This window comes from Hyperolius riggenbachi, chromosome 11 (genome assembly GCF_040937935.1).
Source record: "Hyperolius riggenbachi isolate aHypRig1 chromosome 11, aHypRig1.pri, whole genome shotgun sequence".
Taxonomy (NCBI): Eukaryota; Metazoa; Chordata; class Amphibia; order Anura; family Hyperoliidae; genus Hyperolius; species Hyperolius riggenbachi.
Window position 1 is genome coordinate 90,606,950 of NC_090656.1, and position 72,089 is coordinate 90,679,038.

The following is a 72,089-nucleotide window of genomic DNA, read 5'->3' on the forward strand; positions in this document are numbered from 1 at the left end:
TCTAAGTCCCACTGGTGGTGCCTAACCCTAAATCCCCCTGGTGGTGCTTAACCCTAAGTCCCCCCTGGTGGTGCCTAACCCTAAGTCCCCCTGGTGGTGCCTAACCCTAAGACCCCCCTGGTGTTGCCTAACCCTAAGATCCCCCTGGTGGTGCCTAACCCTAAGACCCCCCTGGTGGTGCTTACCCCTAAGACCCCCCTGGTGGTGCCTAACCCTAAGACCCCCTTGGTGGTGCCTAACCCTAAGACCCCCCTGGTGGTGCCTAACCCTAAGTCCCCCTGATGGTGCCTAACCCTAAGACCCCCCTGGTGGTGCCTAACCTTGACAGTGTTACATTAAATCCATTCACAGTTTTGCAGTTAAATAACGTCTGCAGTTTGGCTTATGTAGGGCGCTATTGATAAATAACGTTACTGTGCGCAATAACGTCTGCTGTTTGGCAAATGAACGGCACTATTGATAAATAACGTTAGTGTGTGCCACTATTGATAAATAACGTTAGTGTGTGCCGTTTTTTCTTCTTTTTTCCCTGTGCGCCATTATTATGCAGTACTAACGATAAATAGCGATAAGCGTATCTTTTTAATGCGGCGCCATTTTTATGCATAGGCCCTGTGCGCCATTATTCACTGATCCGCCTTTTGGGGGCTGCCGGCAAGAGCTGAATCTAGGAAGTTGAAGAGGGCAGGGGAAGTCTTATTAGGATCCAGAGGCTTCCCAACCTGAGGTAAGTACCCCATATAGACACTTTTTTTCCTTACTGTGTCTCTTTAACAGCAAATAATGATTGCATGAGACATTTAGGTTGATTCATTAATGTTTATCGTGCTGTTTAGCACGAGGTAAATTGTTAAGCGCAAGATAAATATAACACTTGCGCGCATAGCATGCAATCGATATATCTTTTGCTCAAAATTTTACCTCGCGCCGAACAGCGCAATATACATTTATGAATCACCCCCTTTCATAAATGTACAGACAGAGATGGAATATGGTGATAAATGTCACAGTGGAAAATTCTATGAAAATGCAAAATGATCAAAAGTTGATTATAAAGTGAATCCTTGCCAGGCAGGAAGAGTTTTCTACCCAACCAACTTTGGCAATCTTTTTTTCCGTAAATTGCAGCAATCTTACACACATGTGTGTTATCCACTTATTGCATTTACTACAGTATATCAACACCCTTGGAGACTTCATCTTAGCTCCAGGGGCGTGTATATATATATATATATATATATAAATTACCAAGGGGTGAGCAGCACAAACCAAATTTTTTTATGCAATTCTATGCAAAGCATGCACGCAGCGCTGGAGGTCCCCAGACTCCATAAGAAATATATAAGTACAGAGGGGCTGCAGCACACAACAGGAAAACAGTGACAGGGGCTCTTGGTTACGCTTTAACGCGCTTAAGCTCACCAACTGCGCCAAAGTGTCCCCAATCTGGTGAGTCCTACTCTACCATGCAAAATGCCAGTTTTTCTAAGCAGTCTAGTGGGAACTAAACCAAAAACCCTAAAATGTCAACTAGATGGGAAAAAAGGAAATTAAAAACACCTCACCCTTCACCTAGCTACCAAACGAACTCTCTTAACATGTGCAAAGCACTCATTTATATACTTAACTGTGCTAGAGGTGGGCGTGGTCATGCAGGCTCACAGGGGAAAATTATAAATAAATTACCAAGGGGTGAGCAGCACAAACCAAATTTTTTTATGCAATTCTATGCAAAGCATGCACGCAGCGCTGGAGGTCCCCAGACTCCATAAGAAATATATAAGTACAGAGGGGCTACAGGATCTTCTCAAAAAATTAGCATATTGTGATAAAGTTCATTATTTTCTGTAATGTACTGATAAACATTAGACTTTCATATATTTTAGATTCAAATACACACAACTGAAGTAGTTCAAGCCTTTTATTGTTTTAATATTGATGATTTTGGCATACAGTTCATGAAAACCCAAATTTCTTATCTCAAAAAATTAGCATATTTCATCCGACCAATAAAAGAAAAGTGTTTTTAAAACAAAAACAGTCAACCTTTAAATAATTATGTTCAGTTATGCACTCAATACTTGGTCAGGAATCCTTTTGCAGAAATGACTGCTTCAATGCGGCGTGGCATGGAGGCAATCAGCCTGTGGCACTGCTCAGGTGTTATGGAGGCCCAGGATGCTTCGATAGCGGCCTTAAGCTCATCCAGAGTGTTGGGTCTTGCGTCTCTCAACTTTCTCTTCACAATATCCCACAGATTCTCTATGGGGTTCAGGTCAGGAGAGTTGACAGGCCAATTGAGCACAGTAATACCATGGTCAGTAAACCATTTACCAGTGGTTTTGGCATTGTGAGCAGGTGCCAAGTCGTGCTGAAAAATGAAATCTTCATCTCCATAAAGCTTTTCAGCAGATGGAAGCATGAAGTGCTCCAAAATCTCCTGATAGCAAGCTGCATTGACCCTGCCCTTGATAAAACACAGTGGACCAACACCAGCAGCTGACATGGCCCCCCAGACCATCACTGACTGTGGGTACTTGACACTGGAGTTCAGGCATTTTGGCATTTTCCTCTCCCCAGTCTTCCTCCAGACTCTTGCACCTTGATTTCCGAATGACATGTAAAAGTTGCTTTCATCCGAAAAAAGTACTTTGGACCAATGAGCAACAGTCCAGTGCTGCTTCTCTGTAGCCCAGGTCAGGCGCTTCTGCCGCTGTTTCTGGTTCAAAAGTGGGTTCATACTTCCATCTGCTGAAAAGCTTTAGGCCTCTTGCACACTGCGAGCAAATCAGATTCAGATTCCGCTTTTTAATCAGTTTTTACCTCCGATTCAGATTCAGATTTGCAGTGTGCAAGGAGCAAACTGCAAATCTGAATCTGAATCGGAAGTAAAAACAGATTAAAAAGCGGAATCTGAATCTGAATTGCTTGCAGTGTGCAAGAGGCCTTATGGAGATAAAGATTTCATTTTTCAGCACGACTGGCACCTGCTCACAGTGCCAAAACCACTGGTAAATGGTTTACTAACCATGGTATTACTGTGCTCAATTGGCCTGCCAACTCTCCTGACCTGAACCCCATAGAGAATCTGTGGGATATTGTGAAGAGAAAGTTGAGAGACGCAAGACCCAACACTCCGGATGAGCTTAAGGCCGCTATCGAAGCATCCTGGGCCTCCATAACACCTGAGCAGTGACACAGGCTGATTGCCTCCATGCCACGCCGCATTGAAGCAGTCATTCCTGCAAAAGGATTCCCGACCAAGTATTGAGTGCATAACTGAACATAATTATTTGAAGGTTTACTTTTTTTGTTTTAAAAACACTTTTCTTTTATTGGTCGGATGAAATATGCTAATTTTTTTGAGATAGGAAATTTGGGTTTTCATGAGCTGTATGCCAAAATCATCAATATTAAAACAATAAAAGGCTTGAACTACTTCAGTCGTGTGTATTTGAATCTAAAATATGTGAAAGTCTAATGTTTATTAGTACATTACAGAAAATAATGAACTTTATCACAATATGCTAATTTTTTGAGAAGATCCTATATATATATATATATATAGATAGATAGATAGATAGATAGATAGATAGATAGATAGATAGATAGATAGATAGATATAGATATAGATCTAGATCTATATATATATATATATATATATATATACACAGTTGGATGCGAAAGTGTGGGCAACCTTGTTAATTGTCATGATTTTCCTGTATAAATCGTTGGTTGTTACGATAAAAAATGTCAGTTAAATAAATCATGCATGAGGCACACACAGTGATATTTGAGAAGTGAAATGAAGTTTATTGGATTTACAGAAAGTGCACAATAATTGTATAAATATGATTAGTCAGGTGCATATATTTGGGCACTGTTGTCATTTTATTGATTCCAAAACCTTTAGAACAAATTATTGGAACTCATATTGGCATCGTTCAACCATTTGGCGCACTTTACATAAGGAGATTCTGTATGCGAGAGTGATGCAGAGGAAGCATTTTCTCCACCCACAGCACAAACAGAGCCGCTTGAGGTATGCTAAAGCACATTTGGACAAGCCAGTTTAATTTTGGTTGCTGTGGACTGATGAAGCAAGTTGCTGTGGACTGATGAAACTAAAATTGAGTTATTTGGGCATAACAAGGGGTGTTATGCATGGAGGAAAAACAACACAGCATTCCAAGAAAAACACCTGCTACCTACAGTAAAATATGGTGGTGTTTCCATCATGCTGTGGGGCTGTGTGGCCAGTGCAGGGACTTGGAATCTTGTCAAAGTTTACGGACTCTTGGATTCCAATCAGTATCAGCAGATTCTGGAGACCAATGTCCAGGAATCAGTGACAAAGCTGAAGCTGCTCCGGAGCTGGATCTTTCAACAAGACAATGACCCTAAACACTGCTCAAAATCCACTAAGGCATTCATGCAGAGGAACAAGTACAACATTCTGGAATGAAGATTTCAGTCCCCAGACCTGAATATAATTGAAAATCTGTGGTGTGAGTTAAAGAGAGCTGTCCATGCTCCGGAGCCATCAAACCTGAATGAACTAAAGATGTTTTGTAAAGAGGAATGATCCAAAATACCTTCAACCAGAATCCATTGAAACCTACAGGAAGCGTTTAGAGGCTGTAGTTTCTGCAAAAGGAGGAGCTACTAAATATTGATTTCATTTCTTTTTGGTGGTGCCCAAATATATGCACCTGCCTAATTTTGTTTAAACAATTATTGCACACTTTCTCTAAATCCAATAAACTTAATTTCACTTCTTAAATATCACTGTGTGTGTCTCCTATATGATATATTTAACTGACATTTTTTATTGTAACAACCAAGGATTTATACAGGAAAATCATGACGATTAACAAGGTTGCCCAAACTTTTGCATCCCACTGTATATATATATATATATATATATATATATATATATATATATATACTGTATATATATGAACTTTGCTGCGATCACCGTTGTGCACTCCCCCGCGCACCCCTGCTTGTGTTCACGTAGCCGCCCATTAGTACACAGGTCAGTGAATGGGAACACAATTCCTATTCACCAGTTCCCATTCACCGATCTAAGTGCCCGTGATCAATGATCACCGACATCAATGAGATGCCGGTGGTCATTGAGAAAAGTGACGTAAAGCATACACACGTTACTCCCTGTAACACATGTATGCAGTACACAGTAAACACTAGGAATAAAGTGTGTGTGTGTGTGAGTGTGTGTGTGTGTGTGTGTGTGTTGGGGGGAAGGGGAACATCTACATACCCTATTAATTAACCCCTTACCTCCCTTCCCATAGTTACCAAAATAAAACACTTTTATGAAAAAAAAAACAGTTACCTTAGGGACTCAACTTTTTAATATGTATGTCATGAGAGTATATTAATGTAACTTTTGCAAATAATGTAATTAGTGAGGGACACAAAACTGAAAAAAAAACCACCTTTATTTCCAAATAAATTTTGCAATTTAAATGGTGTAATAACTGGGACAAATGGGCAAGTAAAATACGTAGGTTTTATTTACAGCAGCATGTATTATTTTAAAACTATAATGGCTGAAAACTGAAAAATAATGAATGTTTTTTATTTTTTCTTCTTATTCCAGTTAAAATGCATTTAAAGTAAAATAATTCGTAGAAATGCAGAAACTGCATTATTTTGGGTCCCAGTGGGAACAGCACCTAAGTAAGCGCTTTGAGTCCTATGGGAGAAAAGCGCTATAGAAATGTTATTGTATTGTATTATTGTATTGTAAGTAGACTAATTTTAAACTAGGCTCTGACTGGTTGTCCACTGATGATAAAGAAAAATTTCTGAGTACAAATTTATGAAAATGTTCAAGACATTAACAGAAGGTTTAAATTGTGGAGTGGGATTCAGGACACCTTATTTAACATGATATACTTGACTTCATGATCTTTAGAAACCTGCTGTATTTCATATATGCTTGCATAAGCTCACTGGCTCCAGCCTGCTGATCACCCGACATCTAACTGCTAAATAGTAACCAGCACAACTGTCATCTTGGTGTTTACTATTTACCTACATTAGTGTTTTACTTCAGCTAACATCAACTGGAAATATGGCTGAAGAAGAGGACTAGATCCCCAAAAGCTTGTATAATTTAACTTTATCAGTTAGCCATTAATAGGCCAGTAAAAGGTATTACTTTTACAAAACGTTGTTTTTTTCTACCTACTTAATTTGTTTGGCTTACACGGTACAGAAACCTTTTTGCTACTTTTCTATAGAATTTGCTGAAAAAAATCAATATGACAGCATGAAAAGAGAAGTTAGCTACTTTGATTCAGCAGCAATCAGCAGAGCTATTCACCAGCTATCGAGATTCACTGCTGTCAATTAACTGTCACTGCTAGGTATCATGGGAAGTGTAGTTCTGTGTCCAACAGACTGTATAGGAGATATCAAGCTGTCAATTGTGCCGCTGCTAGGATATTGCACAGAGGTTAGGCGTATGATGTCATCAGGAAACTCAAAACTATTTTAAAGACTCAAACTTATTTTATTAAACATTTTAAAATGTCGTCAACTTAACTGAAAACATTCTGCCAAAGTTTTAAAATGAACCTAGTCATGAGTGGATCAGAAATGCGCACGGAAGATTCTCTAAGCGTTCGGAGTGCCTCTTTAAGTGCTCTTTAGGACAATTTCCTTGAGTTAAAAAGTTCTCTCTCCATAAATTACCAATGAATAGCTTATTAAAAATTCTGCAAAGAATCCTATTAAGAGGGGTGAGTTGCAGATTAAGGCCATCACATTTTACTCTTCACTGAAATGCCACAGCTGTCAGGGAGAAATATAGTGCCAGACGAAAGGTTTTGTTGCTCCAGCCATAAATTATGGCTGTGTTATCCCAAAGTAAGATAAAAATTTCACTTATGTTTGAGTGAGTAGAGATGGAGGTGATAGCATCTTCAAAAATCTATTAAAAGAAAATGCGAACAAGGGATCAAGATAACACTTTGGACATAGACTTCCTCTATGCCTTCGACGGCAATGATTATGAGATTATAAGTGGGAATAATGAAATGGCTATGTAAATCCTTCAATGTTCGAAATTGCTGAAGGGAATAGAACTAGCAGCGAGCATTGTGGGTAATTACTGGCTAAGTGAAATATAGTAGCTGTCATGACTGTGCAGAATGCTCCTGGTCACTTAAAGCCCCCCTCCACCTAAAACTCATTTTATTTTTGGGTGGTGCTTAAGAATAAGCCAACACAAATTTATTGCAATTTTTCAATATTTTGAGGGAAAACAAACATTTTTTGTGACATTACATTTTGGAAGAGCAAAACGAAAGTCAATAGTGGAAACAAAAAACACAGTTTAAAGTCCCTTTACAAACATAAATGTTTTACTGTTGTTATTTTTATTATTTTTTTATTTATATAGCGGCAACATCTTCCATAGCGTTGTACATAGTAAAAAAACAAATAGTGAGGAGCATATTTACATAAGATGTTTAAAATTCAGTACAATCAGGACATCCAGCAGTAATACAAATACATACATAGTTGATGTGCGGTTTGAGACATCACCAATACTGGTACATGTTCATCATATGATAAATGACAACAGAATTAAAAACAAACAAACTGTTATGTTGCTCACCCCCTGCTTAGACAGTAAAAGTGAATTTTGACATATATGGTGAGATTTTTGTTAGATCGGGTGAATGATCGAGACCTCCCTGATGTTGAATGTTTACCTGGTTACAGCTGTGCTGTAGAGACTTTTGATTGAATATTGATTGCACTGCAGCCATCTCTAGCTTTGTACTACCCAATGCAGTACAAAACTATGTGGGTGTCAGCTGAGTACTGCTTCTGTCTATTCTGCAGACAGAACTGATCAAGAAAAAAATCAATGTTCAATCAACATGCTGACTGAAAATTGATTCCGAATGCCCTGGTTTTCAAAAAAATTTCATTAGATTCAATATTTTTATTGGATCTAATGTCTAATCTATAAAAAAAAAGCCTGACAGTGTTTACTTGCTGTAAAGCATGGCTGACATGACCTGTGAGATGATGAGATACACATACTGTATGTATGTAAAATCCCATTCCTACATAGAACTAGCCTATTCCTTTTTTCTTACTGTATAGGTTAACAATCCGGAACAATAAATCACAATATATCTCTGCAATCGGACTATGGTTTGTAGTGTAACTCTCACTGATAACTAGTTAGAGATGATAAATCTCTGTTTGACTAAAGATGCCCATACATCTCTTGATTTTGCAGGCCGTTCAACCATCAGATTCAATAATTGAATTGAATCGTGTAGCAGAAAATTGATGTCGCAACATGGCCATCTGATATTTTTCTTTGCTTTCAGGTTGAAATTGGTCTAAAGGATTGATTGTGAATGCTGGAAAAACTTGGACATAAGGGCTCGATGGGGTGCACTGCGGTAATGGCGTTTGATATCACAACAACTGAGGTACCCCCAGCCGATGTCCCCCACAAGTGTATATGTGTCCCTGTCCCATGCCCATTTGCATTGCATAAAAGCTTACTAATTCCCACAGGTGTAACTCCTGGCCTCCTCCAGTGTTCAAAAACTAGGGGAAAAAATTATATACTAAACCTGGTGCATCCATATTCCAGGAGCGTCTTGTACATGTTATCCCCCAAATAGTGTCCTCCATGTCTACCCATGTATTCTCCTGTGTGCCCCATGTGTCCTTTTGTGCTCCCCATCTCCCCCATGGGTCATCCCCCCCAAAAAAGCGCCCTCAGACTCAGTATAGGTAGGTATGTATCCAGGTATAGGTGCCCTCAGTGTAGATAGCCAGGTGTTAGTGCCCTCAGTATAGGCAGCCAAGCATAGGTGCCCCCAGTATTAGAAGTCAGGTGTAGGTGCATCAGTATAAGCAGCCAGTTATAGCTGCCCCCAGTATAGGAAGTCAGGTGTAGGTGCATCAGTATAGGTAGCCAAGCATAGGTGCTCCCGGTATAGGAAGTCAGGTGTAGGAGGTCCCCGTATAGGTAGCCAGACATAGGTGCCTCAAATATAGTCAGGTATAGGAGCCCTCAGTGACATGTGTTGGCAGTGTCGGCTGACTCACCAGCTCCACTCATTCCAACGCTGACGTCACTCTTCTCTACCCGCCTCCACTCTGACTGTAGTTAGAGCAGGGCTACAAGAAAATGGCCACCTATGTCCGCATTTGTGGACATTGGCAGCCATTTTCTTGTAGTCCTGCTCTGACTACAGTCAGAGTGGATGCGGGGAGAGACAGAGTGGGGCAGCGAGCGGCAACACATACCCGATGCCGCAGCGACACATGAATGTGTCGTGGCACACGGGTTGGGAATGTGTGAGCTAATAGATTTATAAGGCTCTAATTTGCTGGACATGATGATTCATTAAACAAGGAAGTCATCACAGTTAATCAGGACCTTACAAATCTATAAGCTGACCAAACTGTTTACATGCTTCTCTGTGAGTTCTCCTAGACAGGGACATCTCTACTTCTATATCAACACATGGATGTGCATTATTTGTTCATTCATATTATTGCTTGTTGTACAATAGGCCATTGCATTGATATTTTGCATTCCAATATTTTGCAATATATTTCATTATGTGTGCATTTCCCTCCAGAGTCCTGACATAAGCATCTTTGAATTTCCACCACTGCTCCCCATTTATCAAGTACGATGGAATGGACTAGATGGAGAGCCAGAGCAGAGGGCAATTGGAAGTTTAGTGTTGCGGTTTTGGTGGAATGGGGCAATGTGAATTGGCATTAGGAGGTTTTTAATCAAGATTTAGCCTGGACTGGGGTCGGTCTAATCTCCCCACCTGCCTACTGAGTGGTTACCAGAGGTAACCCACCTTTGGGAGTATATTCTCATATATTTATTTTTTCTACATTTTGAATGTGACATTTGAAGCCTAGCGTGTGCAGCTGGGAGGGGTTATCAGGACACAGGACAGTTGGAACTGTGTCTCCTGCTCCTTGTCACCTCCTTTCAACCAAAAAGATGGCTGCCACCATGACAAAGATGGCAGCCCTCATGAATCACAAACATCTGCCTGTTCTTTTAAAACAGGGTGGGTAAAAAATTATATTACCTATCTATTCTAATTAACATAACTAATGTAACTTAATGACAGTATGTTTGTTTAGGCTGAAGTTCCTCTTTAAAGAGGAACTCCAGTGAAAATAATGTAATAAAAAAGTGCTTAATTTTTACAATAATTATGTATAAATGATTTAGTCAGTGTTTGCCCATTGTAAAATCTTTCTTCTCCCTGATTTACATTCTGACATTTTTTACATGGTGACATTTTTACTGCTGGCAAGTGATGTAGCTGCTGCTTGCTTTTTTTGGCAGTTGGAAACAGCTGTAAACAGCTATTTCCCACAATGCAACAAGGTTCACAGACAGGAAACTGCCAGGAGTACCACGGTCCTTAGAGTTTCTTGTGGGAGGGGTTTCACCACAATATCAGCCATACAGAGCCCCCTGATGATCCGTTTGTGAAAAGGAATAGCTTTCTCATGTAAACGGGGGTGTCAACTACTGATTGGGATGAAGTTTAATTCTTGGTCACGGTTTCTCTTTAAAGGGAACCTAAACGGAGAAGTATATGGATTTTTCATTTTAAAATAATACCAGTTGCCTGACTCTCCTGCTGATTCTCCTGTGTCTCTAATACTTTTAGCCACAGCCCCTCAACAAGCATGCAGATCAGGTGCTCTGACTGAAGTCAGACTGGATTAGCTGCCTGCTTGTTTCAGGTGTGTGATTCAGCCACTACTGTAGCCAAAGAGATCAGCAGGACTGTCAAGCAACTGGTGTTGTTTAAAAGGAAACATCCATATCCCTCTCGGGTAAGGTTCCCTTTAATGAATCAACCCCCAGATCTATAAACAATAGGTGAATCAAGAGAAACTAATACCAGACTGAAGTCTTGTTCTTGCTTTAGCATGTAAGAAAGGGTAACATTGCACTATTCGGGCAGCACTCTGGCGTAGTGGATAGCACTTTTGGCTTGCAGCACTGGGGTCAGTTGCATTAGACCCATTGCAAACAATATTGGTTGCATACATTGTGATGTAAAACCAATTTATAAATACAAAATCAGAAAGTTGGTCCGCTTCAAGTGGATTAAATTGTAAGCTCTAGAGGTCATATTCTTGAAGGCCTGTTCAGCTACAAGCCGCCTGGCACAGAACTTTCACCAGAATCAGAATCCCCCTGGTGATCTCCAAGTGTCAGATAGCAAGAGCTGCATTGGACACACAGAGCCTGTTCACCTCCAGCAGGCTGTAATTGTTAAAAGGGGATAAATCACCGATCCAGGGGTCACCAGAAACAAAGGCCACTGCAGGTTCAAAGTTTACAGGGCCGTGCTTTTACCACCTACAAAATACCCTGCTTTTCACTTTCAGGAGATATATACTTTTATATAGAAAAATGATTTGTCTGTAAGTGTCTGCTCCATTCCTGAAAAGAAAAGCTTTGAATGATGACATGTAGAAAAAAACAACAAGAAAAGCACATTTAGGAGCTGAAGTGCTTGTAGACCACCATGCTTCCAACATACGCTTCCAATTTGTGCTGGGATCTTATAGGTTACGGGCGTCATAGACTCCCCCTGTTTTACTAGGAGAAGGTATCAGAAGGGCTCTTTGGGTTCAGGAATAAAATACTACTTATATTATAGTTTTCGGCAGAGGAGTTGTGATTTATGGGTGTGATTGCTCCATTATAGGCTCAATTATTCCTCTGTTCTGTTGTGCACAGGCGTTGATGTTTGATGAACCTCTGATAGTCCCCAGGGCAGCTGATCTATAGAGCTGTGGTGATATATTAGGCTTCTATAACAGTTCCCTGCAGTTAGTCAGTGTCTATACTGTTCAGCAGATCTAATATTAAATTGTGTGTAGAGATGTAACAGTCACTATCACTCTACAGCATAAGAAATCCACTGTTCAATAGATCACAATTTTTAAATAATAAAACGGCAGGCTGAACATATAGCCATCCAGGGCTAACGCTACAAGTAAGGCAAAAGGGGCAATTGCCCCCGGGCCCCAGAGTCCATAGAAGCCCCACAAGCACCCCCCAAGCGTCTCCCCTTTAAAAATGACACAAGTCCAACTGACAGCCGCCGGGTACCGAGGCGCCACTGGCATGTATCTGTGTGAATGATAGGGCGTGGTACCGTTGAGGCTGCAGCGGCAGGCAGGTACATACTTTAAATAATTCTGCAGCACCGGTTCCCATGGTTCCCTTCTGCTGGCCACACAGCTATGTGGAATCGCTCTGCAGGTGCATACAGGGCAAGCTACAGACAGCGGGTGCTGGACGGGCTGCAGTTCTGAGAAGTCAGCATAAGTGGATCCACATATGGGAAGCAGTTACGGAAGCGGTCAAGGAGCACCAGCTGAGATAGTGCCCCAGGCTGGGGAGAGGGTGCAGGGGAGAGAGCACGGTGAGAGCAGGAAACAAACAGGCTGGTAAGAGGCTCTCCTCAGGTATGCAACTTCACATGTTATTGTCACTTATGGCTGTTACCTGCCATCCTGCATAAGCAATCTCTGAGCTCTGCATGTTTCTCCACCGCCAGTGGCAGCTGGCTCAGGGGCCCCGAGGTGACATGTGACATGATGAGACAGACATGTGTATGTATAGTGACACACACACAAATAACTAGGCTGTGTTCCTTTTTTCCTTCTCTGCCTGAAAGAGTTAAACATTAGGTATGCAAGAGACAGTTTCTATCCAGGTCGGGACCGGGTTGGACTGGATCAGACTATAGCATATCCCTCACTGATAAGTAATTACAGACAAAAAAAAATACTTTCCTGTCAGTAAATGGCTTCCTGGAGCAGGAAAGAGATAAACATGGTCAATAATTCATAGATTTCAGTTCTAGCATTCTTCAATGAAGGTGTCATTGAGCAGAGACATTGAAACAGTAAAAATTTAAAAACTAGATTTAAATATAAAATAAAAGTGTGGTATATATAAAAAGTAATTTTTAGGCGAAAGAGGATAGATACAATTATTTTTCTCATTAGTTTATTTTGACCTTGGATGTCCTTTAAACCGGCCCTGTAGGCGCCAATGTTACTATTAAAACTTTGTGCAGAAATGACTAGCTGATCAAGAGATTCAGCTATTTTATGGTAATTGTATCTTCTTCTGAAAAGATGGGAGTTTATCTCCCTTATATCAATAGGGAATTTATAAGAAAGGGTGAAAAAAGCTTTTCACACATATTAAGCTTATGCCAGTCAATGAGACAATTTGTGAACCTACTGTATATACAGGCACAGGGGCGTAACTATAAATCCCTGGGCCCCCCTGCAAAAAAAAAAATCCGGGCCCCGGCCGTCTCAGGGCCTTTTTGGAGGGCAGGAGGGGTTGCAGCATAAGAGGAGAGTGTGGCAGATCGGCGGGGAGGGGGACATCCCCCCCCCTCACCTCGGGCTCTCCTCTCAGCGCTCACCCTCCTGCAATCATTAGTGGCAGCGGGCGGCGGCGGCAGGCTGAATACATTGCGCAGGAGGTTCGAATCTCTAAGAGTTTCATGCTACTTCCTGTTTACACAGGAAGTAACATGAAGAACTTACTGAGCAGAACCTCCTGAACGATGGAGGTATGTATTCAGCCTGCCGCCGCCTGCTGCCACTAATGATTGCAGGAGGATGAGCGCTGAGAGGAGAGCCCGAGATGAGGAAGGGGGGGGGGGGAATGTCCCCCCCTCCCCACCGATCTGCCACACTCTCCTCTTATGCTCTGACCTCTCCTGCCCCCCAAAAAGGCCCAGAGCGGGCCCTAAGGGGTCGCATCCCCTATCGTTACCCCCGTGTACAGGCATTCAAAGCATCCAAAGTTATTGGCTGCTGCCTCCTCAGCAGCTGACCATGATGATTTATTAAGGTGATTATTAAGGTGATTACTATTGTCCTGCTGCTCATGCCCCCTCCCTCACCCCCACCCACCGGTCCATAGCAAGCGCATAAAGAATTCAGTCAAAAAGTGCTTCTCCTTCTCAGTGAGTAAAAATATACCCCTGTCCACGTTGATCTACCACACAATCATAGAATGTTGTGATACTATAAGCCGCCACCACACCTTTTGGAATGGATTTACCGGATGTAACCTCCAAATTATAGCGAGTCACAGTGCACCTCTGGAGAAATCAGGGCCCGCCCATTGCCAAGTACTCTCAGGACACACTTTTCCTCACCATGTCATTTTGCAATGCTAAGTACAACCAGCACAGCATAAAATCCTTAAAAATGTTGTTAATAAAACCAATAGCACTCAAGTTTTTTTTGTATGGACAACCCCCGGTGTGTGGGATCTTGACTGGCTGCTGCTTCCTTTGCCTGGATGCCACACCTAGAGGCTGAGTTCCCCATTTTTCTCTACTGGACAAGCACTGTGCATGAAAGCTGTGTGAGTTCTATCTGTGTCAGGACTGCCTTACATGTTTCATCACTTCCTCTGATTCATCAGGCTTCACAGGAAGTGATTTAACATGTGGGTCCATTACAAAAAAAATATAGCGAAAAATATGTAAATTATATTTCAGTCATGGCAACGGTGTTGGCATTTGATACATTTCTCAAATCGGGATCTGAGAATGCCACTGTCTGCAATCCAAAATGAACTGCTTGAACTTAAAGTGGATCCAAATTGAAAAACGAACTATAACAAGTAACCTGTCTATATATCTTATCTAAAGTTTAGACAGTTTACACAGCAAATCTAGTTGAGAACAGCTTTGATAGAATATGATTATTTCTTCCTGTGATACAGTGACAGCAGCCATGTTGTTTGTAAACATTACACAGAGACAGGCTTATCTGCATCTTGAGCAAAAAAACCTAATCCCCCCTCCTGCTCCCCTCTGCCTCTGAAATCTCTGGCTAGTTATACCTCCCCCTCCTCCTGCCCAGACTGAGCTCCCATGAGCCCTTGCTACTGTCTGAATGTGCATTGGCTCTCTGAAAACCTGTTGGCGTGGCTTGTTTAGTTTATAGGGAATTAGAGTATTAAAACAAAAACAAAAAAGTATTTGGCTTGAGGAATGCCCTATAAACAATAGGAAAGGAACACAATTATGAAATGAGTAAAAGTTCATCTCGGGTCCACTTTAAAGTCCAAATACTAGCTGTCAAAAGTATAAAAACCTGCAAAAATACTCTGCTGCTGGAAGAAGATCAGCAGCCTCCTAGTAATGGAATAACCTCTAGATCAGAGGTGCCCACACTTTTTCGGCTTGTGAGCTACTTTTAAAAATTAGCAAGTCAAAGTGATCTACCCATGTACAATTTTAGGAGCACATTTGTATATACAGAATGGAAAATGTAGTGGGGTCGGGATCTACCATGAAGGCCTTCGCGATCTACCGGTAGATCGCGATCTACCTAATGGGCACCCCTGCTCTAGATGATGACAGCTCTGCATTAGGTTGAATGCCAGAAATTGGTCAAGGACTGAAGTGCTAGTGAGGGCTGTAATAGGCTGTTTGTGCTCTAGATCTAATCACTGGCTTGCATCCACAGATAGGGCTCTTCAATATAGCTTTTGTCCATAAGTGTAGGTATGCTCGGCAAGGAAACCCTGCTTGCGCAGAGAGCCAGGGACTTGTAGCAGCGAGACCTCCTGCCAAGTGGTGTCTACTGATAGCAGACTGCCACATGTGTATTAGAGTGCAGAACTAATATGCTTAGAAGGCAGTGAGAGCGGCAGTTGTAGATGGTAATTTGAGTGATGGGATCAGTACCCGCAGCTTCAGCCAGGGGATAAGCAGCCACTGTAAATAGATAGCTAGAGGTGCAAGTAAGAAAGTATAAATGTATTCAATTGCAATGCATTTCATGAGAGTATGCTCCCCTCACTTCATCAGGCTTACAGATCACAATTATGACCATTATTTAAATATAATAAAACACTCAGTGATTGGTCAGCTACATTGGACGTATGTGCCTTATATACTAATATTACACGTGTTGGGCATTAAAGCAGTGCGGGACCCTTTGATGCCGGATAGCCAGAAATAATTTTTGATAGACTCCATAAGGTTTATCCTCCAATCTAATGACTTCACTTTCTTAGATGACTTCTATTTACAGGTAAAGGGCACTGCAATGGGCACGAGGTTCGCACAAGCCTGTACCAACTTTTATATGGGGTGGTTGGAGGTCCAAATGATATGGTTCCCAGCCAACTCCTTTGTGTTGAACCTCTTGCTCCATCGCTGGTTAATAGATGAAATTACCGGTATTTGTGTGTGGTCGGGTACTTCTGAAGAACTTCAGGCATTCACAGGTTACCTGAATAATTATTTGGGACTGACCTTTACCATGGACAGTGACCCAATACAGATCCATTTTCTAGATCTACTAATATTTATAGACCCTGAAACCAATTCCATACAGAGAATAAACTATTTCAAACTGACTGATTGCAATAGGTACCTGGGTTTTACCAGCTTACACCATAAGCAATGGTTGAGGAACATACCATTTGTATACTGCTTTTCTGGTGCTCATAGCATCCAGAAAAGCTGTATACAGTACAACCAGATTTACTCCACACATTTTATGTATGAATCTAGTCAGGCTGGATGCAACTATGCACAAAGAAAAGGGTACAAACATATCTTTTACCAAGGCAGACGATTTATACTCTATATATTATCTAAATCAGAACTGGAAACCTTCATAGCCCCTTATGCTGGGCATACACGGACTGCTGGGAGGCTTATCAATCGAGCCTGATGGTTCGATTAAGAATATCTGACGTGTCCGATACCTCACCGGATCGATACTGCACTCGATACCGGTGGGGAGAACAATTGCAAGAAACGAGCGGCTAATTAGCCGCTCCCACGGGGATGAGCGGCAATCCATCCGCGTGCACGCGCGGATGAGCGGGGATGCGCCGGCATCGAGCCGCTGGCTCGATCCGGCGCATAATTGCATTGAGAAACGTGCCGTGTATGCCCGGCATTAGATATACATCTTGGTATGCAATCTGTAGTGCAGAGCAGAATCGCTCATCATGTATACTGCAGCTGGGTGCTGCAGCTGGAACAAGGAGAGCTAAATCCAATAATCCATCAAGTCCGCACACCAAAATTCTTTTGTAAGCAGTGCATTTTCTTCCATGACTATCCACCATACAACCATCACATAATGGTAATTGGAATAAAATTCACTGCTTATAAAGCATTCTGGTGTGTCTTCTGGATTATTAGTATGCTTCATAAATGTTCAAAGCTGGAAATTATACTCCAGTCGCTGTATGCAATTAATTTTTTCTCCTGAGTTATCTCCTAGATAATTTTTCAACTTCTTTTTAAAATAACTTTTCAACACTTTGCTATTGAAAAAGTGCTGAAAAGTAGGTGAAAAGGTACTATTAAAATAATATTGAGTATTTTCTAGCATGCTGGTGGCACTTGAGGACCGTAGGCTTACACCCCCCTAGTGACCAGGCTATTTTTTACAATTTAGGCCACTGTAGCTTTAAGGCCTCGCTGCAGGGCCGTACAATTCAGCACACAAGTGACACCCCCCCTCCCTTTTCTGCCCACCAACAGAGCTTTCTGTTGGTGAGCTCTGATCCCTGCCGCCCTGTTTGTTTATTTTTTTATTTATTTGGGGCTTTTTTATAAATACATTTAATAATTTTACATAGGCATCAGCCTATGACAACTGATGGCTCTTGGGCCTCCCAGGGGGTCAGCCGTGTGTCCCCGCTACAGAGCTGCCGTAGATCACAGAGCTGTACGGTATAAATAGACGCCGGTTTCGTCATCTAACAGTCCCCTAGCGGCGATTGCCGATAGGAGACTAATAATGGAGCTCCACTCCGTCATTCAAGCGGAGATACGCGCGCATCGGCATGCGCAATCTCCTGCAAAACCCCGCCCCAGGAATTCACGCCAATTGGGGTTGAGCAGTCCTGGGGCTGCCGCCGGCGTGGCGCAGTCCTAAAGCAGTTGAAAGACATTTTATTATCAGAATATGAAAATATCACCTAGGAGAAAACATAGGAGAAAAAGTGAATTGGATATGGGCCCAGGAATCATCCGAATATGTTCACCAGGGGTGTCAAACTCAAAAGCTCAAATACAAAGTGGGCCGAAATTGTACAATGGGACCTAGTTGCAGGCCAACCTCAATGTCTATTGGCCACCCCCCTCCCTCATAAAGTTCTCTCCAACCCCTATACAGTTCCTTGGTGTCTAGTTGTCCTCTCTCCCCTATACAGTTCCCTGGTGTCTAGAGGCCCCCACCCTCCCCTCCACAGTTCCCTAGTGTCTAGTAACCCCCTCTCTCCTCTATACAGTTCCCTAGTGTTTAGGGCTTTCCCCCTACCTCGCCCATATGGCTTCCCTGGTGTTATAGGGCTTCACCTCCAATGTAGCTTCCCTGGTGGGCCTAACATAATGCAAAGTGGGAAAACCACTGGAGGGCCAAATGTTAAGGCTCTGAGGGCCAGATTTGGCCCGCGGCCGGAGTTTGATATATATGACCTAAACAAAATGCATTTGAAAATATAAATAAAATATGTACTGTTAGTTTTGAAAGACAAAGTACCTTGAAGAAATGTTTGTAAGTTCTTAAAGCGGACCTGAACTTAGAACTTCCTCCCAAGATAAGCAACAGCATAATAACCTTTAAAGAAAAAAACATTTCTTTGTTACAGCTAATACAAATCCTGCAATATATCTGCAGTGTGTCTACTTCCTGCTTTCATGGAAGCAGAAATAGCTTTAACATCCTGTGTGAACCAATTAGCTGCTCTGCCAAGGCAGCCAGATGACACAGCTGAGAGATCAAATTACAGTGGTGATAAGTCACAGATGAGGGGGGATTAGACAGGCTAAACCCTCTAAATACATACAGGGTGCACTTCTTTGTTTTCCTTCTGTCCAGTGCAAGAGTTCAGGTCCACTTTAATTTCATTTGCTAAAAGCATTTCTGTTGCAGATGTAGATAATGTCACACTTATTTGATGTGTGCTGTAAGAAAAAGTTTGCTATAAAGCCACTCTGAAATAGCATGGAAGGAAAAGCCATTATCATTTCAAATGCTTCACATTCTGTGCAAACTGAACCAATTACAACATGCAATTTAGTCCCTTCTTAGTTTACGCTTTAATGTTTCTTTCACATCTATTCACACACAAAAGTGCCAAAATGAGCAGCAGCCAATTAACCTAGAAGATATGTGTGCAGTGTGTGGGAGGAAACCGGCAGAGCACCTGGTAGAAACCCATACAAAGATGGTAAGAACATAAATTCTATGCGTGATTTTGTTCTAGGACAGGATGAAACAAAAACAAGACTGCTGCAAGGCCAGAGTGCTAAATACTCAGCCACAGTGCTACCAGATAAATCAGCTCTGCTGTGCCCCTTCCCAGAGCCAATACATTCATCCCTATCATCAGACTGATCAGGAATTTTATTTGGTATGTAAGCCGCAGTAAGTTTTATCTATAAAGAAAGTTTGCAAATCATTATTTATAGCACTCTTTAGTGCCTAGTATACACCATGTAATTTACCGTCAGACAGTCTAGATTTCCGACAGGTCTGATCTGATTTCCGATCGTTTTTTTTTTTATTGATTTTGTATAAAAGTGATTGGAAATTCGATCAGTAAAAACGATTGGAAATCAGATCGGATCTGTTGGAAATAATCAATTCAACCCATTTATCTGAAAGGAAATTGCGTGGTGTGTACCAGGCATAAAGGACAACTGAAGCATGAGGGAGATGGAGGCTGCCTTATTTATTTTCCTTTTAAACAATACCAGTTGCCTTTCGGCCCTGGTGATCCTCTGCCTCTAATACTTTTAGCCATAGACCCAGAACAAGCATGCAGCAGATCTGACAAGATTATCTCCATGCTTGTTTCTGGTATTATGCTAGGTACACATGATGAGATTTTCTGGCCGATTTTCTGTCAGATCGATTATCTCCAACCTGTCCGATCTGCTTTCCGATCGATTTTCGAGGATTAATCGATTTCCATTCACTGCGATAGGAAATCGCTCGGAAAATGCTCGGAAATCGATCAGAAAGCAGATCGGACAGGTTGGAAATAATCGATCTGACAGTAAATGGGCCAGAAAATCTCATAAGGTAGCCATACACTGGTCGATTTGCCATCAGATTCGACCAACAGATAGATCCCTCTCTGACCGAATCTGATCAGAGAGGGATCGTATGGCTACCTTTACTGCAAACAGATTGTGAACCGATTTCAGCCTGAAACCGTACACAATCTGTGGTGGTGGTGCTCTGCTGCCGCTACCCCCCCCCCCCCCCCGCATACATTACCTGCTCCGCCGGCCCGACTGCCCCCGGTCACCGCTGCTCCGTCTCTCCGCTCTGGTCTGGTCTCCGGGTCCGGCATGCTTCACTTCTTCCTGCCCTCTACTGTTTAAACTTCCTGCCGGGCAGGAGGAAGTGAAGCATGCCGGACCCGGAGACCAGACCAGAGCGGAGACAGAGCAGCGGTGACCGGGGGCAGTCGCGCCGGCGGAGCAGGTAATGTATTGCCGCTCTATTGCGTCGGTCGTCGGGCACTCGAGCGCCGCTAGCGACGCGCTCCCTACCCGCGGGCGATCGACGGTAATTTTCCGCACGGAGCGATCGACGGGATCGGACGAAATAGATCGAAATTCAGCGTATAGCGGGAACGATGTGACAGCAGATTCGATCCCAGTAATCGAATCTGCTGTCGATCGGCGGGGAATCGGCCTAGTGTATGGCCAGCTATAGTTTGTACCCAGCAATAGTTAAACACTACTGCAGCCAAATAGATCAGCAGGGCTGCCAGACAATTAGTATTGTTTAAAAGGAAATAAATATGGCAGCCTATATAGTCTTCTCACTTCAGATGTCTTTTTAAGGGTGACTCCTCATTGAAATACCCAAAAATGATCCTGATTCACAACTTCCTGAAGAAGCCAATCCCTGTGAGATCAGTTATGTGCAATGTAAGTATTTTAGCAAGCTGCATTTTTTACAGGCGTACCTGCGGTGCTCTGATGCTGACCATTTATTGTGATGCAAAAATTGTCTTGCAGGAAGTGGGGGTGATTGCTGTGTACAGACAAATACAGTATTTCTGCCATCCCTATAGATACATACTTCTTTTTTTGTCAAGGAAAGTATCATTGCAGTAAACGTAAAGACACTGAGATATCTGAAATTGTACTTCCTGATTTGTGCAGACTTTTGGGTAAGCCCTTAGGGCTCTTTCACATGTAGAACGCATGCAGGAGCCGTTCTCCTGCACGTGTTATATGCCCTGCGGCGTGTCGCCGGGATGTTGCAGTAAAACGCAATCAGCGGCGTAGTAATTAACGCGACAGGAAAACATCAGCTCCGGACGATTAAAAGCTCCCGGGTGCGTTGTACCGCAGCGCATCAAAACGAATCGTCGGATGTGAAAGGTAAAATGAAAGTCTATGGACTTTCATTTTACGTTGGTTAACGCAAAGTTTCGACTTTGCGTTAAAACGCAGCAAATGGGCTCTGGTGTGAAAGAGCCCTTAAAGGGACCCCGAGCAGTGATTAAAAACAAAATCTGAACTTACCTGGGGCTTTCTCCAGCCCACCGTAGGTTGGGAGGTCCCTCGGCGTCCTTCTGGCTTCTCTCCCGGTCCCTCCGCAGAAATGACACCCGGCGGCATCCGGCGACACTGGGACCGAGTGTCGGGCTCCCTCTTCCTGAAAGATGACATTAGTCATCATCACCCTGGCCGCCTCGCGTCATCACGGCGGGCGGCGTGACAGTACTGCGCAAGTGCGATTAAACCGCGCATGCGCAGTACTGTGATGCCGGCCGTCGTGGTGACGCAAGGCAGCCGGTGTGATGACGACTAACATCATCTTTCAGGAAGAGGGAGCCCGACGCTCGGTCCTGGTGTCGCCGGGTGCCGCTGGATGTCATTTCTGCGGAGGGATCGGGAGAGAAGCCAGAAGGACGCCGAGGGACCTCCCGACCTACGCTGGGCTGGAGAAAGCCCCAGGTAACTTCAGATTTTGTTTTTTATCACTGCTCGGAGTCCCTTTAACCAATAACATTCAGAGAGATGAAAATTCCAGTAAGTCTTGTAAGCTAGAGTGTTTCTCAACATTTTATTGGTATGTACCCCTTTTAAAACCTTGTACTCACCAAGTTTCCCCCTGTCATAGTAAACATTATCACAAGTACCTAGAGATGAGCGTAATGACGTAATTACGATTTCGCGAAATTTCACGTAATTAGTGTAATTACGATTATGGCCGTAAGTACATAGTCGTAATGAAGAAGGATTTCGCAAAATTTCGCGTAAGCGTAATTTTCGCATAATTTTCGCATTACAGTGGGTATTACGATATTAATGCGTATGGCCATGCTCCCAAGCGGAAAAGTTGACGCATGGATCAATGTTAGGTAGCCGCCGACTTTAAGGGTTAATAGCAAAGCCCCCTTAAATGCTAAGAGCCTCAAGTTTGGAGAATATATTAAGGAGATCAGGAGGAATAAGAGGAAAAAAAATTTTTTCAAAAAGACATTATAGTTTTTGAGAAAATCGATGTTAAAGTTTCAAAGTAAAAATGTATACATTTAAAAACCCGCCGACTTTAACGGTTAATAGCAAAGCCTGCTTAAAGTTTAGGAACACCAAATTCCTAGGGTATATTAAGGGGATCAGTGGGAATAAGAGGAATTTTTTTTTTTCAAAAAGACCTTATAGTTTTTGAGAAAATCGATTTTTAAGTTTCAAGGGCAAAAATGTCTTTTAAATGCGGAAAATGTCAGTTTTTTTTGCACAGGTAACAATAGTGTATTATTTTCATAGATTCCCCCAAGTGGGAAGAGTTTTACTTACTTCGTTCTGAGTGTGGGAAATATAAAAAAAAAACGACGTGGGGTCCCCCCTCCCAGACCTCTTTAACCCCTTGTCCCCCATGCAGGCTGGGATAGCCAGAATGCGGAGCACAGGCCGCGTGGGGCTCCGCACCCTGACTATACCAGCCCGCATGGTCCATGGATTGGGGGGTCTCGGAAGGGGAGGGGCAGCCAAGCTTTCCCCTCCCCTCCGAAAAAAGGGGTTCCCCAGATGCCCACCCCCCCTCCCAGGAGAAATGAGTATAGAGGTACTTGTACCCCTTACCCATTTCCTTTAAGAGTTAAAAGTAAATAAACACACAAACACTTAGAAAAAGTATTTTAATTGAACAAAAAACATAACCACGAAAAAAGTCCTTTAACCACCCTGGCGTTCTATTGAGATCGCCAGGGCGGCTGCGGAAGGGTTTTTTTTAAATTAAAGAAAAACTATTTCATGCAGCCAACTGAAAGTTGGCTGCATGAAAGCCCACTAGAGGGCGCTCCTGGAGCATAATTCCGATCGCCTCCGGTATTTTAATTGAACAAAAAACATAACCACGAAAAAAGTCCTTTAATATTCTTAATTAACCAATAATACTTACCTGTCCCTTTAAATAAATGATCCCTCGCAATATCCTCGGAAATGTTCTATCAGTTACAATGTAACAAAGTTATTACAATGTAACAACTTTGTTACATTGTAACTACGCCGCACCCGCCGTCACTCGCCGCTCAGCCGCCGCAGCAATTACGCGTCCGTGCAGGACGCTAAGTCCCCGCAGCTCCCGCTGTCCACCCCGCCCACATCTGTCACCCACATGTCACCCACACGTGGGTGACATGTGGGTGACATGTGGGAGAGGCGGGGAGGGCATCGGAGCCGGCGGGGACTTAGCGTCCTGCACGGAGTCCGGACCCGACAGAGCTCTGAGCTATATAGCTCAGAGCTCTCTAAGCATCTTTGTATTTGGGCTCCAAGGAGCCCCATTGGTCCTTAGCAGACCAATGGGGTTCCTTCAAATCAGAAGGAACCCCATTGGTCTGCTAAGGACCAATGGGGCTCCTTGGAGCCCAAATACAAAGATGCTTAGAGAGCTCTGAGCTATATAGCTCAGAGTAGCTCAGAGCTCTGTCGGGTCCGTGCGGCGGCTGAGCGGCGAGTGACGTCGGGTGCGGCGTAGTTACAATGTAACAAAGTTGTTACATTGTAATAACTTTGTTACATTGTAACTGATAGAACATTTCCGAGGCTATTGCGAGGGATCATTTATTTAAAGGGACAGGTAAGTATTAATGGTTAATTAAGAATATTAAAGGACTTTTTTCGTGGTTATGTTTTTTGTTCAATTAAAATACTTTTTCTAAGTGTTTGTGTGATTATTTACTTTTAACTCTTAAAGGAAATGGGTAAGGGGTACAAGTACCTCTATACTCATTTCTCCTGGGAGGGGGGGGGTGGGCATCTGGGGGACCCCTTTTTAAAGGGGACTCCCAGATTCCACCATGAACCCCCCCCCAGGAAATCGCGGCCTCCACCTCCACCGCCCATCGAAGGTGGAGAAGAGCCCCTTGTCCTTGGATTGGACAAGGGCTCGGAGGGGGAGGGGAAAGCTTGGCTGCCACTCCCCTTCCGAGACCCCCCAATCCATGTACCATGCGGGCTGGTATAGTCAGGGTGCGGAGCCCCACGCGGCCGGTGCTCCGCATTCTGGCTATCCCAGCCTGCATGGGGGACAAGGGGTTAAAGAGGTCTGGGAGGGGGGACCCCACGTCGTTTTTTTTTATATTTCTCACACTCAGAACGAAGTAAGTAAAACTCTTCCCACTTGGGGGAATCTATGAAAATAATACACTATTGTTACCTGTGCAAAAAAAACTGACATTTTCCGCATTTAAAAGACATTTTTGCCCTTGAAACTTAAAAATCGATTTTCTCAAAAACTATAAGGTCTTTTTGAAAAAAAAAAAAATTCCTCTTATTCCCACTGATCCCCTTAATATACCCTAGGAATTTGGTGTTCCTAAACTTTAAGCAGGCTTTGCTATTAACCGTTAAAGTCGGCGGGATTTTAAATGTATACATTTTTACTTTGAAACTTTAACATCGATTTTCTCAAAATCTATAAGGTCTTTTTGAAAAAAAAAATTTCCTCTTATTCCTCCTGATCTCCTTAATATATTCTCCAAATTTAAGGCTCTTAGCATTTAAGGGGTGTCACGGACGATTGCGGGGACGCAGGCGCGTCCTGGAACCGCCCGTGAAGAAAAGCGATCGCACTCGATTCTCTGCGTCGATTGCGCTTCAAATCGATAGAATCTGGATTTATTGTGTAGGAGGTCTGCAGTCCCTTCTTAGCAGAGGAATAGCATCACCTTAACTGCAGGATGGCTCTTTTGATATGCTAATGAGCCTGGGCCCAGAGAGTCCCTGGCTTCAAGCTGTGCTGATGGCCCATCCATCAGGTATAAGGTGACAAACACCATGACAGAACCAAATTTAGAGTGAGGGAACTCAGACACTCCGACTCCTTTTCCCAGCAGGGAGCCGACATGTGGCTTGCTGCTGCCAACTTCAAAGAACCTTTGCCTGGGAATGACCTGGTATAAATCCCAGGGGTCTCTCATATTCCATAAATGGCTATATGTATCATATTTTCTGTGTTGCCAGGCTGGCAGACCCTCCAAACTAACAGAGCAGGTAGGGCCCTGCCTGGCGTTGGGTCTGAGAACATTTCAGAACCTTCTGAGGTAAAGACTGCCCGTTAGGCAGTCCAACAGTGCCCTAATGGTACCACAGGGGTCCCACCCCTCATGTTTGGTATCAGACTGCTGGGTACATCGAGGCAGATCTGAAAATATTAGTAAATCTGCCCTGACCTGTACGGTTCTGTGAGATAGAGCCCATATATGGTTAAGGCATGATTTCTGGTCTCCAGGACAAGGGCAGGACTCATCTCATGTTCTAAGGGGGTGTGTGGGCCCGCCCTCACTTCCTCCTACTGAATCAGGGGCATAAGAATGGGAGAGGAGCCAAAACTCAGAGTCCTCCACACTGAACCATCTTGCACTCATCAGATGCCAGCTTGAGGATATGCTGGTATCCACCTGGTCTGAACTCTGGACTTTGAAACCAAGGACTTTATGATTCTTCCCACAATAAGGACATCTTTCCAGGAACTAAGTAATTTTCTCCCTTCTTTTATTTTTCATACTGGCTATTGCTGTTTTCATAATTGTTGATTTTCATAATTGTCTGTATATATTAATTATTTATATTGCGTGAATAAACGACTTTCTCCAAGTCATTCACTTTCCGCTACCCTGCTTATCAGCACACACAGAAATGATCCCGGGTCTCTGAAGATACGCTACTGTTTGTTTGTTGTTGGCTAGACAGAATATCGTGTGTTTAACCGTTTTATTCGCAGGATTAGTCAGTCAGTTAGTGGGCCCCACGGTCCCATAGTAACCGCGGTGGTGGCAGTTTACTCTGAACCAGTAGGTGACGTTGTAATCACCCGTGTCTCACAGGCTCCCTTCTGAGTTGTCTGCGGCTAATTCTTAACGGTTCCTGCGCATTGACTGCGACCAGAGTTCGCACGATCTGTGCGCTGGCACCGTTTAGAAGGCTAAGTGCGGTCAGCCACTGAGGGCTCCTGTGACAGTGTTAGGCAGCGGTTGGATCTGTGTTGTGCTGAAAGTATCTGCGATAGCGCTAGCGCTATCGAGAAACGAACTAATTCGTTGGTGTAGCTGGAAGGCAATATATTTTTTATATATACAGAGAGACTGTGTAGCCAGTACCCCTTCCCCAAAGTTTTATTTTATTTGGCATGGAAATGTCCGGGAACTACCAGAACATGTGCCTAGCAGACCTGGAAAATCTTTGCGAAGAGAGGGGCATTGGCATCCTCCGCAAGACAAAACGGGACCTGATAGCAGACTTGTCCAGATGGGATGCCCAGCAACTGCGGGAGCCGGGAGTGTCCGCTGAGGTGGATACCAGCCCATCTGACAATCAAGGGGAACCAGAGGCTGAAGATCTTAGGCGTACAGAGGTTGAGCATCCTGCGGGCCCTGTTGCAACAGTTACGCCAGAGACTGTCAGTATGGACCCCAATCCCAGAGTTTCTGACATTACTCGCCCGGAACTGGCCAGTACTGGACTGTCCATGGGTGCTGACCCGGTAATGCAGCAGGCATTACAAAAGCTGATGGAGACTGACCTGGACAAGTACATGCAGTACATGGAAGCACGAGAGGAACGGGAGCGCCAATCTGCAGAACGCAAAGCTGCTGCTGCTGCTGAACGCCACGCGGAGAGGGATGCCGCTGAGCGAGAACGGGAGCGCCAACGACAGCATGAGCTAAACTTGGCAAAGGTTCAACAGGCCAGCCGGAGTTCACCGCCCAGCCTCCCTGCTGAAGGAGCTGCAGCACCCGTAAGTGCAAAATTTAAATTTGCTAATATTGAAAAAGACACTGACATTGACTTGTTTTTGCGGTCTTTTGAAAAAGCATGCCGTCAGTATCGTCTGTCCCAAGACCAGTGGGCCAGACATCTGACACCGTTGCTGCGCTACAAAGCGCTTGATGCCTTCGCAGAATTGCCTGCGGAGAAGGATAATGATTATGCTGCTATAAAAGACGCTATCATTACTAAGTACCAGCTGACGCCAGAGGCCTATCGGAAAAAGTTCAGGGCCTGGCAGAAAAAGTCTTCTAAATTCGTACCGAGATGTGGTCAGCAGCTTGCTCACCACACTCCGCCAGTGGACACTAGGCCTCACCAAAGGGTCTTATGGCGTCCTGGAGGACTTGATAGTCCTGGAACAATTTCTGAACATTTGCCCTGCTGATGTACGACAATTTGTGCTAGAACGCAAGCCGGCTTCAGCAACTGTCGCTGCAGACCTTGCTGAGACTTTTGCAACTACCCGGGTGGCTGATACACGCAGAACTGTCCCATCCAGCTGGAGAGGAGGTCAGCCCAATACCTCGGCAGACCCTCCTGCCCCTGTGAGCCGTCCGCCACAGAGGCCACCCAGCGCAGCTGCTGCACCCAGGCCTGCAGCGCCTGGAGAGGTCACCTGTCACTACTGCCGCCAGCCCGGACACATGAAATTCGACTGTCCGGAGCGGAGACAGACACCACCAGCACCTGGATCATCTGCATCACCTGCACCTCACCCACAGCAGAGGCAACCTGCCAGCGAACCACAGCCTGGATCATCAGATTTTGTCCTGTTTGCCCGCGGAAAGGAAATCCGCGACCGAACCGACCAGCAGCAACTTGTTAGAGTGAACGGCAAAGTTGTCACCGGATTCCGAGACACCGGAGCTGACATCACGTTAGTTCACTCACATCTTGTGCCAAAGGAGAGCATCAGCTCCAGCCGATCCCTTGCCCTTACTGGAGTAGAGGGCACCCTTTTCCACATAGCCCACGCCAGAGTGAAGCTGGATTGGGGAGTGGGAGGGGTCCACGAAAGGGTTGTTGGGGTTATGAAGGATCTCCCAGTCCCTGTGTTGCTAGGGACTGATTTGGGCAAGCTTGTGTCCTACTATGAACCTGCCACGACCGCCTTGTCGCTCACGGAAGGAGACGGACTCTCCACCCACCACCAGGTACTTTATACACTTGGGGGAGCACCAGGGGGAGGTGGGTTGAATGTGCCCAGTTCAAGGGTACCAGGTTCAATAGTGCCTGCTTCAAAGGCACCTGAGTTTGATATACAGACTGTCTGTTGTGATGATGCTGTAACTGTACCTGAGTTTACTGTACAACCTATCTGTAATTCAAAAATGTCTATACCTGTCAATATCATTACTGCATGCGATGATGATTTGAGTAATGTCCGTCTGTGCCATTCTGACAGTGTACCGGTGCTAGCAGTACCGCGCAGCTGCACTGCTCAGAACCCGAGCTCAGGACAGGTGGAGGGGGTTCCGGCCTCCTCCCCCTCCTCTGACCACAGGGATGAGACCTTTCAGCCGCTGGCCTCGTGTGACATGAGCCAGTTGGCTGAAACTGACAGCGCCATATTCTCAGCCGCACTACAAAGTGACCCAAGCCTGGAGGTGCTCAGGAAGCAAGCCGCTGAGCCCCTCGCAGACGGGGCCGCTTTCAAGGGGTACTGGGAAGGTGGGAGACTGTACAGTGAGTCTGTACAGCCCCCTACAGGTAGATCCCACGCGAATACCAAATGGCTTGTGGTCCCGAGTGCGTTCAGGGGACATGTGCTGAAATCCGCACATGGTAATCCTCTGACCGGGCACTCGGGTGTCCGCAAGACACTCGCCGGTATTCGGAAACAGTTTTATTGGCCCCGGATGAACAGGGATGTAGCCAACTACTGCAGGGCATGTGCCGTCTGTCAGGAGCTGGGAAGGTCCAGGGATTCCCGCGGGGTTCCCTTAGGTCCACAGCCACTCAGCAGGGGAACCCTGCGTGGGCTGGCCGTTGACCTAACCAACCCACTGCCCGTTGTCCGCAGTCCCGGCAGACACCACGTCCGACTGCAGTGGCGCAAACGCCCTGTCCAGAACGGTCCATGTTGGGTCAACCCTGAGGGTAGCCGACCGCGACCGGTCCAGGGGAACCGAGCCACAGGCTCCAATAGGTTTTCCCGCCGTACCGGCAACTCGAGGCCCGTCAGCCAGGTTAGCGGCGCCGCCACACATCTTGCGGATGAGTGGCTAAGCCACGGACAAGGGGGGGGGCTGTCACGGACGATTGCGGGGACGCAGGCGCGTCCTGGAACCGCCCGTGAAGAAAAGCGATCGCACTCGATTCTCTGCGTCGATTGCGCTTCAAATCGATAGAATCTGGATTTATTGTGTAGGAGGTCTGCAGTCCCTTCTTAGCAGAGGAATAGCATCACCTTAACTGCAGGATGGCTCTTTTGATATGCTAATGAGCCTGGGCCCAGAGAGTCCCTGGCTTCAAGCTGTGCTGATGGCCCATCCATCAGGTATAAGGTGACAAACACCATGACAGAACCAAATTTAGAGTGAGGGAACTCAGACACTCCGACTCCTTTTCCCAGCAGGGAGCCGACATGTGGCTTGCTGCTGCCAACTTCAAAGAACCTTTGCCTGGGAATGACCTGGTATAAATCCCAGGGGTCTCTCATATTCCATAAATGGCTATATGTATCATATTTTCTGTGTTGCCAGGCTGGCAGACCCTCCAAACTAACAGAGCAGGTAGGGCCCTGCCTGGCGTTGGGTCTGAGAACATTTCAGAACCTTCTGAGGTAAAGACTGCCCGTTAGGCAGTCCAACAGTGCTCTAATGGTACCACAGGGGTCCCACCCCTCATGTTTGGTATCAGACTGCTGGGTACATCGAGGCAGATCTGAAAATATTAGTAAATCTGCCCTGACCTGTACGGTTCTGTGAGATAGAGCCCATATATGGTTAAGGCATGATTTCTGGTCTCCAGGACAAGGGCAGGACTCATCTCATGTTCTAAGGGGGTGTGTGGGCCCGCCCTCACTTCCTCCTACTGAATCAGGGGCATAAGAATGGGAGAGGAGCCAAAACTCAGAGTCCTCCACACTGAACCATCTTGCACTCATCAGATGCCAGCTTGAGGATATGCTGGTATCCACCTGGTCTGAACTCTGGACTTTGAAACCAAGGACTTTATGATTCTTCCCACAATAAGGACATCTTTCCAGGAACTAAGTAATTTTCTCCCTTCTTTTATTTTTCATACTGGCTATTGCTGTTTTCATAATTGTTGATTTTCATAATTGTCTGTATATATTAATTATTTATATTGCGTGAATAAACGACTTTCTCCAAGTCATTCGCTTTCCGCTACCCTGCTTATCAGCACACACAGAAATGATCCCGGGTCTCTGAAGATACGCTACTGTTTGTTTGTTGTTGGCTAGACAGAATATCGTGTGTTTAACCGTTTTATTCGCAGGATTAGTCAGTCAGTTAGTGGGCCCCACGGTCCCATAGTAACCGCGGTGGTGGCAGTTTACTCTGAACCAGTAGGTGACGTTGTAATCACCCGTGTCTCACAGGCTCCCTTCTGAGTTGTCTGCGGCTAATTCTTAACGGTTCCTGCGCATTGACTGCGACCAGAGTTCGCACGATCTGTGCGCTGGCACCGTTTAGAAGGCTAAGTGCGGTCAGCCACTGAGGGCTCCTGTGACAAGGGGGCTTTGCTATTAACCCTTAAAGTCGGCGTTTTTTTTATATTATACGGAGCGTTACGGTTTAACGCGAAATTACGGTAGCGTTTAATGCGAAATTACGGCATGAACGAAACGCGAAATTACGCGTTGAAAATTACGCTTACGGTATTTTCAATTACGATTTTAATGGCAATTACGCTACCGTAATTTCGCATCGTAATCGCAAATTTCGCATGCGTAATTATAGTAATGCGAAATTACGAAAATTTCGGCTCAACTCTAGTACCCCTTGATAAATTCATATTTAATCATAGTAATTGATAAATTGGTTCTAAACAATTTCCAAGCATTCACTATTGCTTTTAATTAGCTAAAACACTAATTTGTTGTTTAAATAAGATTTATCATTTTCTAAAACTCTACATTTGTTATTCTTGGCTAAGAATATCAGTTCACTATTTTGTTTTTTACTAGTATAGTTGAGAAAGCTTTCAGGATAAGTACATACTGTAAACAATAAAATATACGAGTATAATAATTGTAACAGAATGACAAGGAATGGTAACTTTTCATAAAATGAAATAAAAATGGCTGGCTGCAATAATGTATGTTTTAATGAAATATATTTTTTAAAAAACAAACAAACCTGAACCGAATTTTACTCCACCTAAACCCCTCTCTGCAATGTTATTTATATAACATACTGCCCAGAGCTGCCTGAATCTGCTATCTCTATTGGCAGAAGCTATCCTTTTGTTTTTTGGAAATTATTATCTGGGAGCGATTTCTGAGTGATGTCTGATACCTGCTGTCAACACTAAATGATTATGGGGTGTAGGCAGTAAACTGCATTAAAGTGGACCTGAACTCTTGCATAGGACAGAAGGAAAACATAGAGAAATGCATCCTGTATGTATTTAGAGAGTTTAGCCCAGGGGTCTCAAACTCAATTTACCTCATCCTGACTTGCCACAGGAGGCAAAGTCAGGATAAGGCTGGGCCGCGTAAGGAATTTCACAATCGCGGCGCATCGCCGCCTCTGCCCGCCCCTTTCACTCTTCCTTCTCAGAGAGGGGCGGGGAGAGGCGGCGATCCGTGCGGCTATTGACCTCAGGAGGGGCAGAGCTGAAGCTGAAAGCTCTGCCCCTTCCAGGAAATGCCGGCGGATTGCCCCCCAGGCGATTTGGGGGCTCTGCAGCCCTTGTTTAGTGGTGGGGATGCGGCGGATTACTTGGGAGCACTGAAGCGAACTATAAGGAAGCTTTTACCGGCGAGGGCCACAAAATATTGTATCGAGGGCCGCAAATGGCCCGCGGGCCGCGAGTTTGAGACCCCTGGTTTAGCCTGTCTAATTCCCCCTCATCTGTAACTAGTCACAAGTTGCAATTTGATCTCTTCCCTGTGTCAGCCGACTGCCACGGCAGATAAGCTCATTTGAAAGCACAGGATGTGAACGATATGTCTGCTTCCATGAAAGTAGGAAGTAAAAACACTGCAGATTTATTGTAGGATTTGTATCACAAAAAAAACTTTACACATGTAATTCTGCTTAACGCAGTTTATTGTATACACCCCTATATCTGTATTAGAAAAAAAATACAACTTTGCAGCCCTAGGTAATAAGGAATATTACCAATTAAGTACCTCTCTGGTACAAGCCAAAGGTGAAAACATTCTGCATATATATTGGATTAATGCCTATGATATCATTATGACCATACAGGATTACAAATTGGATAATCAATCAAATGCAACAAAAAGTAATAATAATAATCATAAAAATAATAATGCGCTATAAGAAAACTTAGACAGTAGTTCATTATGTTAAAAGATCAAAAGAGGCGTTGCGCAAAAATGGCACGGGGCGATGCCGAAAATGGCATCTTACTACTAAAGCTATTTAACATTTCCAAAATGTCCTGAAACGTTAAATAACTTTAGTAATAAGATGTAATTAGGGGCATCTATCAAACATTACCTGATCCCGGTGATCCTGGCTTCTCTCCACTTCCTGTTTAGTTTGCAAGAGTCCTGTGGCAATAGTACAAGCCGCGATTTGCGGCAAGGAGATTAAATTATGGTGCCCAATAAATAGCGGGCACTAGAGGCCTGTTATTTATAGTGCCTGTTATTTATCGGGTGCCATAATTGAAACTTCTTGCCGCTAATTGTGGCTTGTACTATTGCCGCCTATGGCAGCACCATTTGTCCTGCGCCATTTTTATCTGCCCCACTCCCACCACCCTTCTCAGGCACATTACCTAAAAAATTGGTCCAGACCAGCAAAATGTGTTGTAACATGCAAATAAAAATTCAATTCAATTGTAATGGACTAAGATCCATTTATGAACTAAATTTGAGTCTTACAGTGCTGCCCATAATTATTCATAAACCTGTGTGTGCCTTATCTGGAGAAGCGGTATCCTCCTTGGTCCGCATCTGTGGAACACAGCAGTGTAGATTGCCTGCCTTGAGACATTGCCACCAGCAGAGCCCAGATTCACCAGGATGGCCTTCGTGGTGATCCTTGGATTCTTTTTCACCTCTCTCACTACCCTTATGGCCAGCACAGGTGTCACTTTAGGCTTCCGACCACGTCCTCTGAGATTTTCCACAGTGCGGGACATCTTGTATTTTTTAATAATACTTTGCACTGTAGCCACTGGAACTTGAACATGTAAAAATGGCCTTGTAGCCCTTTCCTGACTTGTGAGCAGCCACAATGCACAGCCGCAGGTCCTCATTGAGCTCCTTTGTCTTATGCTACGTACACATATGCGACAACGATCGTTCGTTGTCAACGACGAACGATCTTTTGACGAAAGAACGACCGAAGTAAAGTTAGTTGTAAAAAGTGTGTAACGATCACATCGTTAGAACGAATGTTACACCACGTAAAAGCACTTAATGCGCCTGCGCATAAAATTGTAAAGTTCCTTGGAGAAAAAGTGAAATGCGCATGTCCAGCCTGGTACGAACGATCGTTTCCAACGATGTACCACTTTTGCTAACGATCGTCGGTGGTAAAAATCCGCCAAGACAGAACTTTGTTTTGTAGCGATTTGTCTCGTTCGTCGTTTGCCTTAATAGTCGTTGGTTCGTTTTTTGTAACGATCGTCGTTGGTAAAGATCGGGGAACGATCGTTACAAACGACTATAGTCGCATGTGTGTACGCACCTTTAGCCATGACTGTCCACAAACTAGCTGCAGAGAGCTACTGTTTTCACCTGTTGAGTTGATTAAAACAGCTGTTACCAATTAATCAAGGTAATTAGGATGCTTTAGAACAGCTTGGACTATCTGTAATGGTATAGAATTTTGGATTTTCCCACAGACGTGTGAAGTTTGTATGAATAATTTTGAACTGGACACTTTTTGATCAAATGTAAATAAAAGCTGAGAAATGGGTTTTTTTCCACACTAATGCATCTTGTACATCGTCTTATTATCTTTTGGGAGACACCTATGTCATTTCCCATCAAAAAATTACTTGCTGGTTGAATAAAAGTAACTTTAAGTCAAAATTTGCCAGGGGTATGAATAATTATGGGCAGCACTAGCACTGTATCTCTACTATCTTTAAAATAACTACATTTTCTTTTGCTGCTTTTGGCTTCTGCTAAGGACAGTACCTGTGGATCCTTTTACAGGATTTTGATGAGCTAGAGCAGGCATGGGCAAACTCGGCCCTCCAGCTGTTAAGGAACTACAAGTCCCACAATGCATTGCAGGAGTCTGACAGCCACAGTCATGACTGATAAGGGCAAATGCATTGTGGGGCTTGTAGTTCCGTAACACCTGGAGGGCCGAGTTTGCCCATGCCTGAACTAGAAAGTTACAGCACAGCCAGACAGAAAATCACAGAAACACACAAACGGTAAAAAAAGATCAAAATCTCCTGAAAATAGCTTCAGATGTTCAGAGTGTGTGTGGAGTAGACTTTGTGAGGGAATTCAGCCATATACAGTATTTTGTTTGCAAAAGAGTTCATTAATTCAGCTGCACTCTATACCTTTTTCCACAAAGAATTTATTCAGGAAAATGAGATATGCCCCTTTGTCTTTCCCAGATAGGTTAATAAATGCCAGTGAGATCCAAAGGAGAAAACGGCAAATAAAAAGACACTAGTTTTGTGACTACAATTTCTAACAGTGGTGCTAGTTAGGATTTTTTATCTTTTTTTTTTTTTTATCAACCAAAAGGAATGTATTGAAAGATGCAAATCCAACAAATACCGCATATCCAAAAAGTCCATCAGAAAACAGACTTAAAATCCAAAACAAACACACTTAAAATCCAATACAGTGTGCCAATAGAACAGAAGACAGAGAAGATGATATATGTGAATAGAGGGGTCCATGAGGATAAAATTAAATCTTAGACACCCAACGGTCCCAGATTTTATTAAATTTTGTGGGGACATTTCTATGAGCATATATCAATTTCCTATAAGGTAGACAACCTCTGATTCTAGACTTCCAATCCTCTTTAGTAGGAGAAATTGGTGAAAGCTATCTAAACGTAATGCATTGCTTAGCAGCAAAGAGCATTTCAATAAGGAAAGCCTTGTCAAATTTGAACATGTCCAAAGTTGCAGGAGAACCCATTCTATTGTGGAGGAAGGTCACTACCTGTTTCCAGAAGCCTTCAACATTTGGACATTTACAAATCAAGTGAAGGAAGGAGGGATCACCAGCAAAACACTGAGGGCAAACTTTAAGAGTGATGGAGGAAAATTTAGCAACGCAGGCAGGTATATAACTCTGATGCAAGGTATAGATCTGCGTAAGCCTATCCTGAAGGGAGGGGGACACAAGGTGGGGAGTGAACAGGCACTCATTTGAGTCATCTTCATCTAGCTGAACGCCAAGTTGCATCCACCTAGGCATGGATTTCTCTAGAGCAGGAGCAGAGTGGTGTTCAAGGAGAAGGGAATACAGTGAGCAAATTTGATGGGAGATTGGGCCATCTTTAACTTCCTCCAAGATCAAGGAAACTTCCATGGATGGAAGACCACTGGGGAACTGTGCATGCAAAGCATGCTGCAGTTGACAGTTTATATACAAATGCATTGGAGACAGGGAAAACTGAGCTTAATGCAAGACTTGCCCAAGGTACAACACGCCCCTATCTGACCACAAGGAAGTGTTATGTAATTTAGCAAGTTCAGATAAATGGGGCTATGCCAAAGTGGGGTATGAAACTCCCAGTGGGTCGAGGGAACCATTATTTGAGCAGCCCTCCAGACTCTGGAAACCTGGCTCAGGATTGTATTTTGGATTTTTTTTTTATCTTAGTTCTCTCCAAAACTGAAAAGGGAGGAGATGGTAGTTAATATTTTTTCACTTTGACTACATTTCATCTTTACTGGGTGTACATACCATGAGCAAGTGTATTCACAATCTGTCACTGGGTGGATTAGAGATCTTAGCATATTTCACTTCTCTATAGCAAAATATGCTGTGTAATGGGTGTAAATGATTAGTAAATCTGTCTAGCACTGAACTTTTAACACCACATAAATGTTTAGCGAGTTTAAATTTATTTTAGCTAAGAGAACCTAATTCCAGTCTTAATTTTAATTTCCACTGTAAGGCATTACATCTTAATTAACTCCTACTTTCTGGTTAGAATCTCAAATCTTTTTGTTCAGTGCTTGTTGAGTGCCACAGTCCACAGGATCAACTCAGAATTGTTAGTACCTCCTTGATGGTACTCCCCATCTGGGGTACCACAATTTTTTTTAATTCCCTGCTTAGTGATTTTGAATAAAATGTCACAATTTTATTATCTAATCTCTATTGTATTCCTCACTACTTGTGTACTAGGATACACAGTTGTACCATTATCTGCTTGTTTAGTAAAATACCACATTTTTATTACTTCATAGTTTTCTTTAGACAGTTAATCATGATAGTCATTGGCTTGAGTAGTATAGGTTCTTTAACTCCAGATCCGCTGGAATACATTCCAGCGGATCTGGAGGTGCGTTTAGCCCACAGGGACAACATGAATAATTTGCGTATATTCAGCAGTGATGCACTGGGAGAAATCTCGGAGATAACTCCAACCTGAATTATTGCAAATACTTAGAAAGCAATTTTTTTTCCTTAGCATTTTAGTAAGAGGGCTTTTTGGTCCATTGTAGCCCCTTACACACTCTAATGAGTTCTGGTTTAGCATGAGCTTGCTGGCTAGTCTGTAACTCTTTCCCATTAATAAACTGTTTGCCTTTCTTCATAGACTACAGCATCAGCAACAAGAAAAGAAATATGGATTACAGAATCTGGAAAATATTTATGAAGTATCTGCATTTTCACAGTACTTGGGATTCAGCCATTAGTGTTATTTTACAATCTTATCCTCTGAAATGGGATGTTTTTAAAGATTATCTCGACAACCACTATCTGCAGTTAGTGAATGCCTTACCATTTTATGTCCATAAATAACACTAGCGTTTATTGCATTATGTCAGACCCCATCAATACCACCCTATCAAGAAGTATATGGGAAATTGATATACTTAATAATATATTAATATACATTTCCATTTTTAAAATGCATAGGGTTTTATAAGGTATCATATTAAACAGAAAATATATTACTTTGCAGGCAATTTTAGTTTTTAATAGCATTTTTACATTGATCTTTTACTGAGTTATATCCTTGCTTTTCAGAGAAATGTTTAATACGAGGAGTAACCAAGTTTCTCGGCTCTCAACGCATTACGTATCTTTGGGGGAAAATGATAATAACATTAGATGTGTGCCTAAAGGTAGCTCTCTTAAAGGGGAATTCCATGAAATATAATTGGAGTAGTCACTGAAAAAGAATAAAATGTGTGACTACTTATTACATTTTGGGTCCCTGGTGATCATATCAGTAACTCAATCCTCAAAAACCTTCAAAACCTTTCTTCACAATTAGACCTAATTAACCAGTTCCTGACCACTGGTATGCATATTTACGCCCCTGGAAACTTCACTTCAGCACCAGGGGCATAGATATGTGTACTCCTTTATTTACCTTGACATTCCCAATCGCCGTGCCGCTGCCATTCGTTTCCATCACAATCCCGCCATTCTGTGATCGGTGAATGGAAACCTGATCACAGTGCCTGTGATGAATGCAAGCCACCGTCAACGAGACAACAGCATTCATTAACAAAGTGAAAGTAAAGTAGTTAAACTTAATACTTCTGTGTACTGTTTACAATACTTGGGAATTAAGTGCAAGGAAGGGATCCGCAGACTTCAGTGTAACACCCCTTTCACCCCTACCCCATAGTTGCCAAAATAAACCGCTTGTAAAAAAAATAAAAAATGACATAATTAGTTACCTTAGGGACTTTTTAATATGTATGTCATGAGGGTATATTACCGTTATTTTTGTAAATAAAGACTTGTAATTATTGATATAGTTTTAAAAAATCCCTTAATGGAAAAAATATACCTTTATTTCCAGATAAAATATTATCGCCATACATTGTACTAGGGACACAGTTTTAATGTTGTAAAAACCAGGACAAAGGGGTAAATAAAACGTGTGCATTTTATCCATCATAGCACATTTTATTGTAAAACTATAAAGGCTGAAAATGAGAAATAATTTTTGTTTTTACTTTTCTCTTATTATTCCCTTTAAAATGCATATAAAATAAAATAATTCTTACCAAAAAGCACCACCAAAAGAAAGCCTAATTTGTGGCAAATAAAACAATATATACTGTAGATCATTTCGACGTGTAACAATAAAGTTTTTGGCAAATGAATGGGAGGAGTATCATATGAAAATTACTTTGGTTTTTAAGGGGGAAAAACTGTGGTTGGGAAGTGGTTAAAGATACTTAACTAAATATAATATTTCTTGGATTGGTAGATAAGCAATATTTATGGCCCTTTGAGTCCACTAGGAGAAAATCATGATATAAATGTTCAGTGCTTGTCTTGTCTATTTAAGATAATAATATTGTATAGATATACAACCCTTTCTGTTTCAGCTACTCAGTCATATTTTGATTAATTCCAGAGAATAGTAAACAATTACATATTGGCTAGAAGAAGACCTAGAGCACTGAATACTAAAATAGCTAAGAAAAAAATATTAGTAGGCCTACCCACCAAACACAGAAATTGGACCAACATCAAGAAGTGAACCTTGAAATTAACGTGTGTCCATCTGTATCTGTAGTGAAAGACAGGTCTGAGTATAAAGGCTCATACACACGCTTGATTAAAGTCAGATGCCCTAGAACCTCCATATGTTCTTTTATATCAGGGGTGTCAAACTCATTCATGTGAGGGGCCAAAATCTAAAACCTAGTCGCAGGCCAACTTGTTTATTACGATTTAATTTGTAACTGGAGTGAGAGACGATGTAGAAGCAGGGCCGCCCTCAGTGCATCACAGGGGTCATTGGAGTAACGGGCCCAAGTGTTTCTGGGGCCCCATGAGCAGTGCCTCACACAAGGGCCCCTTCAGTTAAAAAATCACGGCTGCCGCGACCACTAGAAAATGGCCACTAGACTATTTTATTACTGGCCCCAGAAACATGGCCGCTGCCACTATTAAGAATTGCTGCATTGGAAAAAGTTAATTCGGCCTCTAGAGTCTGTCTGACTCAACCAGTAGGATGACAGAGCAGGGTATACCCCTCCCATTGGGGAGTGAGAGTTTTGTCATCACAACACATGACCTTAGACACCGGGCAATGCATTCCTATAAACAGCGGGGAGCAGTAGTGATGAGAATTCCGGCTCTTCTCGGAGAATTGGCTCTTCTCAATCGGCTCCCATTAAAGAGCCGGCTCTTACGGCTCTGAATCGGCTCTTCATTAAATATCACTAGACACCACTCAGAATCGGAGTAAAAGCCCCGCCCCTGTCTCCATGACAACTCTAGACTGCTTCTCTGACTGGGGCAATCCCTCCTGCTACTGCTCTGCTCCGCCCCATACACTCCTACAAGCTGCAAGAGGAGGACTACTAGCGTTGGAACAACTCCCCGAGAGAGGAACGGGAGATAGACTTAGTTTGGACAATTCAGTGGAATATGCCACATAGGCCTCGATTCATAAACAGCAGTGCGATAACAAAAATCTTGTCGGGAAAATACCGCACTCGGTATTTTCCCGGTCTGTGTGCTAATTCATAAAGATTTCCCCAGCTGCCCTTGGAGGTCGGTAAATTACCGCAGCCCATTGAGCTGTAGAGTAGAGCAGTGTCCCGATTCCCTCTTTGCCCTGCAGAAATGAATCACACAGACGGCTCTCTCTGGCTCTCCCACTGATGACTCAGACAGATGAGTCACACAGTCTTTCCCTGCCTGCAGAAATTACTCTCACAGCCGGCTCTTTCCACTGATGACTCAGACAGATGAGTCACACAGTCTTTCCCTGCCTGCTGAAATGATTCACACAGACGGCTTCTGGCTCTCTCCACATATGAATCAAACAGACTTTCGGATCTCTGCACTTTGCATTAATCAGAGCTGTCAGAGCTGTCGGTAACTTGTTAAGACCTCACCAGAGGTGTCGGTAACTACCGCCAGGCTTACAGCATGTTCAAGGCTTTATGAATTGACATTTGCTGACAATTTACTGACATGTGTTGTCGGTAACTGCAGCCAAGTCGGTAATTTAGCTCCCTGGTCGGTAATGTCAGCTTTTCATGCGGTAACAGCCTTTATGAATTGACATTTTGCTAAGTGGTCGGTAAAGTCTGCTGTTTTCAGCATTACCGCATGAGGTAATGTTTTATGAATCGAGGCCATAGTGTCACATAGCGCAAGCGATAGCCATATGATGCAGGGATATATGCATCTGCGGAAGATGGTGGCGCTATATAAATACTAAATAATTATAATTTGCCTCACCAGGATTGTACTTTTATTTAGCTTTCCTGTATGACAAGAAGACACAGCCAGCCAGCACTAGGGGAAGAGGGAAAAAAAGGTGAAAGGTGAATGAGGGAGGGCTGGTGCACACCAAGAGTGCTTCTGAGCGTTTTTTAAATCAACAGTGATTTGACAAGCGCTTGGCTAATGTTACCCTATGAGGGTGTTCCCACAGCAGCGTTGTGATTTTTTCAAAATCGCAGGTATACTGCATGTAGCATGTTTTTGAGCGATTCATTCAAAAATCGCTCTGAAAATCGCTTCACAAAATCGCACTCACAAATTGCTAGTGATTGCTATTGTGATTTTGGCGTTGTACTAGCCCAGAGAGAGGAGGAGTGGAGAAATTGAGAATAGCCTGAGATGGAGCAGAGAGCATATCTGTATTGCAGCCTCACATCACACAGAGGCTACTTGCCTGTAATAGGACTCCTGTCCCTGCCAGTCTCTCACACAAGTCAGTAAGCAGCCCTCCTGGAGTCTAGGGACTGTCAAAAACTTTTCAACTTGTTTAACACCTTATCCACACATGCAGTTATTATAACAATATTATAACAATGGGGAGAGACCAGACAGATGTTTTTCCACAGACCCTCCAGACAAGCTCTGCATCATGCTGTGTATATTTACCAGCTTGCCTGTCCTCTAATTGCACTTTTATCAGCTAGCCAAGTGTTTTACATTGCCTTACAACAACAAACCTGAATACACCAGACACTGCACCGGCCCTAAATCACTGAATGAAAGGCAGCCTGGGGGGAGATTGCCCCCCTTCCCCCCTGGCCAGTCTGGGCCTGGCATGGACACATCCAGCCAGCACTAGGGGAAGGGGGAACATAAGGGTGGATGAGGGGGCAAAAACAAGGGTGAATTAGGGGAGAGAGGAGGAGTGGAGGGACTGAGATAGAGCAGAGAGGTATCTGTATTGCAGTCCCACATCACACAGGCTACTTGCCTGTAATGTGTCTCCTGTCCCTGCCAGCCAAATCCAAAAAAGCTTTATTGGCAGGACCAAATACATTTAGCATTGCCGAAGCAAAAACAAAACATTAAAAACATGGGGGGGGGGGGGGATTGTGGGAATAAGGGAAGGATATAGGTAAACCATCCATAGGGGTGTGGAGGATGTAAGGGATGGTCAGCCTCTCACACAAGCTGCAGGCAGCCCTCCTGGAGTTTAGGGACTGTCAAACACTTTTGTACCTGTGAAATACCTTATGTAGCTGTCCACATCAGTCTTTACAATGGTGGGAGAGCTGAGTTTTTCCCACAGTCCCTGCAGGAGGCAAGCCTCTGTATATTTACCAGCTTGTCGCTTCAGAGATTTCAGGGAATTTTTTTAAAGGTACAGGAGTCTCAAGGGGAGATTCCCTACATCGGTAACCCCCGTCTGAATGCGCCAGTGGTTCCTTACCCAACTTACAAAAAAGGTCTCACTTCAACAACATCAAAACATTTGTAAAGTGCTTTTCTCCCACAGCACCCAAAGCACATAGGTAAGTAAGTACCAAATATAATAAATAATTTCTAAAACATCATACACCATCAATTCATAAGTAAATGTTGTGTATTTATTTAATATGTTCAGTTTAAAACATTTCATTTCTAAACATTTAAACTTTTTCTTGGCTCACAGCAATCACAGGGTCAGGAGCCAATGACCGAGACGCAGAAGCTCTGTTGTCAGCGTGACAGCAGAGCAAGCGGAGGCAGCAGCACGGACATTGGTGGGAACGGCAAGAGCAAGCAGACTGCGCAGTGGGGATTATTGAAATCTACGCCCTGGCAGGAATACCAGGACATACTGTAAATGGGGCATAGATTTAAATCATCAAGGTTCAGAAGCGGTTAAGCACTGTATAATAATATTTGTCATATTTACTATGTATCACTTTGGAATCAGCATGGGACAACTTCAAACAACACCAGCACCCTTGCTCAGGCTCATACAACACCGACTATAACACCGATTATAAACTAGACATAGAGAAGAGAAAGAGCAAATGACAAACTCTGTAGAGCAGGTACTGTATGTCAAACCGGTCGTTCGAGGGCCGATGTCCTCACACATTTTTGACACAGCTCAAATTAATTGATGGGTCTGAATCAGGAAAGGTGTGGTCCATCAGGTAGAACACATTCCTCTCTTTCTCAGTCCATCCTAAACACTGGCATGGATCTGGCCCTCAAGACCTGGAGTTTGACACCTGTGCTGTAGAGTGACTCACACATGAGAGATATGCACCTCCTCCTGCTTCTAGCAGAGTAAACTAGATGGACATACAGTATAGGGCCCAAACCAATTTACTTTTTCTCCTCAGTTTTCTCCTGGGAAATAATTTTTCATCTTCTGTTTAAAAATACCTTTTCAGCACTCTGAAATTGCTTTTTCTTGCTGACAGGTGGCTTAAAAGATATGTGGGAGAAAACTTTTTAGAAAAAGTGAATTGGATCGGGCCCATGGTACATTCAAGCAATACACAGGATGCCTTCCACCTTTCTGACTAGAAAAAAAAAGTCCTGCTGATCTCTGGCTGCAGTAGTGTCTGAATCACACACCTGAAACAGGCATGTGGCTCATCTTGTCAGATTTTTGTTAGAAACAGCTAATCTGCATGCTTATTCAGATTCCATGGCTAAACGTAATAGAGGCAGAGGATCAGCAGGACAGCCAGGCAACTGGTATTGTTTAAAAGGAAATAAATATGGCAGTCTCCATATCCCTCTCACTTCAGGTTCCCTTTAAGTATTTCTGCACAGGGGCCCTGTGGAGTGTCTCCATGCCACTGGTCATACTACGCCCCGCTGCAGTCTTGCTTGTTTATAGAAAAGAAAAACTATCATCTTTCTCTGTAAATCAAAGTGTCTTCAAGGCCAAAGAGTAACTGCTACAAATTAAAGTCATCTCCAGGCAATAAGTCAGCAGAGCTGTTGTTGCCTGGCTGACATTTTTTCCCCAAAACTATTTGAAGGCTTCTGTTTTCTTTACCTAGTTTTGTATCAAAAAGCTCTTAATTCATTCACTTGAATTTTTCTTTACTTGTCCAGCTAAGTGGAAGCAGCTGTGGCTGTTTAGCTGTGACAAGTATTAAGGCAGAGAGAGAAGTCCGGGCGTCCAGCATATTACCATACGGAGGACATCACAAGCTAGAACGAGACTGAAAACCGCAAAGAAGTGACAGACCGAGGCCTGAGCTGAAGTCAGCAAATGTACATCCCATTATTTGTAGTTTACAGTGCACCAGAGACTTCAGTGTACATTATACTGAGAGGTTCAATACCTATCAACAGATATAATCCAGAGGACTTGCAAGGAAGAGACCCATGCAAGAATTTAACATCACTCCATAAGGGCTCAGATATTATTTAAAATAAGCCTACATTCAGAAATTACGTTACTAAAATCACCAGCGCACATTTCCGTATTACCAAATCGCTTTATGGTTGCGTTAAAATGTCCTTTTTTCTAGATTCAGTAAACATTTTGCTACTAATTTCTACTTCCTGCATCATGATAGTAGCAAAAAAGTTTCTGTACCGTGTTAGCCCAACAAATTATATAGGTAGAAAAAAAAACAACGTTTTGTAAGTTAAATTCAGAGGACTAATTCAGAGGACAGAGACAGACAACTTATGTCACTACGTAAAATATTCATAGATCAGGGATATCATCCACAAATCGTTGATGATCAAATACACAGAGCAACTTTAAAATCAAAAGAGGAACTGTTGAAGTACACCCCAAAGACTGAAAACAACAGAATCCCAATTGTGGTAACCTACAACCCAAAATTAAAGACACTGAGGAAGATATCAAAAGCCCTACAACCAATACTCCATAAAGACAAACGCCTGAAGGATGTTTTTCCTGATTTACCACTGCTTGCTTTCAGACAACCTCCCAATTTGAGACAAATGATTATCAGAAGTGCATTATCTACACCAGATACTCCAGGCACATTACCCTGCAATAACACAAGGTGTGAGACCTTCCCTTATATCTTGAGCACAAGCCAAATACCAAACTCACAGAAATATCATCAAATACAAGACCAATTTTCCTGCGAGTCATCCAATGTTGTATACATGATACGCTGCATGAAATGCCCCTCAAGAGGAATCTATATAGGAGAAACAGGACAAAAACTGCGCACAAGAATGAACCATCACCGCTTTAAAATTAATGAGGGTAAAATGGACACACCAGTGGGCCAACACTTCTGTGAACCAGGACACAGCATGCAAGATCTAAAAGTACTTGTTCTTAAGGGTAACTTCAAAAATGATCAATCAAGAAAAGTTTCTGAGTACAAATTTATGAAAATGTTCAAGACATTAACAGAAGGTTTAAATTGTGGAACAGGATTCATGACACCTTGTGTAACATGATTGATTTGGCTTCATGATCTTCAGAAACCTGCTGGATTTCATGTATGGTTGCACTAACTCACTGGCTCCAGCCTGCTGATCACCTGACACCTAACGGATAAACAGTAACCAACACAACTGTCATCTTCGTGTTTACCATTTATCTGCATCAGTGTTTTACTTCAGCTTACATCTGGAAATATGCCTGAAGAAGGGGACTAGATCCCAGAAAGCTTGCATCATTTAACTCTATTAGTTAGCCATTAAAAGGTATTATTTCTTACAAAACGTTGGTTTTTTTTTTTTTCTACCTATATACTTCCTGCATCAGCATTCTTGCGTTCCATAACAAAGTAGATGCAGGGGAAGACATAAGAGCCTAAAGCGGACTTGAACTCAGAACTTCCTCTCTGCTCTGAAAGATAAGCAACAGCATAATAACCTTTAAAGGGAACCAGAGAGGAACGGGGGGTTGAAAAAAGAAAATGATTTTATACATACCTGGGGCTTCTTCCAGCTCCATAAGCCTGAATCGCTCCCACGCCGCCGTCCTCAGCTTCCTGGATCCGCCGGTACCGGGCCCGTCACTTCCGGCGGACGCGGCCAATTGTCCGCATCACAGGGGCTCCCTCCATACATGTACGCATGCGGCAGCGCAGTAAGCAGCCACATGCGTATCTGTATGGAGAGAGAGCACCCTGTAATGCGGAGAATTGGCCGCGTCCGCCGGCCGACTTGCCGACTCGCGGCAATGACGGGACCCGGTGGCGGCGGATCCAGGCAGCGGAGGACGGCGGCGTGGGAGCGATCCGTGCGTATGGGGCTGGAGGAAGCCCCAGGTATGTATATTGAATCCTCTCTGGTTCCCTTTAAAGAACACATTTCTTTTTTACAGCTAATACAAATCCTACAATAAATCTGCAGTTTGTCTACTTTCTGCTTTGATGGAAGCAGACATGTTGTTAACATCCTATTAGCTCTCTGCTGTGTCAGCAGGGATCAAATTACAACTTGTGCTCAGTCACAGATGAGGGAGAATTAGACAGGCTAAGCTAATGTCTCTAAATACATACAGAGTGCATTTCTATATGCTTTCCTTCTGTCCTGTGCAGTGCCGTACCTAGGAAATTTGACACCCGGTGCTGAATATTTACAAAAAAAAAAAACAACCACATTTTTTGATGGGAGGGTTGACAGGCTGGGGCGTTAGTGTGTTGCTGCAAATTTTGGGGGGATTTTGGTGGAAAAGGAGTCATTAGGATGTAGTGTAGACGGAGCTAACCGTTATGAAACTCTGTACTCTGTACTCTGTACTCTATACAGTGCTGCAGAAGATTTCAGTGCTATATAAATATGCAATGATAATTTGGGAAGACATTAGACAATGACTATGGTAAGATTAGATTGTGAGCTTCTCTGAGCACAGTCAGAAAAGGGGGACCTCCGAAAGAGTGGAAAGCATAGAAGGAGGGGGGATAAAGGGGTAGAGGCACAAGACAGAAAGCCTGGTGGGAAAGGAGAAATGGCAGGGAGACCTCTCACCAGGACTGCAGACATCACCAGTGCTGTTTGGCAGGGACATGTTGTTAAAAAAAGCTACTGAAATCTAAAAAGAGGAAAGGGTCATGGGGAGGACAACAGGGTGGGAGGGGGAGCGGGGAAAAGAGATAAGATTGCCTACAATCAAGCTAATCGAAATTGCCTGGAGCTTGCTTCACTGCTTTATACAGAGGTTGGCTGCTAGCACCTGAATCACTGGCTTCTGCAACAGCAGAAGGCCCTGAATTATTGATTAATTACTCTGATCGGGATAAATAATCAATAGTCTAGGGCACTTTGGTATTACAGCAGCCAGTGCACATGGCTACTAATGACAGGCAACTTCTGAACACTAAACACATCCTGCCACCTCTCCCTGCTAATGTCCCAGCTGCAGCACGGCAAGCATTCCCTCTACTCATGCTAGGCACATTCATTCTCTGCAGGCTGTGTGTAGGGATCGAGGAGATACATTGCTCATGGGACAGGAAGGGGGAGGGGTGCTACAACAACAGTACAGTTCCCTGCACTGCTTGCTGCTATTCTCCTGAATGTTGTCCAAACTATGAAAAAAGGCCCCAGGTGGAAGAACACAGTTACTGAGCACTACAGCAGGACCTCTAGCCATGGCTACACCCGGTGCTGTGAGCACCTGCAGCCTTGTGGTAGGTACGCCACTGTTCCTGTGCAAGAGTTCAGGTCCACTTTAATTTGTTAGTTGTTATCTAATAAAGATATTATGCATTGTTTTGAATTAGATAAATTGCCTGAGTAAGCAGTTAAGAATATTTACTGAAGGTGCATATACACACTTACACAATCAGCGTTGCCCGTAATGATTGTGCTCAATTGTTAGGGCAAAACTGTGGGCCACAAGATAAACAGACATGTTGCCTGGCTACCGCTGAGTGTACTGCTCAATGGAAGTAGTAGGAAAATCAGTAAAATGGCTTCAGGTTGGAGGCATAAGCACCAGGAATAATGCTCTTGTCGAAAGCTAATTCTATGGTGTCACTTAGAGATCTTCAGTCACCTTTTCTTCTAAGTTTTCTCCTAGGAGATAATTTTTCATCTTCTGTTTAAAATAACTTTTCAGCACTCTGAAGTTAAAAAGTACCAAAAAGTAGGTGAAAAAGTACTGTCAAACGTATTCTGAGTATTTTCTTGCTTACTGGGGCCATATGCAATTCAATTTTTCGCAACTTGTAAATAAAATACCTTTTAACCACTTTACCCCCGCCCGTACGAATTTCTCCGTCCCTTTTTCCATCCTTTCACCCCCAGGGAAAGAGAAATCCGTACTTTCCACGCTCCCGCCGCTGCCCGCGCTCCCGCTCGCTCTAGCGCGCACTCCCACAGGTAAACACGCCACCCGCCGCTCGCCCGGAGATCAATGAACGGGAAAATCCATTCCCGTTCGTTGATCTAAGCCCCGCAATGATCCGCTGCTTTGCCGATAAGCAGTGCGATCATTGTGAAAAAAAAAAACTTACCCAGCCTCCAAGTACTTCCTCCAAGCATCCGGAAGGACACTTGGAGGTCGCATTAAACAAAAAGTTACTGTTGTCATCTTGTGGCCAAATAGTAAAACTACACCCTAAAGCATTTTTCACATACAAATTCATTACTTATACACAAAAAATTAACTCATTACCATTACATAGACGAATGAATGGAAGGAGCGCTGAAAGGTGAAAATTGCTCTGGTGCTCAAGGGGTTAAACCCCTCAGTGGTGAAGTGGTTATAAGTTGATTTATTACAGAGATGGTGATAGTAAAACGTGCTGCAGTAAGCCAGAACACATTAGAATAGCTTTTGGAACTTGTAGGATGATAAAAAACAGGATGCAATTTTTGTTACGGAGTCTCTTTAAGCCATCAGCATACAAAAAAAAATTGATAGTACTTTTTGACCAAATTTTGGATATTTTTTCAATTGTAAAATGCTGAAAAGTTAGTTTAACTGCTTGCCGACCGCGTCACGCCAATGGGCATGGTCACAGCGGCAGCTCCAGGACCGCTTAACGCCGGCGTAAAGGTCCTTGGGGCGTGGTTTGTGGGAGATCGCGCGTGCCGATGTTTGCACATCTCCGCTCTGACGAAGGAGCTCCGCTCCGCCTTCAGCCTCCCAACGGTGATCGCCGCTGGGAGACTGTTAGACGGTGAACTTTTGTACAGTGCTGCGATCTACTGCATTGCTGTACTGGGGACAGCGTGTGACACGGCTGTCCCCATGGGAGGCACCACAGCGATCCGCTGTCATGGGCTGAAGCCTATGACAGCTGATCGCATGGATTGGCTGGTGGGGGGAGGGAATACAAAATAAATAAATAAATACACAATTTACATATTTAAAAAAAAAAACAAACACTGGGGGAGTGATCAGACCCCACCAGCAGAAAGCTTTGTTAGTGGGGAGAAAAGGGGGGAATCACTTGTGTGCTGAGTTGTGCGGCCCTGCAGCGAGGCCTTAAAGCTGCAGTGGCCCATTTACAGTAAAATGGTCTGGTCTTTAGGAGGGGTTTAACACTGCGGTCCTCAAGTGGTTAAAGAGAAGATGAAAATCATCTCCTAGGAGAAAACTAAGGAGAAAAAAGTTAATTGCATAGGGACTGTGGTGGCTTTAGATAGGGATGCTCATTCGAATTTCCGAAATTGCGATCAGAAATTACATTTCCGCATCGGAATGCGGAAATCAGTAATTCAAGTGCGGTAGGCGGAAATCGTGGAAATTCCACCCGACTTTAACATCGATTTTCTCAAAAACTATAAGGTATTTTTGAAATTTTTTTTTGCATCTTGTTCACAAGATTCAGTTTAATAAACCCTGAAAATTTGGTGTTTCTAGGACTTAAGGGGGCTTTGATATTAACCGCTAAAGTCGGCGGATTTTTACTGTAATTTAAAATGCAGAAAATCTGCATCTGCCTATTTTCTGCATTTTACATTACAGTAAAAATCCGCCGACTTTAACGGTTAATAGCAAAGCCCCCATAAGTCCTAGAAACACCACATTTTCAGGGTTTATTAAACTGAATCTTTTGAACAAGATGCAAAAAAAGTTTTCAAAAAGACCTTATAGTTTTTGAGAAAATCAATGTTAAAGTCGAGCGGAATTTCCGCGATTTCCGTCGGAAATTCCGCATAGGAATGTGGAAATTGGTACCGGAAAGCGGAATCGGTAATTTGGCAATGGCGGAATGCGGATTTACGGCGGAATCGGAAATTGGCATTCCGACCATCCCTAAGGGCCCTTTTCCACTTGCAATCGTTAGCGTTCACGCTGAACGCTAGCGATTGCTGAATCGCAATTACCGGCGATTCCCCGACGTTCGCCGCTGCGATTTTGCTATGCTATGCACTGCATAGCAAAATCGCGGCAAATATCGCTCCGCCACGCGTTCGCGTTCCTGACAAAAACGAATCGCGGTAGTGGAAATGACCTACCGCGATTCCTATGTTAAAAAGCAAACCGTAGCGATTGTAAAATCGCTAGCGGTTTGCGTTTTTGCGATTCAGCCAGCGCAAACGCGCTGGTGGAAAAGGGCCCTAAAGAGACATTTTATACAAGGGCCTATATGCAATTCAGTTTTCTCTTAGGGGATATTTTCACAACTTGACGTAAAATGTCTTTTGAGCCACCAGCAAGCAAGAAAGTACACAAAATAAATTAAATAGTACTTTTTCACCATCTTTTGGGTACTTTTTTTAGTTTTAAATTGCTGAAAAGTTAAACTAAAGAGAAGATGAAAGTTATCTCCTCCTAGTCTGCTGGATCAAGGTTGTGGGAAACCTGTACAGAAACTGTGTGTGTGTGTGTGTGTGTGTGTGTGTGTGTGTGTGTGTGTGTGTGTGTGTGTGTGTAGGTGTGTGTGTGTGTAGGTGTGTGTGTAGGTGTGTGTGTAGGTGTGTGTGTGTAGGTGTGTGTGTGTGTGTGTGTGTGTGTGTGTGTGTGTGTGTGTGTGTGTGTGTGTGTGTGTGTGTGTGTAGGTGTGTGTGTGTGTGTATGTGTGTGTGTAGGTGTGTGTGTGTGTGTGTGTGTGTAGGTGTGTGTGTGTGTAGGTGTGTGTGTGTGTGTGTAGGTGTGTGTGTGTGTGTGTGTGTGTAGGTGTGTGTGTGTAGGTGTGTGTGTGTGTATAGGTGTGTGTGTGTGTGTGTGTGTGTAGGTGTGTGTGTAGGTGTGTGTGTAGGTGTGTGTGTGTGTAGGTGTGTGTGTGTGTGTGTGTGTGTGTGTGTGTGTGTGTGTGTGTGTGTGTAGGTGTGTGTGTGTGTGTGTGTGTGTGTGTGTGTGTGTGTGTGTGTGTGTGTGTGTGTGTGTGTGTGTAGGTGTGTGTGTGTGTGGGGGTCATATTTTGCAGTTCCTAAAATTATTGAAGTGGTGTATTTTAGTACCGGGGAAATTAAGCTAGGTTTAGGTAGCCCATACTCAACTTCAACACCAACAAATAACATTTGTAGAGCGCTTTTCTCCCATAGGACTCAAAGTGCATAAGCATGCCTCATTTAATAATAATAATAATAATAATAATTATCTGAACATTTGTATAGCACTTTTCTCCTGACGGACTCAAAGCGCTCAAGAGCTGCAGCCACTAGGACTCAGTGTTAGAAAGTCTTGCCTTGAACTCCTTACTGAATAGGTATTGACCCCAGTCAGAATTTGAACCCTAGTCTCCCATGTCAAAAGTGGTGCCCTTAACCAGTACACTATCCAGCCACTACTATTTCAGAGCCTGCCTCTCAAATGTTTGGTTTAAAACAATTTATATTAACTTTTTTTGGGGTAAAGCCAATCGAAGTAGGACCAAATAGCATACCGTGTGCCGTGCTAGTGATGGTACAGGATAACTGTGTCTTTGGCAAGGGTGAACATGAGGCCCTGAGTAACTGGCATGTGCCTAGGGTAGTAATATTATTGTTTTGGGCGTAAAGCCAATCGAAGTAGGACCAAATGAGATACTGGGTGCCATGCTAGTGGTGGTGCAGGATAGCTGTGCCTATGGCTAAGGTGGACATGAGGCCAGAAGTAAGTGACATGCGCCAGGGTAACATTTTTTTTTCTTTTGGAAGGGGGGAGTAAAGCCAGTCGAAGAAGAACCAAATGACAAACTGTGTGGTGTGCTGGTGCAGGATAGCTATGCCTGTGGCTGGGGTGGACATGAGGCCTGGTGTAACTGGCATGCTCTACGGTAATAATATTACCATATTTTTTGGACTGTAAAATTATAAAGACACCTTTTCTCCCCTAAAAGTTTGTGTATGTGTACGTGTGTGTGTGTGTGTGTGTGTGTGTGTGTGTGTGTGTGTGTGTGTGTGTGTGTGTGTGTGTGTGTGTGAGTGTGTGTGTGTGTGTGCGTGGGGGGGGGGGGGTAGTCCCTGCGCAGGTGCAGGACATAGCAGAAGTCCTCACCTTTCCAGCCCATGTCTTGCATCCTGCTTTCGTATGCCATCCAGCGTCCAGCATGAGATGATGGAGCTCCAGCTTTCTTCCCAGCTCGCAGCCTAGCCAAGGTGGCACCACTGTGGGGCTCCGGCTCCTTAAAGAGAACCCGAGGTGTGTTTAAAGAATGTTATCTGCATACAGAGGCTGGATCTGCCTATACAGCCCAGCCTCTGTTGCTATCCCAAACCACCCTAAGGCCCCCCTGCACTCTGCAATCCCTCATAAATCATGCAGGCGGGGACTGGAGTTATGCAGGAGGCGGGGAGAGCAGCAGACTGACACTATAGAGATAAACACAGCCAGCTCTGACAAGCTGTTTGTCAGCAGCGTGGCTGTGATTTATGAGGAATTGCAGAGTGCAGGGGGACCTTAGGGGGGTTTGGGATAGCAACAGAGGCTGGGCTGTATAGGCAGATCCAGCCTCTGTATGCAGATAATATTCTTCAAACCCACCTCGGGTTCTCTTTAACCGGTTTCATACGTATGGCTGATGAGCAGCACTCGGGCTCCTCGGATGCCCTGTGCTCGCTTTCTATTTGGCGGCGCAACACGTCTGCAGCGGCTCCAGCTCCACCACCGCTGTCACTGTTTCCCAGCTGCCGCTGAAACCTGGACTGATGTTCCTGTGGAGCTGCCTCTCACCCGGCACAGTACATGGTCAGCTCCAGCTGATCACCTGCAGTGGCTCCGGCTCCACTAGTGCAGTTCACTGCCAGTGGTGAGACCCGGCACTGATGGGAGACCCAGACCGCTCTCACTGAGAGCAACTTCCATTTCATTAGCAGAACAGTGCAGCCCTGCCAATGCCGGTGAATGTACTGTAGTGTAGGTTGGGGTACAGTGTAGCGTACTGTATGTTGTGTGTACAGTGTAGATTAGTGTAGGTTGTGGGGACAGTATAGCTTAGTGTAGGTTGTGGGAGAAGTGTAGCTTAGCATAGTTTGTGGGAACAGTGTAGCTTAGTGTAGTGTAGGTTGTGGGGACAGTGTAGCTTAGTGTAGTTTGTGGGGACAGCAGGGGTTGGTGTATTGTACCTAGTGGGACAGCACCAGATTTAGTTTTTTCTCCCATGGTTTTTGCCCTGTGAAACTAGGTGTGTCCATGGGAGTAACAATAGGGGCTGCAGCCCATGCGCCGGCGGGGGGACCCGCCCCCCCCCCCTGGGGCCCGCTCGGGGCCGTTTTGGGGAGGCTGGAGGGGTCGCAGCATGAGGGGAAAGCTATGGCCACACTCGGCGGGGACGGGGGATGGTCCCCCCTCCCTCGCCTCGGGCTCTCCCCTCTGCGCTCCCCTCCAGCTTCAATAACCATATGTGTGCAGCGGCGGGCAGCGGCAGCTACATACCTTCCGTGCGCTCCAGCGTAGACATTTCACTCTCTAGCCTCTGACGCGACTTCCTGTATAAACAGGAAGTCGCGTCAGACACTAGAGAGAGAAGCGTCCATGCTGGAGCGCACGGAAGGTATGTAGCTGCCGCTGCCCACCGCTGCACACATATGGTTATTGAAACTGGAGGGGAGCGTAGAGGGGAGAACCTGAGGTGAGGGAGCGGGGGACCGTCCCCACTCCCCGCCGAGTGTGGCCATAGCTTTCCCCTCATGCTGCGTCCCCTCCAGCCCCCCAAAACGGCCCTGAGCAGGCCCCAGGTGGGGGTGGGTAGGGGGCCGTTCAAAATTTCTGCAGGGGGGCCCGGTAGGTCTTGGTTACCCCCCTGAGTGCGTCTTATAGTCCGAAAAAATGAGGTACATTTTTGTTTGGGTAAAGCCAATTGAAATAGGGCCAAATGACATACTGTGTGCTCAGGGCTGGATTTGTACTTTTTACTGCCCAAGGCCACTGTCACCAGCCGCCCCCTTCAGTATAGGTAGCCAGATGACCCCTCCCCCTTTTCCTCTAGTGTAGGTAGCCTGATGACCCCTCCCCTCAAGTATAGGTAGCTAGAGGATTCCCTTAATCCCTCTCTTTCCCACTCCCACCTTTCAGTATAGGTAGCCAGCTTGCCTCCACACCGCAGTAGCCATCAGCGTCACCTCTCCACTCATCTCCAGCGCAAAAGCTTTCTCTTCCACTCCCCCTCTGTCTCCATCAGCCGCTGCTGTACATCTGTCCCTCCAACCAGCATCTCTCAATTGTGACTTGCCGGCATGTTACCATCGAGTCAGACGGGAAGAGGAAGCTTCTACGTTGGAGACGAGCATAGATGTGAGCGACTGGCGGCTGCTATTCCACATACTCCCCTAGTAACTCTGCAATGCTGCCCAAGTCCATAGCCGCCGGCCACAGCTCCAACGTACAGAGAGAGCCAGGCGGCCACTGCACAGGTGGCTGGCAGCAGAGTACCGCTATCAGGCACTTGCCTAATCTCCCTGCACTGCAGCATTTGCAAGCTTGCAAATGCTGCACCAGTTTAGCCTGCTGATTTGGTGCCCTTGCTCCTTTGGTGCCCTAGGCCATGGCCTAGGTGGCCTTGGCCGAAATCCGGCCCTGTGTGTGCTGTGTTGGTGGTGGCGCAGGGCAGAATAGCTGTGCCTGTGGCCATGATGGACATAAGGCCAGAATGACATACTGGGTGCAGTGCTGGTGGTGCAAGATAGCTGTACCTTTGGTGGACATGAAGCCAGAAGTAACTGGCATGCACATGGGTAATAATATTGTGGAGATATATTGAGGTGCTGATGATATTAAGGATAACAGGAACATATTCTTTCATTTTTTCTGCCAGAAGGGAGCAGGTTACCTTGAGTTGCTTGGGGCAAGGAAATGGGTGATTGTCTTGACCATATCAGGTGCTTTGAGTCTGTATGCAGTTCCTCTGAGAGTGCTAATGGGATTATCTGCCTGACTGTTTGAACTCAGGAGACGGCCCATTGTCTCAATACACAAAGCCAGAGGACCAGAGTCTGGAGACTAACACAGGAACGTTTGAAATGTACATGACAGGCTATTAGAAATGGGTGAAGTCCTGTTGATACCATTTTTTACCTGTGGAAATTAAATCATTAGTGGAGGTGCTATAGTACCCTTTTCATGTATGTGGATCTCTGGAAATCCCATTTATGTCTGAGAACTGAGACAGGAAAAAGCGGTAATCAAGTTTTCACCTGGAGTTGAAAGGCTCACTTCACAATCTTTGATGTATGGACTTTTACCTGGAAATGGAATATGTCTGAGATTTAATTAAAACCTAGTTCCTCCCCTCCCCAAGGAAGTTGCAGCCTACAGGCGTAGCTCAGAGTATAAAAAGCAGAGGCGGATGCCTAGTGACTGTCTTCTCTCGGAGGTAGCGAATAGCTAGGGAGGATCGCGACTCCTGGTCGAAACGGCGTCCTCCCGTCAAACAACGTTCTAACCTAAGCTGGTAACGTTCTTTTTTCCCCCGTTTATTTTTACGCAAATATCCGTGTGCATTATCTTTGTAACCTCTTATTTTTGTAACTTTTATCTTGTAACATTTTTACTTTACTTGTTTTTTGTAATCTTTTTGTATATATTAAGTTCTGCATTGTTCTATGTTTTTCTCGAATATTAAATTATTATTTAATAAGTTTGACTTCTGCCGTACTAAACTAACACTCATAGCCTAGAAGAGACTGAAGTGTAACCGTGTATAAGTTCATGCCTAATTGTACGCTTGAGCAACACTACCGTATGAAATTGTAATTGCATTGTGTGTGGGGGCGTTTGTCATACGTTGGCCTAAGCGCGCAGCTGACCCAACGTACGAACAACGCCAGTGCGAGTAGCGACAGCAGAGTGGCTAACAGTATCGTTCGGAACGACTGTTAGTGGGTCTTTGCTTCACGACAGTGTAAGATTGCAACTGTGTGTGTGTGTGGGTGCGTGGCGTTCCCGTATTTGGCCTAAGCGCAAAGCTGACCCAAATACGAAAACGCGGAGTGTGCGCTGAGGACTCGACAGCAGAGTGGAAGTGTCTAGCGAACCGCTAGTGGTGGCAGTGAGAGGTGTTCTGAGGGGTCCCAGCCTTGTTTTAGCTTGACTAAGGCTGCTTCCCCTCTCAGTCTGGTCAAACCCGCAGTCGGGAACCGTATACGCAGGCGTGCCGCGGGCCGGTTCCTGACAAATATTATTTTGAGGGGGGGGGGGGGGCACAGCCAATCCAAGTAGGGCCAAATGACATACTGGGTGCAGTGCTGGTGGTGGTGCAGGATAGTTGTGCCTTTGGCAAGGGCAGACATAAGGCCAGGGTAATATTTGTTTTTTCTTGTAAAGCCAAGTGAAGTAGGATCAAATGACACACTGGGTGACATGCTGAATGGTGGTGCAGGGCAGCTGTGCCTGTGGCCAGGGCAGACATAAGGCAAGAAGTACCTGACAGGGTAATAATGCATAACAATTGTATTACACGTCCGTAACCTGTAACTCTCTGAGATCTACGCCTCATTCCTTTTTATAAATGTTAAGTAATCGACACTGCTGTGTGTTAAATTACTTCACTTCTCTGTCACGATCCCTCCAGCTGCACTAAACATCTGTTCTGATTGGTCACTTGATGCGGGACAAGCCAAAAGCTTCATGGTGAATTGTGACAGCTCTGGCCACTGGTCAAGCCTGCACACCCAGGAGTCCAGAGGTTCCTCGCTCCATGTGTCCATGGTGGTCGTTTACCCAAGGCAGTCAGATACCTGTTGGTCAAGGAATTCCCCGAGGGTGGATTCAGAAGCAAGCTGTTGAAGCATTGTACAGAAGAAGGACCTCATATTGGACGATTGGCACATCACCCTCAGCAGCAATTCACCCTGTTCTTGTAGGCAGGGGACTGTTACTGTTGGCACCTCTGTGGCTGTTAATGGCTCTTCCTGTAACACTACCCTGAAAAGCAGAATGCAGCATCTGTCTCAGCTTGGTACGGAAGCTCTGCATTTTGGCCACACGCTGTGATTGGGGTAGCATCTCCAGCATTTTTGGTTTGTACCGAAGGTCTAATAAGGCTGCCACTCATTACAGGTCTGTGTTCTTCATGGTTTTGATACACAGATCCTTCGCCAGGCACTTCAGCATGAATTGCCTCATTCTAATGAGTTCTACATTGCAGTGGGTGCTATGTACATATGGGTAGTGTACTGCAGTAGGTACCATACAGACTGGTGTGCCAATTAGGACTGGTTGTACGGGTTCCAGTTCCATATGTGTCTGCATCTTAGCCGACAGTAATCTGCACCTGTGGTGTCTCAAATGCTCCTCCTGCCTCCTTCACACAGCTTACCCTTACTTGTTATACTGAGTCAAATCCAGCAGAGATAGGTGCCCTTTAATGACTGTCTGCCCAAACTCCTCCTGCACACACAGCTGCTGACACCAGGTAGAGCAGGTAGAGCCTCAACGTAGTCACAGGAGGCAGGGAACTGCTGCTGCCAATGGAGATCTTACTGATCACCATAAGCAAGTACTGCAGCTGTGCCCTGTGAGCAAATGGCGCATCAGGCAATGGCATAGAATGTCTTTGCTCGAAAATGTCCCTGCCACACCCTGATTGGTGTCTTTATAAATAGGTAAATAAAAGAGCAGTAATAGGGTCTGTACACACTGCTGCGCTTTTAAAATCACATGCGGTTTTTTAATCGCAAGGTCTTTTGAAAAATCATGAAAATCGTGACCTGTACACACTGCTGCAATGCGATTTTTCTGTTTTCATGAAGGCTTTGCAATTTAAAGATTGCATGCGATTTTAAAAACGCAGTGCAAACGCAGCAGTGTGTACAGGCCCATAAGCAGTTTTTTATTACAGGCAGATTGAGGTGATGAGATGTACACATGGCTTTTATAAATGCCCTGGGGTTGATATGGGCAGGTTAAATGCTTCATTACACACTGAGCAGGGATGAATTGTAGCTGCAATCCTGTCCACAAGGAGTTAAACTCTCTCAGCAAAGACATTAGTTAAGTGGGAACAGGTGATCTGCTCTGTGCTGGAGAAGCAACTCCAATGCAGCTGGCTGCAAGGCCTTAACCACTTCAGGACTCACCCTTTACTCCCCCTTAAGGACCAGCGGTGATTTTGCTGATCCGTGCTGGGTGGGCTCTACAGCCCCCAGCACAGATCAAATACCAGGCAGAGCGACCAGATCGCCCCCCTTTTTTCCCCACTAGGGGGATGATGTGCTGGGGGGGGGTCTGATCGCTCCTGCCTGCGTGTGGCTGGCGGGGGGGGGGCACCTCAAAGCCCCCTCCACCGCAGGATTCCCCCTCTCCCTCTCCTCCCTCCCTGCCCCGGAGATCGGAGGCTGCACAGGAACGGATCTGTCCTGTGCAGCCTCTAACAGGCTCCTGCCTGTCATGTGACAGCGAACCCCGGACGCTGATTAGCCGGGGATCGCTGATCTAGTACAACGCTGCTACTGTTAGCAGCGTTGTACAAATGTAAACAAAGCGGATTATTTCCGCTTGTGTTTACATTTAGCCTGCGAGCCGCAACCGGCGGCCCGCAGGCTATTCACGGAGCCCCCCGCCGTGAATTTACAGGATGCAGCCGCTCGCGCGAGCGGCTGTTTCCTGATTAATTAGCCTGCAGCCGGCGACGCAGATGTGCGTCGCTGGTCCTGCAGCTGCCACTTTGCCGACGCGCGTTATGAGTGCGCGGTCGGCAAGTGGTTAAAGCAGAAATGCCAGGCTAGCATCCACCAAGCCCCTAGACTTTCTCTAGGCCAGAGGAAACTGCCTTGAATTGCCTTGTGGATGATCCAGTTCTGCCTTAACCACTTCTGTACCAGCAGTCTCTGGCCCCTTAAAGGGACACTTAAGCCAAATAAAAAAAATGAGTTTTACTCACCTGGGGCTTCTACCAGCCCCCTGAAGCTGTCCGGTGCCCACGTAGGTTCGCTACGATGCTCCTGGCCTCGCCAGCAGCCACTTTCGGTTTTCGGCGACAGGAGCCGACAGGCTGGGAACGCGAGTGATTCTTCGTGTTCCTGGCCGTAGTAGCGCCCTCTATGCTGATATAGCATATATCATATAACAGCATAGAGGGCGCTATTACGGCCAGGAACGCGAAGAATCACTCGCGTTCCCGGCTGTCAGCTCCTGTCGCTGAAACCGGAAGTGGCTGCCGGTGGGGCCAGGAGCATCGGAGCGAGTCTACGTGGGCACCGGACAGCTTCAGGGGGCTGGTAGAAGCCCCAGGTGAGTACAACTATTTTTTTTTAATTTGGCTTAAGTGACCCTTTAAGGACCAGAGACTGCTGGTACCAAAGAACGGCGAATCGCCGCAAATATCCACCGGTCATGCCACTCTCCCATCCCTGCAGGTCCCTCCCTCTGCTGTCGCTATGACGGCAGAGCTGTGTAAGCCGGTCAGGAGCTGCTCTCATTGACTCCTGACCCTGTCCATCCATGTAAGCCAATGGGATTAGCTCACAGTAATGACAGGGTCAGGAGCCAATGAAATCGTCTTCTGACCAGCTCACACAGCTCTGCCGTCACATAGACAGCAGGGCAAGTTTTCTGGGGCCGGGAGAGAGCAATGCAAACGGTGGTAGTGGCAGGATGATTGAAATCTACACCCTGGCAGAGATAAGAAGATTCAAAACAGGGCATAGATTTCAATCATCAAGGTCTGGAAGCAGTTATAGGTGCAAGTCAGAATCCAGTCTGTTATTTAAAACTTTTTTTGCAACAAGTACCAGCATGCAGTGCACAAAGTTTGTGCATTGCAAATAAATCAAACTTCACTATTACAGTATATGCTCATATGCTCTAAGTGGATACCGAACTAGGGCTTTAAGATTGGGAGAGGCAGCAAGTCATCAGTCTTTCTCTGTGAGCTTCTATACAGGAGGACAGGCCACAAATGTTGGCAGAGATTTACAGTGGCTTGCAAAAGTATTCGTCCCCCTTGAAGTTTTCCACATTTTGTCATATTACTGCCACAAACGTGAATCAATTTTATTGGAATTCCACATGAAAGACCAATACATGGTGGTGTACACGTGAAAAGTGAAACAAAAATCATACATGATTCCAAACAATTTTTACAAATCAATAACTGCAAAGTGGGGTGTGCATAATTATTCAGCCCCCTTTGGTCTGAGTACAGTCAGTTGCCCATAGACATTGCCTGATGAGTGCTAATGACTAAATAGAGTGCACCTGTGTGTAATCTAATGTCAGTACAAATACAGCTGCTCTGTGACGGCCTCAGAGGTTGTCTAAGAGAATATTGGGAGCAACAATACCATGAAGTCCAAAGAACCCACCAGGGAGGTCAGGGATAACGTTATTGAGAAATTTAAAGCAGGCTTAGGCTACAAAAAGATTTCCAAAGCCTTGAACATCCCACGGAGCACTGTTCAAGCGATCAGTCAGAAATGGAAGGAGTATGGCACAACTTTAAGCCTACCAAGACAAGGCCGTCCACCTAAACTCACAGGTCGAACAAGGATCAGTGCTAATCAGAAATGCAGTCAAGAGGCCCATGGTGACTCTGGACGAACTGCAGAGATCTACAGCTCAGGTGGGGGAATCTGTCCATAGGACAACTATTACAGGGAGTGCAAAATTATTAGGCAAATGAGTATTTTGACCACATCATCCTCTTTATGCATGTTGTCTTACTCTAAGCTGTATAGGCTCGAAAGCCTACTACTAATTAAGCATATTAGGTGATGTGCATCTCTGTAATGAGAAGGGGTGTGGTCTAATGACATCAACACCCTATATCAGGTGTGCATAATTATTAGGAAACTTCCTTTCCTTTGGCAAAATGGGTCAAAAGAAGGACTTGACAGGCTCAGAAAAGTCAAAAATAGTGAGATATCTTCTCAGTTCATGGGCAGTTATTTTGCGCCTTGGTTTTTCCCCACGCTTCCTCTGAGGCTGTCACAGAGCAGCTGTATTTGTACTGATATTAGATTACACACAGGTGCACTCTATTTAGTCATTTAGTCATTAGCACTCATCAGGCAATGTCTATGGGCAACTGACTGCACTCAGACCAAAGGGGGCTGAATAATTATGCACACCCCACTTTGCAGTTATTGATTGTGGACAGGATTGCAGTCAAGTGTGCAGCTGCCAAGATGCCACTAGCCACTAGTTTGGCCATATTTCAGAGCTGCAACATCACTGGAGTGCCCAAAAGCACAAGGTGTGCAATACTCAGAGATATGGCCAAGGTAAGAAAGGCTGAAAGACTACCACCACTGAACAAGACACACAAGCTGAAACGTCAAGACTGGGCCAAGAAATATCTCAAGACTGATTGTTCTAAGGTTTTACAGACTGATGAAATGAGAGTGAGTCTTGATGGGCCAGATGGATGGGCCCGTGGCTGGATTGGTAAAGGGCAGAGAGCTCCAGTCCGACTCAGACACCAGCAAGGTGGAGGTGGAGTACTGGTTTGGGCTGGTATCATCAAAGATGAGCTTGTGGGGCCTTTTCGGGTTGAGGATGGAGTCAAGCTCAACTCCCAGTCCTACTGCCAGTTTCTGGAAGACACCTTCTTCAAGCAGTGGTACAGGAAGAAGTCTGCATCCTTCAAGAAAAACATGATTTTCATGCAGGACAATGCTCCATCAACGCGTCCAAGTACTCCACAGTGTGGCTGGCAAGAAAGGGTATAAAAGAAGAAAAACTAATGACATGGCCTCCTTGTTCACCTGATATGAACCGCATTGAGAACCTGTGGTCCATCATAAAATGTGAGATTTACCGTATTTTGCGCCGTATAAGACGCTCCGGAATATAAGACGCACCCAGGTTTAGAGGGCAAAAACCAGGGGAAAAAAAAATACTAAACCTAGGTGTGTCTATATTCCAGGAGCGTCTTGTACATATCCTTGTGTGTCCTCATGTGTGCTCCTGTGCCCCCCATATCCTCATGTGTCCTTCTGTGTGTCCTCCTGTGCCCCCATGTGTCCTCCTGTGCCCCCATGTGTCCTTCTGTGCCTCCCATGTGTCTTTCTGTGCCTCCCATGTGTCCTCCTGTGCCCCCATGTGTCCTTCTGTACCCCCCATGTGTCCTCCTGTGTGTCCTAATGTGCCCCCCATGTGTCCTGTGCCCTCCATGTGTCCTGTGTCCTCATGTGCCCCCCATGTGTCCTCCTGTATGTCCTCATGTGTGCTCCTGTGCCCCCCATATCCTCATGTGTCCTATGTGTCCTCCTGTGCCCCCATGTGTCCTTCTGTACCTCCCATGTGCCCCCCATGTGTCCTGTGTCCTCATGTGCCCCCCCACGTGTCCTTCTGTGCCCCCCATGTGTGCTCCTGTGCCCCTATATGTCCTCCTGTGCCCCCCATATGTCCTCCAGTGCCCCCCCATATGTCCTCCAGTGCCCCCCCAGCCTTCCTCCCTCCCACATCTCCTGGCCCCCCCGGATGGAAGTGTCAATAGCAGCGGCAACTTACCTTTGGCAGGCTCCTGCGCTGATCCTATATCATCGCGCTGCCCCCCGCTTGCCTCCTCTGCCTCCCCCCTCTGTATCTGGCCCCCCCGGGTGAAGGAATAAGTATTGGCAGCTTACCTCCGCAGTGCGCCCGCGATGACTGCAGACGTCCGTCTTCCAGGCACTTCTCGCTCTAGTGGCCGGCTTGAACTGATGACGCGCAGTTCAAAGCCGGCCACTAGAGTAAGAAGTGCCTGGAAGACGGACGTCTGCAGTCATCGCGGGCGCACTGCGGAGGTAAGCTGCCGATACTTATTCCTTCACCCGGGGGGTCCAGATACAGAGGGGGGAGGCAGAGGAGGCAAGTGGGGGGCCAGCGCGATGATATAGGATCTGCGCAGGAGCCTGCCAAAGGTAAATTGCCGCTGCTATTGGCACTTCCATCGGGGGGCCAGGAGACTCGGGCAGGCATGGGGAAAACAGGCAGGGAATCCCCAACATGGCGGCGGGTCGGCGGTTCGGAACGGCGGGCGTTATTAAGTTGGGGATTCCCTGCCTTTGCCGTATAAGACGCAGGGACTTTTTCTCCCCATTTTTGGGGGAGAAAAAGTGCGTCTTATACGGCGAAATATACGGTACAAGGAGGGAAAACAGTACACCTCTCTGAACAGTGTCTGGGAGGCTGTGGTTGCTGCTGCACGCAATGTTGATGGGGAACAGATCAAAACACTGACAGAATCCATAGATGGCAGGCTTTTGAGTGTCCGTGCAAAGAAAATTGGCTATATTGGTCACTGATTTGTTTTTGTTTTGTTTTTGAATGTCAGAAATATTATGTTATATTGGTTTCACTGGTAAAAATAAATAATTGAAATGGGTATATATTTGTTTTTTGTTAAGTTGCCTAATAAATATGCACAGTAATAGTCACCTGCACACACAGATATCCTCCTAAAATAGCTAAAACTAAAAACAAACTAAAAACTACTTTCAAAAATATTCAGCTTTGATATTAATGAGTCTTTTGGGTTCATTGAGAACATGGTTGTTGTTCAATAGTAAAATTATTCCTCAAAAATACAACTTGCCTAATAATTCTGCACTCCCTGTAGTTGTGCACTGCACAAAATTGACCTTTATGGAAGAGTGGCAAGAAGAAAACCATTGTTAACAGAAAAGCATAAGAAGCTCGTTTGCAGTTTGCCACAGGCCATGTGGGGGACACAGCAAACATGTGGAAGAGGGTGCTCTGGTCAGATGAGACCAAAACTGAACTGTTTGGCCAAAATGCAAACGCTATGTGTGGCGGAAAACTAACACTGTGCAGTTTCTAGGCTAAAATGCACCCAGGGCGAGGGTGTAAAAATTGCGCCCCCCCCCCGAGCAAGGTATGGGTGCCTGCAGTATACAGTAGGTTAGCCAGGTCTGTTTGCACTTAGTATAGGTCCCCCAAGTATAGGTAGCCAAGAATAGGTACCCCAGTATAGGTAGCCAGGCTTAGGTGAGCCAGTATAGTTGCCCCCGCTATAGGTTAGCTAGGTAGGTGCCTCCAGTATAGGTAGCCAGTATAGTTGCCCCCAGTATAGGTTAGATAGGCAGGCGCCCCCGGTATAAGTTAGATAGGTAGGTGCCCCAGTACAGGTTAGCTAGGTGGGTGCCTCTAATATAGGTAGCCAGAATAGTTGCCCTCAGCATAGGTTAGATAGGTAAGTGCCCCCAGTACAGGTTATTTAGGTAGGTGCCTGCAATATAGGTAGCCAGTATAGTTGCCACCTGTATAGGCTAGCTAGGTAGGTGCCCCCAATACAGGTTAGATAAGTGCCCCCAGTATAGGTTAGATAGGTAGCTGCCCCCCCAGTATAGGTTAGATAGGTAGCTGTCCCCCAGTATAGGTTAGATAGGTAGGTGCCCCTCTGTATAGGTTAGATAGGTAGGTGCCCCCCAGTATAGGTTAGATTAGGTAGCTGCCTCCTAGTATAGGCTAGATTAGACAGGTGCCCCCCAGTATAGGTTAGATTAGGTAGCTGCCCCCCCCCCCCCCAGTATAGGTTAGATAGGTAGGTGCCCCCAGTATAGGTTAGATTAGGTAGCTGCCCCCCCCCCAGTATAGGTTAGGTAGGTGCCCCCCAGTATAGGTTAGGTAGGTGCCCCCCAGTATAGGTTAGATAGGTAGCTGCCCCCCAGTATAGGTTAGATTAGCTAGCTGCCCCCCAGTGTAGGTTAGATAGGTAGCTGCCCCCCAGGATAGGTTAGATTAGGTAGCTGCCCCCCAGTTTAGGTTAGATTAGGTAGCTGCCCCCCAGTGTAGGTTAGATAGGTAGCTGCCTCCCAGAGTAGGTTAGATTAGGTAGCTGCCCCCCAGTATAGGTTAGATAGGTAGCTGCCCCCCAGTGTAGGTTAGATAGGTAGCTGCCCCCCAGTATAGGTTAGATTAGGTAGGTGCCCCCCAGTATAGGTTAGATAGGTAGCTGCAACCCAGCGTAGGTTAGGTTAGGTAGCTGCCCCCCAGCGTAGGTTAGATTAGGTAGCTGCCCCCCAGTATAGGTTAGATAGGTAGCTGCCCCCCAGTATAGGTTAGATAGGTAGCTGCCCCCCAGTGTAGGTTAGATTAGGTAGATGCCCCCCAGCGTAGGTTAGATTAGGTAGGTGCCCCCAGGATAGGTTAGATAGGTAGCCGTCCCCTATAATGGAGGGGGGAGCTGGAGTCGCGGGGAGGGCAGCCCGACCTCTCCCTCCCTCTCCCAGGCGCCCTCCGTGCTCCCCCCTCAGATGCAGAGCGAGCAGCCAGGGAGCGCTGTTTACAACTCACTTGCCTGGCTCCAAGCGCTGCTCTCTCACCGCCGGTCTTTTCCTCTCTGTATACATGCTGATACACACGCTGCTTCCGGCTAAACAGGAAGCAGCGTGTGTATCAGCATGTATACAGAGAGAGGAGACCGGCGGCGAGAGAGCAGCGCTTGGAGCCAGGCAGGTGAGTTGTAAACAGCGCTCCCTGCCTGCTCGCTCTGCATCTGAGGAGGGAGCACGGAGGGCGGCCCGGGAGAGGGAGGGAGAGGTCTCCCTCCCCGCGGCTCTGCCTCCCCCCTCCATTATAGCGCCCTCTCTCCCAACAACGCCCCGGGCGGCGGCACGCCCTGCACGGCCCTAGAAATGGGCCTGCACTGCACATCACTCTGAACACACCATACCCACTGTCAAATATGGTGGTGGCAGTATCATGCTCTGGGGGTGCTTCTCTTCAGCAGGGACAGGGAAGCTGGTCAGAGTTGATGGGAAGATGGATGAAGCCAAATACAGGGCAATCTTGGAAGAAAACCTTTTGAAGTCTGTAAAAGACTTGAGACTGGGGCGGAGGTTCACCTTCCAGCAGGACAACGATCCTAAACATAAAAACAGGGCAACAATGGAATGGTTTAAAACAAAACATATCCATGTGTTAGATTGGTCCAGTCAAAGTCCAGATCTAAATCCAATCGAAAATCTGTGGCAAGATCTGAAAACTGCTGTTCACAAACGCTGTCCATCTAATCTGACTGAGCTGGAGCTGTTGTGCAAAGTAGAATGGGCAAGGATTTAAGTCTCTAGATGTGCAAAGCTGGTAGAGACATACCCTAAAAGATTGGCAGCTGTAATTGCAGCAAAAGGTGGTTCTACAAAGTATTGACTCAGGGGTGCTGAATAATTACGCACACCCCACTTTGCAGTTATTGATTTGTAAAAAATGTTTGGAATGATGTATGATTTTTGTTCCACTTCTCACGTGTACACCACTTTGTATTGGTCTTTCATGTGGAATTCCAATAAAATTGATTTATGTTTGTGGCAGCAATGTGACAAAATGTGGAAAACTTCAAGGGGGCCGAATACTTTTGCAAGCCACTGTATATGTGTTTTGAATAGTGGTAACCAATAGCTAACTGTTCCCCTACTTTGCTTACACTTTTCTTTCACTGAACCTGTTCTTAGCAGGTTTGGTGTTCCATATGAATTGTTATGTATAGAAAGTGTGAGGGAGCCCAAACTATAACTCACACTGTTGCTTATAGCTCCTTAGCTACACCCCTGAGTCAGGTCAGGGTGATGGCCGAGATCTGTAGCTGGACTTTCTAGATCTAGAATTCTATGACTCACAAGATTGACTGGCCAGAATTAGAGGTCTTTTGGGAGGTAAGATATTTCCCATATTTGCCTTTTCACACCAATTCCTCTGATGGTTATGACGGAATGCTGATATGTCCTCCATGATTCAATATGGATTTGCTGAATGGTACAATCTTTGGGCATTTTTATTTTTATTATGCATACTTTACTAGAGACAGGAAACAACAAGCAAAAACCCCCCAGAAAAATAAGAAAACAAAGAAAGAAAAACAAGTTGTTTCTTTGAAAGATTCTGATTCAGAAAGAAAATTTCAAAAAATGTGAGTTCACAGAATTCAGTGATAACCCATGCCAGTTTTATCCATGTGAGGCACTGTAGTGAAAAACAATTAAATTCTTGTTTTTGCTGTGCAGACCAAACATTCATCTTTTCAATATAAGCCTGCTGAAGTCTAGCAGGTGTTGCTAGAGGATTAATGTTCTCCAGTGAGGGACTTTGGCTGCTTGTCATTTTGCTCTATACTTGGCCTTGATAAGGCTCTCAGTTCTGAATCCAGAAGCAAAATCCTTCTCTCCCCCTCTGCCGTGTCCTTCACCCCAGGAATTAAATGTTTGAGAGATTGTACGGAAATCCAGAATATGAAGTAAGTCAGCAGCTTGGCTGGCGATTCAATTTCAGGTGCTACTTGTTCAGCTACGGTTTTAAAGAGGAACCGCAATAACATATAGTCAAATGTAATAAATTATTCATGGTACCCTTTTTTATGTTAATTATCTTGGTTTCAGCTGTAAAAAAAACTTCTTATAGGACAACTGACTTGAGAGTTATACGAGGGCTGTCATATTTATTTCCTTTTAAATAATAAAAGTTGCCTGGCATCCTACCGATCTTTCCTGCATCAGTAGTGTCTGAATCACACACCTGAAACAAGCATGGGGCTAATCCAGTCAAACTTAAAGTGAACCTCCAGACTAAAAATCTACTCAGCAGCACTGAAAAGGTTTGGTGTTTCTTTAACAGTTTCACAGCATCAGAACTTTGTTTTTCTTATCCAAGCCTCATTTTTGGCTGCGCAGAAGCTAAGCTCTGCCCCATCAAAGAAAACTGCCGGGGCATTTTTCCCCTGATATTGTGCAAAGCATTATGGGATTTCTGATGTTGTTTTTCTGGTTGTCAAGCAACTGGGAGGGATGATCAGGACACAGGACAGTTGGAACTGTGTCTCATGCTCCCTGTCACCTCATTTCAACCAAAAAGATGGCTGCCACCATGAAATCACAAACATTTGCCTTTTCTTTTAAAACGGGGTGGGTAAGAGATTATATTACCTATCTATTTTAATTAACATAACTAATATAACTTAATGACAGTATGTTTGTTTAGGCTGAAGTTCCTCTTTAAGTCAAAATTCTGATCTGCATAGTTGTTCATGGTCTATCACTAAAAGTTTTAGAGGCAGAGGATCAGCAGGGCAGCCAGGAAATGTGCACTGTTTAAAAGGAAACAAATATGGCAGGCAGCCTTCAAATCCCTCTCAGGTCAGTTGAGCTTAGCGGTATGGATTGCTCTGGCCCCGGTGGGCCGATTTTTTTTTTTTTAAAACATGCAGCTAGCACTTTGCTAGCTGCATGTTTATACCGATTGCCACTACCCGCCGCGTAACAGGGCCCCCCTCCCCCGAGACCCTGTGTGCAGCCTGGCCTATCAGCGCCAGGCAGCGCTAAGGGTTGGATCGGGCCTCCCTCCAACGCCATGATGTGGATGACGTGGATGACGTCATCCCGATCGTCGCCATGGCGACGGGGGAAGCTAAACAAGAAATCCCGTTCTGAACGGGATTTCCTGTTTGCTCTGATTGCCGGAGGCGATCGGAAGGGGTGGGGGATACCGCTTCACAGCGGCTATCATGTAGCTAGCGCTAGGCTAGCTACATGACTTAAAAAAAAATGTGCTGCGCCGCCGCCCTGGCCGTTCTAATAGAACGCCAGGGTGCTTAACATCTTACTGCACCAGCTGAGTATATCTATTCCCCCTGAGACTTCATCTAAAGTCCCAGGGTTGTACCCGTCAGAGCACTGATTGGTGAATGAGAATATAGATTTATATTGCATTATAAAAAAAATCTCCTATATCTATAACAAGCCCATTAACCCCTTCTGCCGCCTCCCCAGAGTTAACCCCCTCCCCCCCTTCAAAACAAAAACCCTTCTAAATAATAATTTAAAATCCCAAGTGACAAAATTTAAAAGAGGATACATAAACTTTTTTTTATATATGTATGCCATGAGGGTATATTATTGTTATTTTTGCAAACGAGGGCTTGTAATTATGTGCAGAGTACAATGAGAAAACCAAAAACACTAAATGAAAAAATACACCTTTATTTTCAAATAAAATATTGGCACCGTACATTGCACTAAGAACATAATTTCAATGTTGTGATAACCAGTACAAATAAGCAAATAAATTGTGTGCGTTTTATGTACAGTAGCATTGTTTATTTTAAAACTATACTGGTTGAAATAGTGTATTTTTTCTTTTTCTTCCATTATTTTTCCCTTTAAAATGCATAGGAAATAAAGTAATTACTAAAACAACAAAAAGCCTAATTTGTGGAAAAAAATGTACAGTTCATTTAGGTGTGATAAGTAGTGATAGTTACTGGTGAATGAATGGAAGAAGCACTGAAATGTGAATATTTTTCTGGTCCATAAGCGAAAAACAACCTGTAGTGGGCAGGTGGTTAAATCTATATTTTGCTTTACATTGGTAAGTAGTTCTGCCCTCTTAGTGATGCTTAGCCTAGGCTATGATGTCACACATTCTTCTGTGGCAGAGAACCCTGTGAGACCAGGTATTGTTTCTGCTCACTTGTCAGAGGAGAAAAAAACATTCCACCTTGCCAGCAGTAAATATGTTGGAATTACTGATAGATTGAAGAATATAAATCAGGGTGAGAAATTATTTTCTCACCCCGGTCATCCCTGGACCTCCCAGATGTGCAGGTCACTGTTAACCACACTACCATTCGCCCTACCTCTCAAGCCCGCTGTCTGGGTGTCACCCTGGACTCTGCACTCTCCTTCACTCCCCACATCCAAAACCTCACAAAGTCCTGCAACTTCCACCTTAGTAGCATCTGTAAGATTCGCCCTTTCCTGACTTCTGCCACCACCAAACTCCTCATCCATGCCCTCATAATTTCCTGCCTCGACTACTGCAATGCCCTTCTGTCTGGTCTCCCTATGACCCGAATAGCCCCACTGCAGTCCATCATGAATGCGGCAGCCAGAATTATCCACTCCTCCCATCGCTCCACCAGTGCAGCTCCCCTCCGTGAATCCCTCCACTGGCTTCCTATCCAGTCCAGAATCAGATTCAAGATATTGTGTCTGACCTACAAATCCGTCCACAAAACCTGTCCAACCTACATTTCCGATCTTACTCAGAGATACACACCAAGCCGCTCACTCCGCTCCTCCAATGAACTTCGCCTGACCGTCCTCCGCATCACCCAGTCCCATGCACACCTCCAAGACTTCTCAAGAGCCGCTCCAACACTATGGAACTCCCTACCTCCACCCATTAGGGCAGCCCCCTCCTTCAACACCTTCAAGAAGGCCCTCAAAACTCACCTTTTCACTCTGGCCTACCATCCCTCACAGTTGCTCTAAACTCACAGCTGAACTCTGGTCCCCTACCTCTCGTGACCCTACCTCTCCCTCTAGATTGTAAGCCTTTGGGCAGGGTCCTCCTCCTTTTGTGTCCTACCTGATCATGCACCTCCATTACTGTGCACCCATGCTATGCATTTGAGTAAACCTAACTTGCCTAATCTCCATGCTCCCCTCCAGTGACTGACTAAGCATTACCTGGTACTCATACTGTGCTGTGTGATCTGGTTTTCTTGTATTCCTGTATTGTCATATTGCTGTTTGTCACCCCTAAATATTGTCTGTAACCTAAATTAATGTCCTGTGCTGCGTAATATGTTGGCGCTTTATAAATACAATAAATAATAATAATAATAATAATTTTGCAATGGGCAAGTATTGGCTAAATAATGTATATGTATGAATATTGTAAACAACTTCACCATTATGCAATTAATTTGAGATATAACTTCTGACTTGTATTACAAGAAATTGTTACAACTTGTATATATGGGGTCGCAGGCTGACTTAAATAGACTTTGAAAATCCTGGATATTCATTGTAAAGAGACTCTGGGGTTGAATAACTAAAGTAGGGGGACTGTGAAGAACCCTGAAGAAGATAAGACGTGCCTACTGTTAACTGGCAAAACGTTTACAATCTTCTCCTGGGAAATATCAGAATATAGTGGGATTGCTGAAAGGTAAGTAAATGATACAAATTACAAAATTACAATCCTGTGCGAAACCCACAATAACTTTTGTTTCATAAACCCAGGTTGTCCTGGATCTTAGTTAGGATAAGTTCTTACTCTACTTTTGATCACGTGGCTGCAATAGCACAAGCTATATTTCACAAATTGTACAGTAATCTATTTTCAGATATGATCAAGACAGTGGTTTGCAAACAGTTGCTCCCTTATAGGCACTTTTTAATAGGATCGAGGTTAAATCTACATTTACAGTGTAGCATTGTAGTGCGTCATGACAGCAGCATTGTAACACAGAATGCACTGCAATGCAAAAGCAATGTGATGTTCACAGTGCAGATGTTGTGGTGTGGTTTGACGGAGTGCGGTATCCCAATGCACTGCAGTAGTGCTTTTACTGCATAAAGCCTGCATTAACAGTACAGTGAAGCATACTGTTGATTGACTGTATGCTTCACTGTATGCTACGCAACACGCAGGGAACTTGCAGCACCACTTTCCTGATCTGCTGCATAGCCCCTCCCCCCCCACCCCCCTCTGAAAAAAATGGTATTTTCTCCACTCAAGATAGTAAACACTATATGATTTTTTTCAGCGTAGGTGGTGTTGGAGGTGCCTACGCACCGCAAGTCGGCAGACACAGGGCTACGGGAGGTTTTTGGAAATAACAGACCCGGCAGGTAATTATAACTTATATATGACAAGACAAAACTATGAAAGTGAACTTCAGACTGAATACAAACACAGGGGGGTGGAGGCGCCCAATATATAGAATTATATAGAATATATGAACGAACCTTACCTCTTCTGATGAATAATAGCAATGTAAGCCAATATACAGTATTGGAAAAGATTTTTATTTTAAGGCACGATTGTACAGGTGACAACGCATTTTTCCCGCCCACTTCCCCAGGTCAATAATACAGAAAAGTGCCTAAAAACAAGGGCATATTCGCACAGC

General features: G+C 44.7%; 1 long non-coding RNA gene across 3 annotated transcripts; it reads left to right on the forward strand.

Moving 5' to 3' along the window:
- Positions 1-6,058: 6,058 nt before the first annotated feature.
- LOC137538362 (uncharacterized) lies at positions 6,059-37,581 on the forward strand. Of its 3 annotated transcripts, none has more exons than XR_011024763.1 (4): positions 6,059-6,183; positions 8,385-8,489; positions 19,229-19,324; positions 37,328-37,581. It is a non-coding gene; the product is annotated as an uncharacterized lncRNA (long non-coding RNA). The 3 variants fall into 3 exon arrangements; XR_011024764.1 differs by lacking the exon at positions 19,229-19,324 and adding an exon at positions 20,955-21,041; XR_011024765.1 differs by lacking the exon at positions 19,229-19,324.
- Positions 37,582-72,089: the final 34,508 nt, after the last annotated feature.